The 60948-nt window shown below is 38.7% G+C and overlaps 3 protein-coding genes across 3 annotated transcripts; 2 read left to right on the forward strand and 1 right to left on the reverse strand.

The window, feature by feature from the left end:
• The first annotated feature begins 5540 nt into the window (after positions 1 to 5540).
• On the forward strand, positions 5541 to 43874 carry LOC140241983 (CMP-N-acetylneuraminate-beta-galactosamide-alpha-2,3-sialyltransferase 1-like). The gene is made up of 7 exons (XM_072321727.1): positions 5541 to 6008; positions 7216 to 7387; positions 9901 to 10060; positions 39661 to 39769; positions 40205 to 40296; positions 41445 to 41551; positions 43657 to 43874. Exons 1-7 carry the CDS (start codon positions 5541 to 5543, stop codon positions 43872 to 43874), a joined length of 1326 nt encoding a protein of 441 aa, XP_072177828.1.
• LOC140242168 (uncharacterized) lies at positions 19590 to 23176 on the forward strand. The gene is made up of 3 exons (XM_072321935.1): positions 19590 to 19952; positions 21044 to 21289; positions 21962 to 23176. The coding sequence occupies exons 1-3, from the start codon at positions 19753 to 19755 to the stop codon at positions 22110 to 22112; spliced, it is 597 nt and encodes a 198-aa protein (XP_072178036.1). The 5' UTR covers positions 19590 to 19752; the 3' UTR covers positions 22113 to 23176.
• LOC140241886 (uncharacterized) lies at positions 23636 to 35087 on the reverse strand. Its single transcript, XM_072321638.1, is given in 11 exon segments — positions 23636 to 25543; positions 25821 to 25969; positions 26448 to 26619; positions 27998 to 28252; positions 28667 to 28853; positions 29316 to 29889; positions 30473 to 30764; positions 31287 to 31377; positions 31981 to 32262; positions 34748 to 34867; positions 34869 to 35087. Coding segments are annotated over 11 exon segments (2505 nt in total). The 3' UTR covers positions 23636 to 25379.
• Positions 43875 to 60948: the final 17074 nt, after the last annotated feature.

Here is a 60948-nt window from a genome sequence, read left to right on the forward strand (position 1 = left end):
GTTTTATTTGGAGGAATTAAGTGGAAAAGTGATAAAACCGGCTTTCCGGGAGGGTACAGTTTTAAACACTTTCACATGATACAGCTCTGATTTACACTTTTGCACATATTTCTTGAAGGGATCGGCCTTTGTTTAATGAGCTTTATCATTAAGTGAGATTTCGTTTCATTTAATAGATAAACAAGCAAAATATAGCCAACATTAAGTTAACGTTCAAAATGAATCTTCAGATTGCTCAGCAAGACGGCGGCATCAAACCCCGTCACCAAAGACACAGATGCACCTGTGGAATTCCTTTGTACATCAATAGAAAAGTGACAACTGTTTGAATAATTACAGCCAGTTGGAACTCCATCTCTTAAACCTCCTTGGTATGTGTCTGTATTTGTGGTTATGTGTGTGTGTGTGTGTGTGGGGGGGGGGGGGGGCACTTGTGTGTATGTTTACTCCTGAATGTAAAATGTGAACGGTTAGAGAAAAAATACATGAATGACTGGGAAATCACACTGGATAGAGATATGAGACGAATATGAATGAAAATTTAACGAAAATGATTGACAAAAGACGAAATCGATCCTACTGTTTTGAGTGCTGCGAGTGAGACTGACGAATTTGAACTGCAAATTACGAAAATGTATGCCAAATGACTAAATTGAATGGACTTTATTTGAAAATGAACGACGAAAGACGAATTTGAAAGTACGTTTGGCCTATTCCCGACATCCCGCGACGAAATTGAAATAAAAATTTGTGAAATTGAATGAAAAAAGTTTGAAAATGAATGGGAAAACCTATAGTACGATCAATTTACAATGTGAAAGTTATGTATAACATAGTAGGAGGAGGGGAATTTCTATGATGCATGGGACTGTCATCACCCTCTCCCCCCCCCCCCCCCCCCGAGTGAATACAGCAATATTAGTAGAACATTTCAATGAAAATTTGAGGAAAATCAGATAATCTATTCAAAAGTTATGCATTTTTAAAGTTTCTGTGCAGTCACTGGTGGATGAAGAGACTACAGTTTATGATATCACATGTGTAGAACGATATGAAAATATACAGAGAATTCCACGAAATTTTCTTTAAAAAGTACACATTCCCTCGACATGTTACTGCCGTATGTTAAGGGGTAATATTGTCCCCTGCCTTCTGAAATAGACATGCCAAGGTCTCTTTTAGCATGCGAAAACAAAAGTGAAAATGCGTTTAATTTTCTTTACATTTTCTTTACATTGTTCTACGCACGTGACATCACAAGCTGTAATAGTCTTCTCATCCAGCGATGGCGGCACTGAAACTTTAAAAATTCCTAAGTTTTGAACGGATTGTCCAGTTTTCCTAAAACTTTCACTGATGTGTTTTACTAATATTGCCATATTCTCTAAATCCACATTTATATTAAGATGAACTTGTCCTGTCAACCAGAGACCAGTAAAGTGTAATCCTCCCATCCATGCAAAGTTCTAAATTCACAGCGGACTTAGGGGTTTTCTTCCTATTATCCATCATGTCTGGTCCGGTCTCCTTCTCCTCCTTGGGACTGCTACCAGCCTCGGACGAATCAGGCATCGAGGCATCCTCCAAAAATGTGTTTTGTGCAACAAAAAAAAATACACTACGTTTCATTTTTCTCAAAATTATTTGAGCATGAACAGAACTTATGCGCTGAGCAGGATATACAAAAACTGTTTACTGTTATTTCATAATAACAGGTTTGAAGATTTTTTTTTTTCTGGAGAAAAGAAAAGATTGTGTGTGTGTGTGTGTGTGTGTGTGTGTTTGTGTATACGAACCGAATTGAAAGCTTCTAAACACCTAGATCACGCAAACTTGCCAATTTACTTGCCTTACTCTCCTAACTTTTACAGTTCATAGGGGGTTTTTGTGTGTGTGTGTGTGCGTGTCTGATTTTTTCGGATTTTTTTTTTATTAATTCAACGTTATTCCACTTCTCCGATATTTTCTTTTGTTTTCATACATACCAACATTATATATATATATATATATATATATATATATATATATGTATATATATAATATATATGAGGAAGGAATATTCGTTTAACTCCGTAAGTACAAAAGGCGACTTGTTTGCATACAAACCCAAAGAACTTCCGGATTTTACCAACGACTGTGCATGACATAACACTGAGTGAGTGTAACTCGCAATCATATAGGAGCACATGGCTATAAAAGAGAAAAAATCGCAATGGCCTATATAGGAGCTTGTTAAGTTGATTTGGAGCCCATCAGTATAGGGTAACTGACTTTTGTGCGAAAAAGTTGATTTCATGTTAGTTCATTATCGTAACCTTGTTTTTAGCTTAACTGTCTTCCCCCAACCTAGCTACCGCCAATACATAGATAAAGGAATAAACCTCGCCTTAAAATCAAACAAAACCTCGCGATGTTTGCTTTTTCCATATGATTGTATATGAATTGAATAGATTGATAAGATATGCACTGAGCACTGGGAGACCGCAGGCTTCGTAACAATGAAATATAAAGCTATTTTCGGTGAATAATGACAATGAATGGAACAAACAGAAATGCCTTCAACCGTAAAGTTTCCAGTTACGGTCCAAAGGCAACCGTTTTGATATCCAATCCATGCATGGAGGCTCACAGTGCTGGTTGTCTCGACCTGAAGTGTACAGTTAAATAGAGGCACAAAATACTGTACATGTAAGGTAAGTTTAGACAACGTCTTATTTTGAGTAGTGGATTGTTAAACTGAGGATTGACATTAATACTGTCGGGGCAGGCCTCAAGATTTTGATATCATAAATCCTTCTAGCATTCTTTTTCTTACGTGAGGATATGTGTGTGCATGTGTCTATCATTCCTTTTTTTTTTTTTCACGAGAGTGAGTGTGAGTGTGTTTATGTGTGTATGTGTATACACGTATAGTAGGGGTGTGTGTACAGAATGTGAACACGAGAAAGATAACAATTGCATCATTGCAAAGCTGTATTTCAACGGAAATGGAAAGGCAGGTCTTCAGCATGTCATCTACCATTCGTTCATGGTGAATCCTGATACCTGTCACCACATGTCAACTGCTGAACCGTTTGAATATGTGCTCTATCAGTCAGCAAGTCTGATAGTTCCTTTTTCAACCCATCAGCGGATGGTTTATATCAATGAAACAGCAGTACCAAACACTGCAGCACAGCGTATACCTACAACAGCTATGCCAATTTTTAGATCATTAAAAGATCATTTATCTTTCAGATGATCAAATCAATCAGGTAAATGAGATAACTTGTGTCTTTATAACTAATGAATTTGTCTGTGATTATAGCATCTTGATTGCCTTTGCCAGAAACAGATGATTATTTTGATATAGTTCTGAAAGATACACACAAAATCTCAAGCTTTCTCTTTAAACTTAGAAAATTGGACACATGAATACGTTACTTGCATCCAGAAATTGAAGAAATTCAGGTTTTATGATAATGGGCAAAAATTTGTTTACAAAAAGAAAATGAACGTGCCCAAGCTTTTGAATTCTACATTATGATGAGATGGTAAACTAATACCCAATAGTGGAGGATGTTGCTATAGTGGCAGAGCTTAGAAGCCTAAATGTAGAAGTAAAAAGCCTACATTATATACTCTGCAGATTTGTATTGGTCGAACTCTCAAACGGTATCATAAGACATGATAAAGCATCGCACTTTTTGTCAAATATCTGCATTTTATGGCAGACATTCATCACAAATTTTGAATTTCAGACTTGTTCATTTCAAAAGCTATAGGGCCTACGTGGAATATGTTAGAAATGTGTAATAGTTTTGCATTATAGTCTCCCGAATGACCAACATTAGTGGTACAGAGAAATTCTGAGCTGAATGGATGAACTCTTTCAGAAGAGTGAGATTGTGAAATGACCGCACTGAGGTGACGTCGCGTTATGTTCTAAAATTTACCCCTTTCTAGTCCACTTGCCCTGTAATTACTGACGTTATGTGCTACGCTCTTGATTGTACCTTTAAAGGTGCAAAGTGATGTCACACTTATTGCTTCTTTTTAGGTGCAATTTTGCAACCTAAGGAAAGAGAGCAGAGTTGCACCTTTTCTTGCGGGTTCAGTCTTGTACCTTTGAGTTCAACTTTGCACCCCTCGTACAATGCTTGTTCTAGAAAGTTTTCTTTTTTAAAAAGTGGAAGTGGCAGTCGAGTTTACTTATACTTGCAGCATGTGAACGCAAGACATTCCCTTTAATGAGAGCACATAGCAGTTAACCTTTGGAAATACAAAAAAAAAAATACAATTCGTTGAGCTGTTACCCGTACAAGAGTATGCTGTCACAGTAAAAGATACTTCAGACTATACTATACTATAATAATATTCTTATTTTCATTATTAAATGAAATGTAAATGACTTCATTGTATTAGCAGAGCAATGTCGACGTTCAGCAGACGGTCGCTGTCGGTATACGCTTTGTACTTTGAGAATTACGCTTTCGACCGACCGTAATCCTATGTGATTTAAATTATTATTTTTGTAAACATGTTGATATACGTTGCAAAATATCTTGTGCAACATTGATGAAATTACACACATGTAATACATTATGAAGACTGGTATACCCTACTCATGGCGTAACGTTACCAACTTCGAGATACCATAAGTACCTGACTACAGATTGCCTATTTGGCAGTCACAAATGCTAAACCTGCTGCTCGTGAGCCGAATATTTTCCTACAAGACGGGACCAGGAATATTTAGGTGTGGACGTGTCTCCAAAATGACATCACTACTAATACAAGCTATTAAGAACCAATGATTGTCTGCTTAGAAACAAGAAGACGTGAGAGTAATAGAAGTGGATGTCTTGAAACCCCCACCACTCCCAGCAGGTGGTTATCTGAACCGCATGCGGGTACCCGATTTTTCGAGAAAGGGGTATATTGTAGAGGCTCAAGTCGGGGAAAAATATAATTTAAAATCGTTGAAATGGGGGTATTTTAGTGTTTTTAACGAGATATTCTCAATTGGGAGCAATTTTCAAATCTTTCCCAAAATAATCACTGAAATAGGGTTCCGAAAAGGATTAGTTTCAAACCCCCAAAGTGCTGAAATAGGGGAAATTAATGGGAGTTTTCGGTGTGTGCCCATTCTCCCGAATGCGCCTGCACAGAATCTGATGTGCATGTTTTGCTTCAAAGCATGCCGGCTCGGCTTTCTCTTCACAGGATTTTTGGAACATCACTGCAGGTGTGTCATCCTGTATTGATAGCTTCCCTTCTAAAAACGTCGATAGGGGGTAATCTTGCTGGCCTCCCTTCCAAAAGCCCTTGTTAGGGGTCAAAATCCTTACCCCTTCCATTCCTCCTCTATCTATTAGAACCTGGAACAAGCATAACGTGTATGGTTGGCCACCTGAGTGGGGAGGGGTTTTAAACTGCTAGAAAAAGATCCAAAATCATTGCTATACTTTTCATATCGTATATCGATTTACTCCATCTTTCGAGCTTATGAGCAACGCCTTCAAGGAGGATCACCACACGAGGACTGCTCTGGGTGCGACATGAAGGGGCGATGGAAATGGGTATGTCGAAAGCCTATATCCCAGCACATTGGGCTGATGCTTACATCTGGGATGGTGACTTATATTCTGCTAACAGCGTCTGGCTGGGGTGACTCTGGTGCCTTCAACAGCAACCTCGAACTCCGCAACTACAAGGACAGAGACGCTGAAGATGATTTGTCCAGGTTATCCGACCGTCTTGGCCCTGAAAAACGGGCCCCTTCTTTTGTTAAAGAGGAAAATATAACCAAAACCCTCAGCGAGAAAACATACGCTAACAAAACAGCGCAGATAAAGAAAGACAAGCCTGACCTCACGAAGAATCTCCAAACTGGGGAGAGGCAGATAAATGCCAACGACAAGCGCCACGCACCGCCACCATCGCCACAAAACGCTCCCAGAAAGACCAGGAAAAGATTAAAGCTCGATGATCTACCTTTTTTAAAAGGGCCTACGAGCTTGCCAAATGTAAGTATACATGTGAATAAGCTAGATGAAACGCTAGATTCAGCTACTACCACTATGCCAGGTATAAAACTATTGGTACAAGACGTTCAAAATGAATGTAATGTATGACGCTGAATTCTGTTCATCTTATATAACTATTATTTTTATGACAACGGCAGTTTCTATAGGTATAGCTGTGCATCAGGAAGCTAAGATTATGATTATGCTCATTCTGTTTCAAGGTGTAATGAAGCTAGCAGTACACGTATTAGAATTAAAGTATAACGTGATAATGCTTCGCCAACTTCATAAAAATGAAACGCCCTAAAGTAAAGTATACGGCAGGAAACAACTCTTAAAGTTCTATCTCCCACGCACTCGTGCGTATATATATATATATATATATATATATATATATATATACATATATATATATGTATATATATGTATGTATATATATATATATATATATATATATATATATATATATATATACATACATATATACATATATATCTATATATATACATATATATTATATACATATAGTTTTAGATTGGATATAGCTGGATTTATAGCACCTTTTGGAATAAAACTAACTTCTCATCACTTCTCATTGCCTGTCCCCCCCCCCTCCCATTTTCTCACAAGAATTTCTGTACTTTGAAGAGTTTACCATATGGAACTACTGAAAATTATTCCTTACTAGCGAGGGCTATTTACACTCACAGTGAATTCATGAACTATGTGAATCACGTGTATACATGTTTGTAGGTGCAGCTCCACATGTATACTTTTGGATTATTGTTTGCATTTGTATCAGTGGTTCATGACACTTCACCTTGTACCAATGGATTATCCAATTTGCATTTGTTTTGTATTATTTGGATATGGAAACAAATAAATGAAATGAAATGAAATGAAATGAAATGAAAAATAAATACATTTCTGTCAAAAAGTATCTTTTTTTAATGAAAATGGATTTAGTGCCTTTTCGGAAAGGAACTCTTCATGTATAATGTGGGAGAAATCACGTTTGTGGTGGACGGTGCTCTCTATTTTTCCCTTTTATAATGGCCTGCCAAGAGCACATTATAGTCTAGATGGCATGATGTGCCACGATAATATATATAAACAAGTGTATAAATATGTGTGTGATTTATAGGAATTAAGAAAAATTGTATCATACTTCTTCATATTAATTACAAGTACACGCGGTATGTTTCAGCTTTGCCCAAAGTCCATTCAACGACTAACATGGCAATCAAAATGGTTTGGGAAGAGATATAAAAAGGAGATCAAGCTTTTTGTGGACCTGAATGACATCGATGTACCCAAAATCTTCACGGAGCTGCAGAATTACCGCCTGCCCTTTGGTTTCCGCGGTATCAATAAAACAAGTAAGTAAATGCCATTATACATGTATTGGGGAGGAGGCCTTCTTTCAAGTATTTAATGGTACTATAGCTTTCCGTGTTACTAACATGAATGACAAAAAAAAAAAAACCAAAAAAAAAAATCGCATGGAGACATGCAAGTCGTGCTCCACTAGGGAAGGTACAGCGTATTCTATTGTATGTGCAATGATTGACAAATTAAATGTCACTGGCAGAACCTTGTTTAAGAAGGTGTGTGTGCGTGTGGGTATTTTTTTTTGCGTGTGTGGTTGTATCCAAATAATCTGAAAAAATAGTAATATTATAAGTATATGACACATATTTAGATATTCTTTTCGGCACATAGGTGATGATAAACATATAAATCGATACAAGTCAACAATCATTGCATTGCATAGTTCATTAATGAGGCTCATGATGCTATTAGTCAGCCGTAATGGATACCTTTTGTACTCGTCTAAATCTCACCAACATAAATACATAGATACAGCTGCAGTAGGTTCAAATACTTTTCCCCAAAATTCGCAATTACTTTCGGTGATGGCACTTTGATTGTACTCCTATGTCTCTCAAAAATTCACATATTCATCAATACTTATAAATTAAACAATGACATGCCAAGAGAACTTTCTTACCAGTCCCCTTGAATTAAGTTTTCTTGAATATCTATATGGTCCGTAGATGTCCCGTTAGCATCTAAATTCTTTCTGAAGGATCTGGTCGTTGAAGGTCCAGATACCAGCAGAAACATTCTTAATGGAATGCAGTGACATTGTATTAATGCTCTTAATTGTAGCAACCAAGATAATTTAGTTACTTTCAGCGACGGCACTTTATGTGTACTCCTAATGTCTCCACGTCTCCACAGTATGTACCCGGTCGATATGGATGCTGTCAGCCGTGAATGTTCATGTTGTATCCCCTGAGAAAGTTCCTCTTGTCCCTGGTATGTTTGTGGCGGGGTTTGTGACAACACTCACAACAAAACTTCTATTCAGGAAGAAGAGACAGTCGCCTTGGCGCTGCTGGGTCCGTACACATTGCAAAGATAAACCCTAGAGGTTACACGCGGTTATCACGGCTTGTCACATTTGCCCATCCAGCCCCCCCCCCCCCCCCCCCGCGCTGTCTCACGTCCATTCCGTTTTGTCCACCGTGGCCTGAATGAGATTGCCATGCCCACCCGAATTTTAGGGAACTTTTAATATGTTATTTCGATAGCTCTTTCAGGTTAAATGCAAGTGGAATGGTTTCTGTTGCAATTTGTTTTGGCTCATTCCATATTTTGACTGGACTAACTGAGAACCTGGAGTTAACGTATCATATTAAATAATAGCAGGTAGTGATGTAGTGAGCTCAGAGCAGAAACCGATGTCCAGACGCACTCGAACACGGCTTTCTACATTAGAGATAGCATTAATGACAAACGAATTCTAAATGTACCAGGGCATAAAATCATCCTGTGAAAAGCACAACAAGGTCGTACGAGAGTTGAAAATAGGTCATAAGCATGCCTGCTCACAAGCCTTCATAACTAAAACTTGCTTTGAAGTAACTCCACCCTCATTGAATTTGGAAAAAGAGAGTAACATCGACATTACATGATTTCATGCTCACAATATGGCTATAGGGAATCAAATGAATCAGTGTTTTCAACCTGTGGGGTAAAGTAAAGGTTGATGTTATGTGATCTTAATGAAAAAAAAAATAGTGACATTCGTTGAGATATGGAAACACCAATTTTGTGATAAGCGGCGATTGCTTTCTGACTTTGGGTATCGATGTGGCGATTTCGTAGCCTTAAGGAATTTGTTATGAACGTTTTTCATGACACCCTTACAGCTCGGGATCTAAACCGTCACTCTATCAGTCTTAGAGTGTTTCATATTTATTTTTAGAATTAAAAAAAAATATGAATTCAATGCGTCTTAAGTTATACGATATTATTTCGTAGCAGAGAATATGTACAAGGATTTGAATAAGAAAAACGTTTTATCACATGGCGAAAAGATGATTCATTAGTGCGAAGAGTATACATGTTGAGCATAGTATAGAAGGCAGATACAGCAATAAAGGTTTAAAGATGTGCTTTGACAGTAGGGTCACAAAATAGACTGTACACTCGTGATTCCGAAGGTTCGTTAATATGAAAAAAAAAAAAAGAAACAAACAAACTTCATCATTCCGTTTATAGGTTCGTATATCCGAAAACGAAGTTAGGTTCGTATACCTCGAATTCCCAAGGTTTGTTAGTACGCACCTTATTTTCATTTTCGGGATTAACGAATCTTTATTCTATTTTCGGATGAACGAACTTTCGGAATATCGGACAGTCATCTTCGGATTAATGAACCTTCGATATAACGAACCTTATTTCATTTTCGAATAACGGAAATTTGGAATAACGAACGTCTATTTATATGCACTAAAAAATACATGTATTGTGCATGTTTTTCTCTACGTAACAGATGCAGAAGCTTAATGAAAAATGAATTTGTCTGTCTCTCTGAATGCAGAGCTCGAAAAAGTTTTGAAACACCCAGATGTTCTTCACACACCGCTTTTTTCCGAGAGGAAACGACCGACGTGCTTACGGTGTGCGGTAGTGGGCAGCGGTGGGGTGCTTAACGGCTCAGAGGCAGGAAAAGAGATCGACAGCCACGACCTCGTCTTCAGGTCAGCGGATGGGGGGCATTGTACCAATCCTTTGTTTAATCCTACTATGAGGCTATGAAATGAACAGTGTTGTAGCTGTACGTTTTTGCTGTATCTTTTTAGTAATATATTGGGCCGGATGCATAAACGCTAGCAATTGCTTATGCTAGCCTTTTACTCGAATCAATATGCATAAAAACAAGCAATTGCTTGTAAGCAGAAGCTTTTGCTAGCAAGCGCAAGCAATTGCTTGCTGCCCGCAAGCAATTGCTTAGAGACCAAGCATTTGCTTAAAAACGTATGCAGAAAACATACCTTTTGCTAGTTCTTGCTAGCAATTGCTTACGATTTTCCAAGCTCTGTAAAATGAGCTTGAGCTTTTGCTTAACCGGGATGTTCCCTTTTAAGTATCATTTTCATATTCATGAAAGAAAGACCACACTTGTGCAGGACAGGTATAAAACAACAAGACATTACTCCTAAGTACTGTAAGAAATTTTTTTCGTTTCAACAACGGGAATGTCCAGTGGTAAGCATGCAAAATGTGATAAAAAAAAACCAGGTGGGATGTCTGACTTCGGTGGAGAGCAAGGAGACCTCTCTCCACGTGCGATCTGGCAGATCCGGGCTACTGTAAGCAGTGATGGGAATCAGCCAGTAATACGTGTGTGTGTATAGATGTGTGTTAGTATGTGTGTGTCTGTGTGTGCATTTCATAGCACTTCTGCTATGTCAGGAAATGTTTCCACACACACATGCCCTTTCAAATACTAGCGTACATGCTGCCACACTCGCCTTTGTTCTTATGTTCGCACAGGCGTGACGTCCCTTTGTTGAAAACGCAAGCAATTTTATTGCTTGTGCGGGACTAGTCTAGCGGGTGATGTATTTTTAACCTGAATATCAGTCCTTGATTGCCAGTCAATAGAGGGCGCGACGGTGTGGTAGTCGATCGATTAAAAATACGTCTAGTAAGAAACCTCCGAATAGAGGCGTGGAACCGGGCGTGGCAAGACAGTTGCCAGTCTTCAATATCGAAGTTTCATTGGCTGAGCACCAATGTCAATCAAAACACATTGCAGAGCCCAAAGGAATTCTAGTCTACTCTCCTATGTATAATGCGGACTGTCTTTCAGTGCAAATAGAATTCCCTGTCTCTTTGACATTATTATAGTATTTTGTAGTTCTTTCCCATTCATCTTACACCTTACTTCAAACAAGAGAATGATAGCAGTCAGTGCAACTACATGCATTTGAAAATTCATGAGGGTTCTGCACGTAGAAGCTTCGTCAAAATTACTGCCGAATGCAAACCTCTCACTGTTGTTGTAAAGTCTAAGACATATTCACTGTGATTGTCGGTTTTGAAAGTGTAATTTATGAATTTTTCCCATTGGTAATTTTTTCACTTTGAAATACTCTATATTTCTGTATTAAATCTTTTAAGATATTTGCTAAACAACAATAAAATCTGCCGTCAAGATAACAATCTCTATTGCCAAGCACCATCTACATTAAACAGGCATTTCGTGGGTGATCACACTGTCATAGGAAAACCCGTCCGTGGTGCATTTCCTGTGAAAGGGAAAAGAGAGGATCTGCGAGACAAAAGGATTCCTGCAAAGCCAAAGTGCCAGGGGAATATGGTGCATTCTTTGCAATCATGAAATTACGAGACGCCAGTCTCACAGAAGGCTCAATTATAGGTATACTGATTAACATTTTCAACACAAATGTAGATAAGAACATTTCATTCATTCATTTCATTTCACACATGCATGTTCACATACATGTTTTTTATTTTCATTTCCAATCAATATCACAGGTATACACTTCAAATGATTACATATTTTGGAACATAATAATACATATTGGTTATCAAAAGAACTTCATGGAAATGAAAATTGAGGGGCTACTAAAAAGCGAACTTGTCTAGTGCAGTCCCTTAACTTACGTTACATTACTGCAATACATTAATTATACATGGCTTTATAACACAATACAACGATACATGTACCGTACAAGCTAATCATTGGAAGTATACAGTTTTCATTCAATCGAATCGGATGGTAACATGAAGCATACGCTTTCACACATACACATACACATACACATACACATACACACGCACACTCACACACACACACATACACACACACATACACATACACACACACACACACACACACATACACACATACACATCTCTTCTGGCCATTCAAAATGCATGCCGATGTAGAAAATGTGAAGCTGAATTAAATAAAATTAACGAGCTAACCTACGTGGATGGTGCACACACACACACACACACATACACACAAGAACACAAAATGAACAAAAACACGACATGTTATGAAACTAGAGCACAACCCACAAAATCTATGACCACGTCAAAAGCGCCAGAAAAGACCCATGTGGCTCAATACACGACAAACATCTCGTTTAGAGGAAAGCCATTAAGTAATTACGTATTCAATTTTTTAAATCTGTCAGAGATAAACACTGTCTGCCTGTTATGACAAGAGATCATTAGAATATTGTGTTCCTTCATGTCCTTTCCGAAGTTGTTCGAAGGATTGTTAATCCGAAGACAAATAGGGTTCGTAACTTTCCGAAGATGACGTAAACTAAACTGTCTCTAGTGACAAAATATGGTGATGTAACAAAAAAGTAGGATATTAATTACGCAGTGAAAATTGAACAAAAACACGCACAAGTACCCCCCCCCCACACACACATACACGCACACACACATACAGTAGATACACACACGCAAACGTAATTAAAAACACACAAACACTACCGATACACACACACACTGGCGAACCGGAATACAATCGTAGTTTGTAAATTGTATTATATAAAAAATAGGTATTTTTTTTAACCCTCTCCTCTGTATACTCCCATACTCGTCTGTAACATCATCAGGATGAGCCATAAGACGTAGAAACAATTATTGCACTAAGAGGCCATCTAAAGGTAAAAACACACACACACACATAAAAATGCCGCGATGCCGCTATGGCACGGTTCTCCTTACAGGTTTATAGTACAATGTCTTGATGTTTGATGACAGTTTCACATAATACATATCGGAAAAATATTAAAATGACAGGTTTGTCACATATGTGTTGAATGTTCACTTTCGTTGAACCAGTTTTAATTGGATGAATGGCTATATTGTCTAAGAGTGCGGGTATTTGGGGATTCGAGGATTTTTACTTAACTTTTGACCCTTTCATAAGTTTAAGGAAGAAGTGAAATTCAGCTCTTTCACTTGACCTTTGACCTTATGGCAAGGTACTCCCAAGAAAATTTCATTGGGTAATACTTGCATACACTAAGTTTCAAGAGAAATCCTGCAAACATCGCATAGATAAGAGGAAAATAGTGAAATTTGGAGGAGGTGACCTTGACCTTTGACCCTTGACCCTTGACCTTTAACCCATGACCTCTATACATTCCCTAAATAATCACTGCCGGTCAGTGCATGCATATGTACTAAGTTCCATGAAGATATCTTGAACCATTTGTGAGATATGGAGAAGACGTGAAATTTTAACATTTTCTCTTGAACTTTGACCTTTGACCTCGCGACACCAAATTCTCTCTGGAGAATTTTCATTCTTTTGGTATTTCATATATACACAAAGATTCAAGAAAATGCCTTCAGGCATTGCGTGGATATGGGGGAAATAGTGAAATTTTGTGCATTTGACCTTGACCTTTTGACCTTTGACCTTGAGCATGTGTGCCCAAAAGTTGATAGGCATAACTTCACCAACTCATATATATATACATGCCAAGTTTCATTAAGATACCTCAAACGGTTTTTTTTTTAAGTTACGCTGTTCACAAAATTGATGACGGCCGGACGGACGGACAACCCGAAAACAGAAGGCCTCCGGCGACACTTCGTGGCGGAGGCATAAAAAAAAAGGTCACTATCACCGAGACACAACCCTTTTGAACCCAATTCCATCACATAGGGTGACGAAGTCAGTTTCGTCCAGAATATTGACACTTTTGTCAGAATTGCACCAATCTCAATATGCGATACACTGTAGAAATAAACTCTACCATTTTGTTGTCTACCTGACATGAGATCTACATATGATTGTATGTTGCGGTTCTGAACATGCGTTTTAAATACAAGAAAAAGTTGTAAATACAATATTACGGTGGCAAAACCAATTCTACCATAAACATGCTTTGTAAATGAATTGCACTGTACGTCGCTATATTACGTTTCTCAATGTGCGATATCTAGAGTTTCTTCAAAGAAATAATCAATAATAGTTGGATTAGAATTTTTAATATAAATTTTCCGACGAAATAAGTTTCCCAGAATATGGCGAAGTAAAGTAGTAAAGAGTCATAGCCCCAAGGAGATAATCTCCATTCGATAAATCATTAATTTTCATTAACGTGCCGAAATAATCCAAATACACCACATCTGTCACAAGCGTGTATTTTAATGTCAACGGTCAACCACCAACTCTACATTGTCGCCTGCTCTCCAGTGCTCTCGGAAGTCTGAAGTTGCAATTTCGTTACCCATCTGAAATGCCTATTCAGCACGTTAATCAAAGAATTTGTCAAATGGAGGTTATCTCTTGGTATTGCGAATAAAGAGTCGTATAACCATGAAGCTACAACATTTCAATGCTTCGGCTGTGCTTCAAAACAGAAACATAAAGCTCATGCCAACTGGAGGTTATTTGTCACCATCTCACATTGCGATTGGTGCAATTCTGACAAAAGTGTATTGAAGCAATATTCTGGATGAAACTGATTTCGTCACCCTTATGTGAAGGAATTGAGTTCAAACAGGGTTATGTGTTATACACACATAACAAGATCGCAAAAGTAGACCCTTTCAATATTCCGAAAATGAAATAAGGCTCATAGTTCCTAAAGTTTGTTGATCTAAAATAATATATGGGTTGTTATTCCGAAGGTGTGATGGCCTGAAAATGAAATTGCGTTCGTTTTTCCGAAGGTTCGTTAATCCAAAAATGAAACAAGGTCCGGTTTTCCAGTGATTCATTAATCTGAAAATGTAATAAGGTTTGTTAATCCCAGTATGAATTAAGCCTCGTCAATCCCATAATGAAGGTTCGTTAATCCGAACAAACGTTTATTTTAGGTGGCCTCTTATGATAATTGTTTCTATTTATACGTCATGCATGGCTCATCATAATGATGCCACAGATGACTATGGGAGCATACGGCCGAGAGGGAGAAATTATTGTTCATGTTTCCATTAACAATGCAATTTGCAAATTGTACGATTGTATTCCAGTTCGCCAGTGAGTGTATCGGGGTGTTTGTGTATTTTCCAACTCAATTCAAATTTTATTTCATTTTTCGAAAAGAACATAAACATTTCCCTTGCTTTGGTAACAGAGAATAAGGTTGCATAATCAAAACAAAGTAAATTGATAAAAATATAATTGTGGCACCTTGGAGTAACAAAAACAAAATATTACAGTCTTTGGTCTCTAAAAAGAGTTTATTTCATTTTCGGAATTTTAACTTTATTTCGTTTTCGGAATAACGATCCTTCGAATACCTTTGACAAAGAAAACGAAAGAACACGGTATTAATAAAATCCTGTCAAGAAAGATGAGAGGAGTTTTTTTTATTGACAGATCTAAACAAATAAGTATCTACGTAATCAACAATAGCTTTCCTCTAAACGAGATATTTCTGGTGAAAACGGTGCCAGACGCTTCATTAATTTTGAGCCACACGGATCTTGACTGGCGCTTTGGACTCAGTCATAGATTTTGTGTGTTGCGCCCCAGCGGCCCCACTTTCCTACCATGTCGTTTTTTGTTGTTGTTTTTTTTTTGTGCATCATCAGCATACTTGTTGGTGTTATTCAATTTAGCTTTACATTTTTCTGCATAGGCATGCATTCTGAATGGACAGAAGAGATGTCCTCATGTACATAATTGTTTGTGTTAGGAAAATATTAATCAGCATCGATTTCCCTTCACTAGTAGGCCTATACCTGTAACGCCATCATTAAGCCTTCTGAAAGACTGGCGTCCCGTAATTTCGTGATTGCAAAGAATGCACCATATTTCCCCTGGGCCTTTGGCTGTGCTGGAATCCTTTTGTGTCGCAGGTCCTCTCTTTTCCCTTTCACAGGAAATGTACCACGGACGAGTTTTCCTATGACAGTGTGATCACCCACGAAATGCCTGTTTAATGTAAATGGTGCTTGGCAATAGAGATTGTTATCTTGACGGCAGATTTTATTGATGTTTAGCAAATATCTTAAAAGATTTAATATAAAAATATAGAGTATTTCAAAGTTAAAAAAATACCAATGGGAAAAATTCATAAATTACACTTTCCAAACCGACAATCACAGTGAATATGTCCTAGACTTTACAACAGTGAGAGGTTTGCATTCGGCAGTAATTTTAAAGTAGTTTTCACGTGCAGAACCCTCATGAATTTTCAAATGCATATAGTTGCATTGACTGCTATCATTCTCTTGTTTGAAGTAAGGTAAGATGTTATACACCTCAAAATGAATGGGAAAGAATGACAAAATACTATAATAATGTCAAAGAGACAGGGAATTCTATTTGCACTGAAAGAGAGTCCGCATTATACCTAGGAGGGTAGACTAGAATTCCCTTGGGCTCTGCAATGTGTTTTGATTGACATTGGTGCTCAGCCAATGAAACTTCGATATTGAAGACTGGCAACTGTCTTGCCACGCCCGGTTCCACGCCTCTATTCGGAGGTTTCTTACTAGACGTTATTTTTAGTCGATCAACTACCACACCGTCGCGCCCTCTATTGACTGGCAATGAAGGACTGATTTAGGCTAAAAATACGCCGCCCGCTAGACTGGTGCGGGACAAGCAAAAGGTATAAGCACAAGCAGAAGGTTATGCATATGGATTTAAGCAATTGCTTGAGCGAGACCTTTTGCTAGACGAGCTTGTGCTTTTGCTATTGCTTGTTTTATGCATTCGGCCCATTGCTTGTGCGGGACAAGCAAGAGGTATAAGCACAAGCAAAAGATTATGCATGTGGATTTAAGCAATTGCTTGAGCTAGACCCTTTACTAGACGAGCTTGCGCTTTTGCTTGAAGCAATTGCTTACAAGCAATTGCTTGTTTTATGCATTCGGCCCATTGGCACATAACATGTAAATGGGTACATATTTACAAAGAGAGAGAGAGAGAAGGAGAGGTGGAAAGAAAAAGCAAGGCATCGGAATATGGACGAACAATGGGCCGAATGCATAAAAAACAAGCAATTGCTTATAAGCAATTGCTTCAAGCAAAAGCACAAGCTCGTCTAGCAAAAGGTCTAGCTCAAGCAATTGCCTAAATCCATATGCATAACATTTTGCTTGTGCTTATACCATTTGCTTGTCCCGCACAAGCAATTGCTTGCGTTTTCAACAAAAGGGACGTCACGCCTGTGCGAACACAAGAACAAAGGCGAGTGTGACAGCATGTATTTGAAAGGGCATGTGTGTGCGGAAACATTTCCTGACATAGCAGAAGAGCTATGAAATAACACTCATAAATGCACACACAGACGCACACACACATCTATACGCACACACGTACTGGCTGATTCCCATCACTGCTTATAGTAGCCCGGATCTGCCAGAGATCGCACGTGGAGAGAGGTCTCCTTGCTCTCCACCGAAGTCAGACATCCTACCTGTTTTTCATCACATTTTGCGTGTTAACCACTGGACATTCCCGTTGTTGAAACGAAAAAGTTTCTTACACTACTAAGGAGTAATTCCTTGTAGATTTATACCACTCCTGCACAAGTGTGGTCTTTCTTTTATGGATATGAAAATGGTACTTAAAAGGGAACGTCCCAGTTAAGCAAAAGCTCAAGCTCATAATTATTACAGAGCTTGGAAAATCGTAAGCAATTGCTAGCAAGAACAAGCAAAAGGTATGTTTTATTCATACGTTTTTAAGTAAATGCTTGGTCTCTAAGCAATAATTGCTTGGGGGCAGCAAGCAATTGCTTTTGCTTGCTAGCAAAAGCTTCTGCTTGCATTATGCATACGGATTCGAGTAAAAGGCTAGCACAAGCAATTGCTAGCGTTTATGCATCCGGCCCACTGCATGTGTCTTACTTGCTGGACGCGTTCTACTTAAATTCTACTTGCGGGTATACTGTGTGACCTTTGTAACAGTCGCGTGGGGGCTGACAACTCAGTGAAGGAATTCCTATGAAGGAATGGCTGAAGTCCCACAGAATGTCATTATCTTGGCGGCATATGGGGACTGCGAAGTACCTGCGTGGGAGTTGCCCGCGAGGTGTTGCCGCTAAGGGCCTCCTACTGGCGTTCTGCGTGGACCTCTCCGGACATCAGCGCGACTCACCCGGAAAAAGTTTTGGTCATGCTCAAAACTTGGCTGCGGTTAAATCGGACTTGCGTGCGCACCTCCGGGCAACTACAGGCGAGATACGCGCTTAGGTACTGTCAGGTGCGGACCAACTGCGGAGAGCTCCGGGTAGCAAATTTGTTTCCCCGCCAGTCAAGCCGCAAAACTTCCCCAGATACGGTATGACAAGGCCTTGAGCATGCTCAAAAATTGCTCCGAGTGAGTCGTTGGGGTTCGCTTGCAGAGGTACACGCAGAACACCAGTAGGAGACCCTTACCGGCAGCACCTCGCAGGCAACTCCAACGCAGATACTTCTCAGTACCCGTAAGTCGCTCGTAACAGAAAACGGATCGGTTTCAAAGCTCTCACGCAGTTCACACGGAATTCACGCAAGTAGAAGTAGCAAGCGTCTAGTAGGTAAGAAACAAGTGCTAAACTCGCAAACATTCTTGTCCGCCCGCAGAAAATTCTCCTGCGTGCTGAAAATCACTCTTCGCAACAAGCCCGGGTAGCTTCCCCTGAAAGGTATGACACGGCCTTAAAGGTATACTATTTTAACATGTAAACAAAGGCTAATTACACGTATTGTGTACGTCTGAGTTCGAATCCGTCATTGGATTTTCAAAAATATGACCCATTTTCACTAAAAATTGCCAAAACCTAAGTCTATCGGGAACGCCCCTAAAAAAATCCGGCTCAGCGGCGGATGATTGACAGCCTGTGTACAACGTCACAACCAGAATATGCGAGCCAGCTCGGCTTCGAAGGGGTCGCATATCTGCATTGCACTGCGTGTTAAAAAATACGTGTGAGCGATAATTTTGCCCTCTTTTGAAAGCACGATTATGAAGTATTGAAAGTGTAAACTAAGGGGAAAAGCCCACGTTTAAGGAATTTGAACATTACTCTACATACACATACGATATAATTTGATTTGGGCCCATATTTTACCAAGTTTATCTTATTTATAGTCAACATTGTTTTATTCATCCCAAACCTGTTCGTGCGAAAATGTGTTGCGTACTAGACGTATAGGACAGGCGTTTTATTTCTCCGGTCTAATACTTGGGCACTTGTTAACACGGGCATTGTCTTGCGTACACATAAGTTTGGTCAATACGACTGACTAGCGCGACTGGCGTTGTTGAGCAGACGGCCAATTCAGCTGCAATAACTCGCTAGCGTTTGCGCTCGGACTGCATTGGTAGCTTTGAAACTTTGAGAAAACGCCGCTTCTTGACAATGGATCTGGGGTTTGAGTCGGATTTGGAAGACACATTGTCATGAACCCGAATCGGCGCTAGTGCGCCTCCGAATCAGAGATGGAGGAATTAGATGACGACAGTGGAGACGAGCCAGCGGCAAGGGGTATCTCGCCCTATTTGTTTGAGCCGCTTGCAGAGGTGGTGGACGCGCCTCCGGGCGAGCTCGGGGAAGATGCTGAAGCTCGTGCCGCTGATCTTGACGGCGAAGCACTTGCGCCTGCTGCTGCAGGAGCAATGAGACTGGGAAATAATAACTGGTAAATTAAAGTGAACTTGTACTTCTCATTACCAGTCATAGTTTCAAATATATTATGCTCATTTGTTAATCTATAGTCTAACCTTTGTTACATATATTTTGAAAGTTTGAAATTATGTTTCGAAAAAGGACAACATAAGTCTTATTTTGTACAGGGTACATTGTCATTAGTATACGTTATACACAGGGCCTACCAGAAGTGAGATATGTGGTATTCAGAACAGAAGTGAAGGAAGATTCGGAAGTGGGCTGCTGGTAACACAAAGAAGAACAGTAGCCTAGGCCTATTACTAGTACTTTTGATAGACCTACGGAAAGATAGGTATAGCTGTCATTTCTTCATAAGTATTTTTTATGATTATCTTCTCGTAAAAGTATGAAGTAGAGTCTCCAAATCACTAGGCCATGTATAAATATTGCCACTAAAGCGGAAAATACACAGCATTGGAGTGACAAAGCTTTACATTTTATGATAGTGCCAATAACTGCTATTTACTGCGTAGAGATTATGGCAATTATTTACTTTAGTGGGATATGTTTGGTTGCTAATTCAGGCAAACTTTTAATGGAATAAACCCTCAACTGAAATAAGCCAGGCAACCAAAAATACCTACATTCCACTAAAGTGGATGATTACCACAAACTCTATACAGTATAGCAGAGCACTGCCATCAGGTGGCAAGCCATCGTTCACAAACGATGTGTTTTTGTAGAGAGATGTACGCCTCTGGTTTATAGTGATAGAGCTTTGTTTAAATTTTGAGTGTGTAACTCAACATCTTGCGGAGGTCATCTCAACCTCGGGTAGCCCGAGAGGCTGAGAAGTATAATGAAATATCTTGTTCTTCTATATTCTATTAAAAAAAACATACGTGATAGAGTGTGTTTTTTTTTTTCTTTTTTTATACTGATGTCATAAAATGCTCAAAATTGGCAGCCCAGCAATGTTACATGTAGTACATGCTCGCATGGCTATTTTACGTATTAATTTGTGCAGACGATTCACTGTTGCAGAACTATAACAATACATAATATAAACAATACCCCTTTTAACATCACTTTATATTCATGCTTTGTGTTTTGATAATACAGGTGTTCATGCAGTGGTGGGTGTATCCCATTTGATGCAGTCAGTGAGGGAGTCCATATGCTGCAAAGAATTCCTGTACTGGTGAGGAAGATGAGTGACTACACTGACGGTGAGGAGGACCTGAATTGCATCACGGAGCACCCAGGATTCCAGCCAGTATGTTTAGACAAGTGGGTACTGGAGACAGCGTATTTTCAATATGTACAGCAGTATGAGGATCACCACCGAAGGGATGTAACTGAGAATGAGTGAGTACCCATACTAGTGCAAATGTGCTACTATATACATTCTATTGAACTTTAGTTGAAGTTTATCAGATTTGTGAGAATGGTTCACACTATAACAAATTTATGTATCATCAGAAAAAAAAAAAACATTTGCATGTCCGCAGATTGGAAGTAGTTGAAAACAATAATGAACACTTTTAGTTACATTTTTCATAGCAAATAACTGCTGACAAGTAACAGTATAATTCATGAACCATGTACAGTGGAATTTCATTTAGTTGAAAAAAAAAATAACAAAGAGCTATAAAATGATATCTAATCATTTTGCAGGTCCACGCTCTTTATATAGAATTTTAGTTTTTGTACCATAATATAACAAAGTAATTTTCATGGTTCCATGGTCCCCCTTGGGACCTGTTCATTTTTTTTTTTTAATAAGGCGGGGGGGGGGGGGGGGGGTGGAGAGGATTTTCTCTGTCTGTAGCTATGTTATAGCCTCAAGCCTTTAGGTAATTACAATGCTATATCAAATCCTGTGATGTAGAAATGTTTAGAGAAAAATGTATTCATGAACAAATCAAAAGGGGGAAAAAACAATTCTATGCCTATGCATTCAAGTATTGAGATGATATATTGACATACTTGCCAACCTTCTTGTCTTTCTTGTATTGATATTTCCTATTTTCTGTCCAGGCGATCAAGGCACATTGCATACAGGCAGCTGGTTCGGTGGTGTTGGGGTTTTCTGGGCAGGAGGATTCGTGTTCGCCTTCCTTCATGTGCTGTCACAACCATCCGCAACTCTTATCCATCCGAGGTGTACAGGGGGTTCAAGGACATATAAAATTTGTTTCTTGGATCTTCAAGTGTGACATTTGAGGGACTGGGATTGGGATTATTTTCTTGTATGTTGCATTGTATTACCCATGGCTGTACACCTCTGAGTAGTATCAAGAAAGTCAAGTTCAGAAACCTTTTAGAACTACAAGACTCTGGATGCTTGTCATGTATTTTGTTTCACTTGGTATCTTACTATCTATTTTAAAGGTAGGGGATACCTTTTACAGACCTCCTAAAATGCAGCAAAACATTAAATATAAACCTCAGGGGACTTGTTTAGGCCACTGCTGAGAAATTTGGAAGTCAACAGTTATCTACAATTTGAATAATGCACAAAACTCAACTACTCAGTAGTTTTGTGTGTCAGCCACTGTTAAGCCTTTTTTGCTGCAGTCTTCTGTATCTTTTATCTATAAACACAAATCTAAAAGTATAAGAGCTGATGTAATAACATATAGAGTGTGTGGCAAGAATGTATATAGAAATGTTTGTAAGTTTTGATGAACTTTCTTCACAAAATATACATGATGGACACACATGCAGTGCATGGGTCTGCAAAGGTAGCCTAGTAATGTACTGGAATTTACGATGAGCCCCGAAAAAAATTCTATTCAAAATCTAACGGTCAATAAAAATGTACTAAATGTTACCTTCCACTTTCAATACTTTATGGGAGTTTCTAAAATGATACTCTCTTCAACATACCACTGTATAAATTGCAAACAGAGAAGGGAAATGCCTCATGAGAGTGATAGGTCTTGAAGCTGTAAATTATATTTTGCCACTAATATAGCTTGTTTCTATTCATATCCATTTCCTATTTTCCTATGACATTTTGAAGTGGGGAAATGACAAGTTTTGTGTTCTCATGAAATGCTTGTACCTTTTTTTTTCAGTGTTGGTATGTTCCCTGCTCTTTCAAAATGAGGCGAAAATTCCTGACCATGAAAATGTAGATTCGTGGAGCATTATTTATGCTCAAATCAGTGGAGAATCATCTAGAGTTATGTAATGGCTTTCTCACACGTTACACATCTAGATATGATCAAACAATAAATGTAAGTGATGCAATGCAGTGACAAGTATTCTTGAGTGACATTTTTTTGTTATTGTTTTACATAGCAACCCTTCTCCCCTTGAAATGTTTCTTGCCCTGATTCATTTGACACCCACATGTTTCTGTGGTGCCGAGTACAGATGCAAATACAGTGTCGTACAGTGAGATTTCAAAGTGATTCTACACGAGGATGTAATATCATTTACAGAATCATTTTACAATCTTTCTCAGCCCTCTGTATCTTTACTCTAAGCAACAAAATCATGCGGTTGTCAGATGAAACGGGCACCAATTTCATAAATCAGACCCCTTATATGGAAATACCCAAATAGCAATTTTCTTAGTAATTCAGAACACACACACACAACACACCCCCACACACAGACACCCTCACACATATACACATACAACTTGTGTAAAATTTGGTTAAAATTATCAAGAGAACACCTTCCATGTAATGCTGTGTAGTACTTCTACATTTATTCATCTCACAATAGATGAAGTAAGCGCGAATTCTTTTACGAGATGATTCAAAGGTATCAACATTCAATCAACATACATGCAGAAATGTTTTATGATACTGGATACTAATACCGTTTTAGTGAGGAGCATTTAACCATGAATGTTCAAATACAAGTCTTTAGATGGCTAAAATATCAACTGAAATTAGAGCAAACTTTTTATAGTTATTTTTCTACCCTGATATAATGAGATTTTAAACCAAAGAAACAATCATTTTCATAGTCCCTCAACACTTGTTATAACAGGGTTCCACTGTACAAGCTGAATCGTACTTCAAAGTCTAAAACATGGATGAAACTAAAAAGCTATCTCTTTCAGTTGCTAATTCAATGAGTCTTGTGTATTTCATGTTTCTGATCTGTGACGTTTGACCTTATAAACACACAAACTCATTACATGACACCATACCAAGTAGATATCTTCCAGGTTAAAAGTTTATATTTCAAACAGTTCACAACATATCACAACAGTGTATTTTCAGGCACATGTATATATTGATCTGGTAGCCTTTCACCTTTGTCCTCATGAACTCATAATCACATTACATCATTTACACCTTACAAAGTATACACTTGCCAGGTTTGAAATTCAAAACTGTATCTTGAATACTTGGTTATCTTGAGAAATACATATTTTCAGGCATACCACCTCCGTGACTTTTGACCTACCTATTAAAGTTATCTCACCTTTACACACAAATACCTATCAATATGATCTATCAATGCAAGAATGAATAAATTTTACCAAACGATAAAGGAGTTATCTGCACAACAATTTGCTAATGGACAGACGATACAGGCCATACCATAATACTACCTTACAGGCAAATAAAAAAAGTGGTGATGCATGTAGGCCTACTTACTAAGAATTAACGACCAGACTGTCAAAATACTTCTGTGACACGTATTTTTCTTTTCTTTCAAGAATGCTTGCTGCAATAAAACATATCATGGGTCTTTCTGGAGACCCTTTATGGGGTATCTTTATTGAAGGTATTTAACCCCCCCCCCCCATAAAAAATACAGTACAAATAAATAAAATGATAAATTGATAAGTAAATAAATAAAATGAAATAATAAGTAAAAACATATTTTGACATACATGTACCATGGTAAGTCCTCCATCATAAATGCACACAATGCTTATTTGTTTTACAACATATACTGCAAAGTTCAAGTATCCATTCAACTCTTTTCTTGGTTCTAAAACTTGATGTTTTGATGCCTCTTTTTTTTTAGTGACATATTTTCACTTCCAATAATGTCACATTTCATGAGGATGTCTCACCCAGTTACTGGTACATAGAAAAACTTAGACAAAATTTTTAAACAGGCTAAAAATCATTGACCTCGGTGACCTTTAACTCCATCCAAATCCGACTGTCAATAGGAACTATATGTGTACCAAAAAGGTTTAGACAAAACTGAGTATGGTGGAGCCAAGTTATGACAGACGGATAGATGATAGAAACCATTTCAATCCCTCAGTCTCTCATCCTTCAGTGGGCTCGACAAAAGTGAAAAAAAAAAATTGTAAGGAGCACCCCTTCCCCTCCCAATCAATATATCCTATCTAAGCCACATTGTCCTTTTATTTATTCTAAAGGATGTAATGATGTTAAATTACAACTGAACAGCATTTTTTTTCTTTGTAGCCTTGTGTCCTAAGAACTCTAATCCACTCAACCTCTCTTCATTCATGGGCTGAACTGAATCGGGTCTGATGCTGTTGAATGACATCTTCTTTTGATGGGTAAGTGTGTTCACTGGACAGTGGAGGTGGTGATGGCTGTCTTGCATGTGGAGATGCCTCACTGTCATACTCTGAAACTTCAGTCATGAGTTCCTCAACATATGCTATAGAACAGAAAAAAAAGTGAGGAGTGGAGATATAAAACACATTAACACACATATGTTTTTCTTCACATTAAAATGTAGTACATCTTTTATCTTGAATGATAAATTTCTCCCTATTTCTGCATTTCTTTTCTTCTCTTTTCTTTTTGTAGTGGGGAAGCACTGTTATGATTACCATTACCAAGTGATAAACTGTATAATTTTTCTATGTACAAAATAGTCTTTCGACAACAAAACTAGACAGCATCCTATTTTGCTTATCAAAGCTTTAACTTACAGTAGGTGGGAGGTTCTTTGATGGCCTTTGCAGTCGCTGATCCAGGCTTGTATTTGGGCTTGCTGATGATGAAACGACGCTCTCCTTCACTGGTGGTGGCTTGTTGCCGGTCACTGTTAGCGTTGTGATGCAATGCTGCAAGGTGAAGCCTGTAACAGAAATATGATATAAGAACTTGGGGATGAAATTCAGCCATTGCACACAAGGTTATGTAAAAAAAAAAAATGATGTTCAGTACTAACCTAACATTGGAACAACCATTCAAATAAAAGGACAAAGTGGCATAGCTAGGTATATCAATGGAGGGGGAGGGGCACTTGGATTACACCTTGTGAATATAGGTATTATACTTACAACTCATTCTCATGGCCATTGTCATTGTAGGAAGGAACGTTATGTCACTAGAAGTTGTAAAGTGCATTAAAACATTGTTTTTGAACTAAGGAAAGACTTGTTTAGACACCTGAAGGCTCGAATATTTGTTGTAAAACAAAGATTGGGAAGTCAAGTCAGTACATTTCTTTCCTTCCATTTTTTTTTGTGATGGTGGTGGGGGGGGGGATGCTGGAAGGGCAGAGGAAGGGTAAGAGCACAGATTAACTAAAATACACACAAAAATATAATTGCCTGCAAAGAATGCCATGGTAACCGTACGACTTCATCTTGGGTGCGAACTGATTGATCACACTGTGAAACGATTCCAGAGAGGAAGTTTGTTGCCCACATGACATCTTCTTGATATCTTTGAGAAGAGTTCTGCTGCAAATGATGTCATCAAACTTTTCAGCGACTTTCGTACCTGGATATCAAGAACAACAAGGAAAAGTAGAAATTATGCGGTGCATAATATATGTCCCACCTGAAGTAGCATTTTGAAGCAAAATGTACAATATAGGTCAAAAATCAAGGTCAAAGGTCAAAGAAGTTAAAGGTCAAAATTCTGTTTTGAAGCCCTCGGTGCCATCACGTAAAGCAACCAGAATCGAAATCGGGTTAGAAATGGCGAAGGAGTAGCATTTTGTAGCAAAATGTACAATATAGGTCAATGGTCAAGGTCAAAGGTCACAACTGAAATTCTTTGTAGAAGTTTCAAAGCTCCCATGTAGTGCTATCATATAAAGCAAACAGAATCAAAACTGGCTCATAACTGACAGAGAAGTAGCAAATTGAAGATTTTGATCACACACAGACGCACACACGGACGCACACACGGACACACACACGTACGGAGCCCATTTCATAGTCCCCTGCTCGAACTCGTTCGGCGGGGACAAAAAATGAATTGGGGAGGCAATTCAAAGAGAAAATGTCTGTTGGTACTACAGCCAGCAAATGAATTCTTGGGGCTCTAAAGGTATGAAATCAATTTTGGGAATTCATCAACTGTAGGTTCCTTTGAATTGCATTCACACTTCAGTGCAACAGCATCATACTAAATGTCTGATACCCCCTTTACTGTACACAACTTTCGCCCGTTTTTTAAGTGGGATTTACTTAGTAACCTAGCTTTGTAACCGCAAATGCAAAATTAATTAGTGCTACACTTTCCTTACTGGTTTCAATTCAGTTCTGTGCGGCATTAGAGGTATATGGTAAATACTGTAACTATTGTCCTAAAACTCTTGAAATGTTTATGACCACTTTTTGTTCATTAGTTTTGGAAAAAGTTACCCATACAAACACACCCACCACATACATAAATCTACAAAGCAGAACATGCAATATCCCTTCTTTTCTTTATTTGTTTTATTTCTATTCTTTTGGCCCTGCATGTGTCACTCAATTTAGACCAAGCGAACAATGAAGTAACATCTTATGCTGATGTTAGCTCGGGCCTGAAGCGGACCTGAATTCATTCAATGAAGCAGATAACTCCCAGTACACGTGGGATATTAGTACATGTATTAGCACTATGTATGCATAAGTACAGTTGCACGCAAAATTATTCAACACCCTTGCATTTTGGACATTCTGGCAAAATTAGTAACATTACAACTGCAGACATCTACTCAACCATTCAAGTTGTGAACAGATAATATTACAATTTAATACCAGAGCAAAATTCAAGATCTAATTCATAGTCCATTCAAAATTGCAACCTTCACACTAAAAGCAGGATTCAACGTGAGGGGGATGAATAGTTTTGCATGCAAATGTAGATATTTCACAATATTTACCTGGCCGTAGCCACTTCTTAGCTCTCTCTCCTTCAAGACTGCCATGCAAACATTCTGGGAAGAGGTCTGAATGGCCTTCGTGGATCCCCTGCATGTGATTAGCAAGAGAGTTCCACTTTGCCACACGGAGTTCCTCTTCGCTGTCCTGAGTAGAGGAGGCAACCCAGTAGATGTGGTTTGTGATACTCTTCTCCCACGCACACACTTCTCCACAGTACTTCTGTTTTCCCAGGGCACGCACTTTTTTTTGGACAGCTACGCATCAATACCAATAAAACAAAATAGAAAGAAAACTGTTTCAGGTTGTTTGCTCAATTTTCTTGTCCTAAACCATACAACATGTATGTTTACAACATTATGATAATTTAAGTATACTAATAATAAAGTATACTTTAAAGATAAAAAGCACAATTTGAAAATAATTTTTGTCTACCAAATTTATGCATCAACAAAACTGTGGCAAGTAAAATGGACACAGTGTATCTTGTTCTTTAGAAATAAATCTCTCTTGAATTCTCTTCTAATGCTGCTTTGTGTTTGTGAAGATGTCATTCTGTCGTCCTCCCAAATCAGAATAAACTCACAACAAATCTAAAACTTCTACCAACATTCTGACTCAAATTTGTAAAAATTCTTTCAGTGCTAAGTTTATGAATTTAAACCATATACCCTTGGCTATGTGCCACACATCAAACATGTGAAGAACAGTTGGACACATCTCTCGCACATGTTTTGCGATCTGCCGATGTCGGTCTGTTATCAGTTTGGCAATTTCCATGTCATGATTGCCAAGGTATGCTTGAAATCTCTTGAACCCTTCAAGTTCCATATGGAAGCTGGACTTGACTTCATTGCTCTGATACAAAAGAAAACAAAAAGAATCATGTAGCTATGCATAGTGGAAATAATCTTAGTACAACTAAAAGAAATGGTAACAGTGATGCATGTCTACCATTGTTGGGAGTGTGCAATATCTATCAATATTGTGGGGGGAAAAATCAGATGCATTATTGAATGTTAGTAAAGTAATATTACAGAAGTATGATAATCATGTTCCTTTAAAAAATCTTTTAACCTTTTATATTTTTTTGATTTTTTATTATTATTATCATTATTATTATTGTTTGTTTGTTTTTTTGTTTGTTTGTTTGTTTGTTTGTTTGTTTTTTTTTTTTTTTGTTTTTTTTTGGGGGGGGGGGGAGGATTATTTAATGTCCTGCATGGATGTCATGGATATCCTGCATGGATGTTCCATCAATGATAAGCTGTAAAAACAAATGTGTTCTCACTAGGGTTCAAAAGTAAACAAATTCAATACCTGTACTAGCTCAATGTCAATGATCTTGTTGGTGGTCACTTCCAGCCCAGTATAGACTCCAAATTTAGCCGAGTGCCCCGGGCTGTCAGCTCGTCCGTCTCCAGCAATGACTAATGGAGTTCCTCTTGCCGACAACTCATCAGCAACTTTCTGTTGCTCAATAGCCCACTTGCGCTCAATCACTGGCTGCAGTATCTCCCTCTGTATCTTGTAGAACGTTTGTTCATTTATGGCAGCCACCTTCAAGTTCTTCAGGATACGTTGCATCTTTGCCCAGCTCCCTCCAGCGAACAGAGTTGCAGCTGAAAGCAGCACATTACCTGCTGCTTGGTTTCCTAGGTAGGATTGACTCTCCCATTTCTCAGTTTTGTTACATGTCCAACACTCTGATGAGATTATCAGCATGGTCCCCATCAACCTCTTGGTGATGCTGACATTTCCGGACCTGCAATGTCGGCACAACCGGAAAAGATCCAAGAGCTGCTTTTCAAATACCAGGTACTTAGTGTCATCTTGAGGTAGAACATCTACTCCAGGCTTCATAGACACAGACACTGCAGGCCTTCTTCCACGGCTGCACAAGTAAAGATATGGAATGCACAAAATACATTACTTATGATGACAAATCACATCAATTCAAAAGAAATAAAGTGAATTCCTATCAATACAATCATGACGTTTGGAGAGCTGTTGCTCCTGTTGTACTTTTGATACATACTGATGCATAAAGGTACAACAATTATAGTGATGATTTAAAAGTAATGTGTATTATTGGTACAGATTGAAAAATCTTCCTTGATAATTCCCATCTGAAAGTATATTATGTATGAAAATTTAGGTGTAAACACACTCTCACATGCACCTGTATGTGTCTGTACTTTATCAGCATATTGATTTCTTGTGACTTTTTAGTCAAATTATATCATTCCTTCATTTATTCAATCATACCATTGCTTCACAGGGTAAACCTAAAATGAACGATTCACAGGCAGTCACATGTAATGCTGCAAATAATATCATTTTCAACAATTTTTGCAGGTAAAAAAATCTGAGATACATATTGCCCTATGTTCTCAGCAAAAGATGTGTATGTGAATTCAGCCCTTAAAATATTGCACTATTTATGGCACATGAGATGAATAAGATGAAACACTTACACTTTGGAGGTTTTTTTCAGTGGTTTCTCTGGGGAACTGAGGGCATCGGATGAAGACTCATCTGAACCATGTGCAGTGAAGCCTGGTGAATCACTGTTTGACTTCTGCTCCTCTTCCTTCTCCATTTCTTCTAGTGCAACCTCTTTCTCCTCCTCCTCCTCCATTTCAACATCCTCATCTGACAACTTGCAGAGTGTCCCTTTGCTTTCAAATGTTTTCTCCTCAATGTCCTCAGTCTCGGGTGCAACATATTGTGTGCCTTTGTCGCTCATTTGAACAGAGATCTGGATACCTAAATGTACATTATGAAGAACAGTGGGATAGACGAGAATGAGAGACCTACTACTCCCCCCCCCCCTTTTTTTTTCTTGTTTTCTATTTTCTTCGTTCATTTCCAGATCTGACAAAACCATCAAAATACTAAAAAAGTGACAAGTCATTCCACTTGTGGAAGTAACCTACAGCAAAGGTATTCAACTGTTATTCATGTCCATGTTCAATGACAAACGTACATGTATGCATGTTTTCTATACACATCTCATACTCAAAACAAAATGTAATCATCTCTTTGTAAATAATAATAATAATGATAAAGATAATTATAGTAATTACTGGTAATAATAAAGATACCAAGTACTACTACTAATAATAATGGGGTTTTTTAAATTCTATTTTCTGAGTATGTGCATGTGGCAAGCTCTGATTTGAACTTCCAAAGAAATAAAGACAATAACACTTTCCATAATTTTGCATGTACATCAAAGAAAAGCTACTTTTTGAAAAATTTGAATTATTTCTTCTAAAATAATCTTACGTTTTATTCTTGTTGAAACTGATGTCTGTGTAGAAGAAGACTGATACTTAGGCTGTTGGGTAGTCTGAACATCCTTAGATGTAGAAAGCTCCTAAACAGAAAGAAAGAAAGGAAATCAGAAAAAGATGTTATAAATAGGGGGTGCCAGTAAATCCTGCATGTGTGTTACGTTTATGCACCTGTCAATTGTAAGACCCACTAGGTGACCCCCAGTGATAGGCGTCATGAGTGAGTACTTGCACTAAAATTTGAGACTCAGGGTACAGTCGAGGACACCTCGGAGAGTCGCGCCAGAAATGTTTTGGTGTGTCAATGTCAGTCACTTTACTTGGTGGGTCCTAAGGTAGGTAAGTACTGTATGTTAGGCACTTATTCTGAACGTGATCGGCTGACAGTACGCAAGTTGGACAGTCAAATTCTGCACAGGTAAGTCAAAAATTGCTATGGAGGGTGCGTATATTTCATTGAATGGTGAGTCCAGAGTGAAGAGAGAGGGTGTGTAAAATAATAAACATAAATATAGTCAAATACATAACAAATAATATCATTCTTTACCTTTTTTCTGATTACTGTATGTCATTCTAGCTTTCAAAACCAAACCAAACAACCTATTTTGATCTTTTCAGAAATCAACAATAACAATTATAGTGAGGTCATTATGTAGCACATGACACAAAATCAAATCTTACTTTACCTGTGGGTATGATGAGGAAAATTCTTCCATACTGGGCTCAGCCTCATATGAACCGCAGCTGCTGCATCCTGGTGTATCTCGTGGGTCAGTTTCAGGCCCCTGCAAAGCTTGACCAGCCAAGGCAGGCATCTCTTGGGAGGGTTGTGATGCAAGCACACTAAGAAGTAAGGGGCTCAACCTGGACTCCTCCCCTTCTGAGGGCTGGGACTCTTGAACACTTTCAGCCATAGGGCTCCCTTGGGACTTCTGCACTGGTTCATCAGACAGAAGTTCATCCAACACCTTGGGGAAGAAAGAACAACTTTTTTTTTTTTCATTGTGCTCTATCTGAAATGCCATTGTAGAAATTCTTCAGTGGCTGTATCCAACTCCTTGTAACTCATATACACCATACAACCACAAGCTTCAAATGATATATCAAAAGCTTATCATCTTAAGAATTAGAATCTAAAATCATAAGAATTCTTTGACAATGTCTAATGAAATAAGTATAGACCCTATCAAAAAACTTAATTAAAACCCCCTTAGGAAAAAACAAAATTTGTTTTTCAATCAATGTCTGGAACAAAGACTTATGTGCCCCATTCACTTAAATGTAAAGTACAAATGGTACCTGGTACATCAGATTATGTGTGCATCTATGTATACACTTCCTTCCATTTTTTGGCCACAAATTATCAAATTACAGAATAATGATTTATGAAATGTTGTTAGTATACACCCATCAAACTTGAAGAATTTATAGTATTGTACATACTCAAAATCATTCCAATTTCTTCCTGTTCATTAAGTAGGGAATTTCTGATCACTTTGTTTGTTTTTTTCAGCTGATCTCTGCCAATGTCAGTCATATCGATTATTGGTCAGATTGAGGACGGTATACCAATAAAACAGCCATCATTCTGAACAAAAATTTTTAAAAATTATTTATTCAGCCTATTCAGGCCTTGCGCAAAATCATAATTTATCTTTTTTCCATTGTTATCAGTCATACGTTAAAGGGAAGGTAAACTCAAAGAGCAACGTGGATTGAGTGAAAGCAGCAACATTAGTAGAACACATCAGTGAAAGTTTGAGAAAAATCGGACAATCGATGCAAAAGTTATGAATTTTTAAAGTTTTGGTGTTGGAACCGCTGGATGAGGAGACTACTAGAGGATATGACGTATAAGTGGACAACAATACAAAGAAAATATAAAGGATATTCAACAAAAATTCACTTTTCTAGAATTAAGAAAGAGCAGTGGACCAACCGCTTTCAGAAAGCAGGGGGAATAATTGCTACCCTTAACATATGTCAATACGAAGTTGATGGAATTTGTAATTTTCATGAAAAATGGATTTTTGTAGTATTTTCTTTATATTTTCTTGATATTGTAGTCCACTCATACGTCATAACCTCTAGTAGTCTCCTCATCCAGCGGTTCCAACACCAAAACTTTAAAAATTCATAACTTTTGCATCGATTGTCCGATTTTCTTCAAACTTTCACTGATGTGTTCTACTAATGTCGCTGCTTTCACTCAATCCACATTGTTCTTGGGGTTTATCTTCCCTTTAATACATGTATGAAAGTCTTCATATCACCGATCGGTAGCTATCCGCTGATAAGCCTTTTTTTCCATTGCAAAACATCCCTAGTAATAGTATTAGTAATATTCATGGTCTCGGCATCAGCAGAGAGGATTGTCATCTGTTAGTCAGGAGGACTCAACAAATGGTGTCCATCCCCCCCCCCCCCCATTAACAATGGCTACAACAGTTACATGTAATCCTCGGTGCTTACTGGCACCCACAGTAATATTAAAATTACTACTATTACAGTACAGGCTATGCAGCTGCAGCTTGATTTGGCATTCCACTTCCAGCAAGAGAGGCATATATCACATAAGCTGCAGGGAAGTTTTAACTAAGTCTGCTAATAAGTTCCAGTTCATGTTCATGTTCATTCAGCTTTAAAATTTACTGCTTGCACTGTCATTAACATCATAATACCGCTGCTAAGTAAGAGTAACACATGTTAGACCTCACATCACCTTTTGTAGTGTAGGGGCCTAACGTGGTTAGGCCTTGTAAGTTGTATTAAAGTTGTAAATCTAACCCTTGGCCTTTATATAGGCCTACTTTAATAGATTTAGAAGTCTTAGAAAAGCCTAGGCCTAGGTCCTAGGACGCTCAGTCAGTGAGCAGGCCGAGTCGCAGTAAGTAAAGCATTTCTTTATTTAAGACTGAGTCCGAGTTTGCAAATTTATGACAAAGCCAAACCCAAACTCCACAGCAAGCATTACATTGTAATTGTGGATAGCAGGCCCTGAGCTGAGCCCGAGGCTCAGTTAGGCTGAGGCTGAACGCGAGCGAAAGCAGGAGCTCTGCGCGCGGGGCCGGCCGGCCGTCCCTCGCCTGCATGCATCCATATCCCGAGTCCAGTCTCCACATACTCCAGTAGTCATACGGTGATAGCCGCACCGGGGTCGTGTGGTTCGGCGGCTATCCAAACCGCTGAAGTTTGTGGCAAAGCTCACATAACTAACTAAATAAAGAGTCATTTGCACAAATAAATAGTTGAGCTCATAGAGAATATACATATTACAATCGGGGCGGAGGAATCAGTTGGTGAAATATTATCCAATAATTGGGTTCCCAAGAGCTAGCGTACACGACTCACGAGTCTGCAGCCAGGGCGCTGCCCGCGGGGTTAACGGTAAGGAGAGATCATAATAGGCCTATAAACACACTGCATCTGCAAGGTCTGGCCTGGCTAACTTACCCTCATTCGTTCTCGCTTTACAGCTGCTCTCCTGGGTGTTTTTTCTTCAGATGAGCTAGGTCCAGCTCCAAGTTGGATGTTTGGTACCGCTGATGACTTCAGCATTCGCTTTTTTTTTAATTCCAAACTTGGAATGCATCCCACTCTCGACGAAATCGTCTTCTTTGAAATGGGCACTGCAAAGCACACTGCTCTCCGATGGCCCACTCCACTTTGCTCTAGTCAATTTTACTTTTGCAGTCCACATTCGGCGAACGTTTTCGTCCTTTGGAAATTGATGCAAACTAACACCGTCTTTTGTGGTGTTGCTGCATCCTGCAACAACACATCGCTGTGGCATTTTTGCTAAATATCCGACAACAACTCGAGAAACAGAAAGTGTCAACACTCGAAACATACAGTAGGAAAGTACGCGATGACCGACTAGACTGGCAGGCCAGAGGGGTCGAGTGTCGTGTCTTCTGGTTGTGAGGTCACAGGTCACATGATCGAGTGAACCCGATATCGCCGATTTTTAGGGGCGGGGCGTAGCATGGAGTAAAGTGTCAGAATATGAAAAATGGAAAATTCATCTAAAAAATATGGATACTATAATTAACCGACTTTACCCATTTTTGGTATCTATATGACCCATATTTTTATAGGAAAGGCCATTGTTAGATTAAAATAGTATACCTTTAACCAATTGCTTGCGGGCAGCAAGCAGTATTGCTTGTGCTTGCTAGCAAGCGGCTTCTGCTCGCAAGCAATGTATTGCTTGTTTTTATGCATACGGATTCGAGTAAAAGGCTAGCACAAGCAATGCTAGCGTTTATGCATCCGGCCCATTTATGACAAACAATGGACCTTCTTCCCCATCGAAGAAGTAGTATTGATTCCACATTCTACACCCACGATCTGTTTCTATACTATTTTGTGGAATCATGTTGCGGGTCGCCGACTGATTCTGAATTTTTACTCTTGTCGAGTAGTCTGAGCCCAAAGGCGATCGAGGTATACTGCTGGGTACTGTCCAAATAAGGAGCACATAGGAAACCTACGGTTAGCGGCGTGAAACGGACGGTGCTGTGTTGGTTTAGTTGCCTAACTTATATCCTTTTTTGTGTGTATCTTTGATGTATTTCGGGGGTTGTAATTAAAGCAACTCTTTTTGTTTAGCATTTTACTATATAGCAGTGATGGTATTATGACAGAGATTTTTAACAATCGAATATCGCATTCATCATAAGTTCCTTAATAAACTGATACACTTTATAATTGAACTGGTTTGCTCCCCATTATTGTGTCTTCTGTTTTCACCTGATCTTCAAATGTTGAACCTAGGCCACTTTAGTATCGAATTCAGTCTTACCGCTTTATCCTTTTTGGTTTCCATTTTCCCCCTTTTTTTCCCCGTTACAAACACCCGCGGTGTACACATTACACGGGTCACACTAAATTTGTTTGTTTGTTTGTTTGTTTGTTTGTTTTTAAGCTTACGTGCATTTTGCTTGGAAGCAATTCGATAATATTACGCAAATATTTTCATGGAATGAAGTCGTAACACATTATGTATTTGATTACCGTACCTACATTCAGCTAGCAAACTTGCAGTGCATGGCTACATCAGTCTTAGCAATAGAACATTTACTTTCTTGCTTAACCTGCTAGATATAGCAGGTTGTGTCAGTATTGTATAGGCCTCCTAATTGTGTCAGTATTATATAGGCCTCCTAATTCAAATATCTATGATTTCTTTGATTACGTACAATCCTTATTATCAAACCCAACTTTTAATAATAAAGATTGTTTTATTATGGGAGATTTTAATGTTGATTTGTCAAAGTTTCAGACTTTAAACAATGCCCAAAATTTTCTGGATATAGTGACTTTCTCGTCTTTTTTACCGCTTATAACAAAACCAACTCGTGTTACCAATCATTCTGCAACACTTATCGACAATATATTTTGTAACATCAGCCCTTTACCTGTCTCTGGAATTATTTTATCAGATTTAACTGACCATTATCCCATCCTCACTTATATACCCCTTAACCGTAGAATTTCTTTAAAGCCTCCTATGGTAAGTTTCCGGAAAATAACACCTGACAATATAGTTAGGTTACAAGACGAGCTAAACAGAGTGGACTGGACTGATGTATATGATAAAGAGGATCCAACTGAATCTTATGATTTGTTTATGCAAAGGTTAATTTCCATTTTGGATAAACATGTTCCCATTGTTAGAAAAAAATGTAACAATTACAAAAGATATCCTAGGCTGCCTTGGATATCTAAATCTTTGTTGCGATCGATTAACCGTAAGAATAATTTGTATTATGTTGATAAACTTAAACGCACTCAGCAATCTCATTATAAATATACTTCATATAAGAATGTTCTCACGCAAGTAATACGATGCGAGAAACGTAGATATTTTATTAATCAGTTATCTTTGTTGAAACATGATATTCAAAATACGTGGAAAATTATTAATACAGCTATTAATAAAAATACGGAGAAACCGCGTATTACCACAATCAAACATAACAATTTGATTATCGATGATGCTACATCCATTTCAAATATTTTTAATCAGTATTTTTCACAAATTGGCAATAATCTTGCTCACAATGTTCCGGATAGTCAAAAGAATTTTTTTGATTTTTTACAAACTCGTAATCCTAACTCACTGTTTTTTGTTCCTTTAGAGAGAAATGAATTGTTAGATACTGTTCAGAATTTGAAAAACAAGAAAAGTGCCGGGCATGACAGTATTGATAATGTTCTTTTGAAAAATATTATCAATTTCATTGTTGATCCATTAGTACACGTCTTTAATTTGTCCTTGTGTAACGGAGTTGTCCCTGAGGATATGAAAATTTCTAAAGTAATTCCTATTTATAAAAAAGGGGATAGGGAAGATGTTTGCAATTATCGACCTATATCTTTGTTGACTTCTATTTCGAAATTACTTGAAAAAGTTGTTCATTTTAGATTATTGAAGTTTTTGGATATTCATAAAATAATTTCTGATTATCAGTTTGGTTTCCGGCAAAACCACAACACCTCCCACGCAATACTTACCTTTTTAGATAAAGTTTCAAAAGCTATTGATCAATTTCATCATACAATCGGCGTTTTCCTTGACTACTCCAAGGCCTTTGATACCATTGACCACAATATACTTTTTTATAAATTATCATATTATGGTATCCGAGGAAAGGCCTTGGAGTGGTTTAGAAGTTACCTTTCTAACCGTAAGCAATTTGTTTATGTTAATGGGCATACATCTGTCATGCAAAATGTTAATTGTGGAGTGCCTCAAGGAAGTTTGCTTGGACCTCTTTTATTCATCCTTTACATTAACGACATGCCGAATTCATCAAGTATTCTTTCCTTTCTATTATTTGCTGATGATTCTAATGTTTTTTTTTTTGTCACATTCTGATCCTAATATGTTAATTGATGTTTTAAATGTTGAATTGGATAAATTACTTCAATGGATAAGAGCAAATAAATTGTCCATAAATATTAAAAAAACTAAATGTATGATTTGTAGTAACTCTTTAGAAAATGTACCTAGAAATGTATATCTGAATGATACAGTTATTGAAGAAGTTTCTTCAATCAAATTCCTAGGTTTGATTATTGACCGTAAACTTACTTGGAATTTACATATTGATTCCATAAGCCGAATCATCTCAAGAAATATAGGTGTTATAAACAAAGTTAAATTTTGTTTACCCAAAAATGTTCTTTTAATGTTATATTCATCTCTGATTTTACCTTATTTGAATTATGGTATACTCGCCTGGGGAAACACACATTCTTCTCATTTGGAAAGACTACTTTTGTTACAGAAAAAAGCTCTTCGCATTATTTGCAATGAATCGTGGAGAAGTCATACTGATGTGTTATTCCATGAAAACAAAATCTTAAAAGTTAAGGACTTGTATTTGTTACACCTAGGACAATTCATGTACAAACTTACCAATAATTCTCTCCCATTTGTGTTTGAGTCCATGTTCACTAAAAATAGATCTGTTCATTTTTATCCTACCCGGCAATCCAACTCATTTCATTTGCCATTAACTAGGACTATGTTTGCTAAATCCATGTTTTCTTTTACTGGCCCCAAATTTTGGAACACTCTCGATAATAGTATGAAGCAAGTTCTAAGTTTAAACACATTCACATTTAAACTGAAGAAGTTGTTCATAAATTCTTATATAGTTGAATGAGTTATATTTTAATTAGCCTTAATTCTGAGCTCTTTTTTATATTCGTTATATTCACTCTTTTCTTTTATCTATTCCTTTCCTACATTATGTACATATACCTCGGTGATCCACCGCATCATGTGCCTCGCGTGTGCTGGTATAGACCCTTCATCTCTTCTCCTTTCTCGCCTTTCCCTGTCCTCTTGTCTCTTTCTGTTTCTTCTTTCAAACTAATTTCCTCTTTTCCTCTTTTTCCTTTACTGCGTTTTGTTTTGTTTTTTCTCTCTATCTCTCTCTTTACAAGAGAGGTTGCTTGTGTTTGCTTGTCCGTCTGTTTGTTTGTTTGTTTGTTTGTTTATGTATAGGTCTGTTGTGTTGTACACCGATATATTTGTATGTCTAGCTAATTGCTTTTTGATGTTATTTAGTCTTTTTGTCCACGAGGAGACTGTAAAATACAAGCTTAGCTTTTTAGCATGTCTCTTCCATTTCCTGCAACTTTAGTTTCAATTCAATTTTCATTGTTTACTTTGCTTTTGTGATGCGTAGTATTGTCAACTTCACGTATTTTTCTTTGTTACTACATTGCATTGATGTTGTGTTATTTTGTGTATGAAAATGTTGTTGGAAATGAAATAAATGAAATGAAATGAAATGAAATCTAAATCACAGGTCACATTCCTTCTTTATTAACTCTTAATGCATGTTTAGAGCAAATCGGGCACTGTCGGTTGGACGTTTTGCAATGGATGTTGGGGTGAAGACTGACATTTATCTCTTTTACCCTGAATCTATGCACATCGGAAATGTTCTGGATGAGGTAAGCTATATGTCGTTTTCTACACGATTTTTTTTTTTTTGTATTAGTACAATATATTTATATAATAATCATAATGTGTATATGCAAATATGGGTAATAATGTGAATGTGTTAGTTTTAATTTGGTAAATGTGATCGTTCGTTTTTATATTGAGGAGTTTGTGCATGTCCGTGCATACCAGTATCAGCAATACTGGTATGTATCGTTTAGCGATACATTTTAATTTTATTTACTATTAAAAAAAAACGAGCTTGTATCAAATGCTATAAGATAAATGCAGAAAAGCTGATTCACGTCTGAAGAGATAGTAAAGATGTAGGTAATTTCTGGCTCTATTTCACATAAACTCGCCATTATCGTCATGCATCGTAATGACAAATCCATCAGAAATCTTGAAAATTGTGCCAGTGCATTTTCGCTCTCTCTCTTCTCTAGAATGCTACATTCGTATACGCCATGTTCAAGCCTTCTGATGTGGAGCGACTGTACAATATCACGTTTCCGTCAAAAGCAACGAGGAAAGTTTCGTGAGTTTTGCAAAAACCTGATGAAAAAAATAAATCAATTTCTGATGTTGAAAAAAAGATCTAATTAACTCCACAAAATACAATGGAACCTCGTTTAGAGACTGCATATAGCAAACCGTCTTAAGATAAGGTGGTTTTGCCGTTCTCAACTATTGATATGTCTTTGTTTTGTACCCTGGTATGGTATAAAACCTGATATGACATCGTGTCATTGTCATGGCTTTTAAGTCCCCGTTATAACGAGATTCTCCTGTATTCAAAATGATACGTTTAGGAAATATTTTGTCACAAATGGTGAACATCAAGTAATTCTGGCTAAAATTACACTGCTTTCATGGTAATGCATCCCAAATTAACGTTCAATTATATATATATATATATATATATATACACATATATATGTATATAATGGTATTATTATCCGCGTGTTGGAATAAGAGCATGAAGACGATGAAGACAAACAAGTTGACATAATGCATTAGAATCCAACTTCATTTATTTGTAAACCAAATTTTCGACCCTTGCACGGATCTTCCTCAGGGCAGGGAGGTGAGTCACCTCCCTGCTCAGGGTAACAGTCACCCTGAGGAAGATCCGTGCAAGGGTCGAAAATTTGGTTTACAAATAAATGAAGTTGGATTCTAATGCATTATGTCAACTTGTTTGTCTTCATCGTCTTTATATTACATAATACTATAGAGGGAAATACAATAATACATTTCATTTCATATCTTTGGGTGAATGGCAAATGTCAATGCCCACATATAAAAAAAAAAGTATCAGATTAGAAATCTCGACATTTTACCAAATTGATTCGACATGGCATTTTTAATCAAAATGGGAAGCACATTAATTAATTCCCACATCGTACCTTTGCTTAGAATTCGAAAACGAAACTATCCTCTACTATAACGATGTTGCACCGATAGAACACCTTTCCGAATGTAAAATGATCGAAGAACATCAATCATAAAGTGCATAGTGTCAAGTCTTTACGAAGGAACTATCTCATTGCAGTCTTGTTTACTCGCTGTAGTGAGAAAGTGAAAAGTTTATACGCTCATAGTTCCATCATGGGTATCATCTGCTGAATCACGTGATTAATCCTCGTCTGTAACTCTCCACATCGTACATATTTTCTTTGACAGGTCGAAGCAGCCCCCACCTTTGAACAAACTGAAAGTGCTTCACCCAGACTTCCAACGTTACGTACACACACGCTATCTGGAAAGTACAGGGCTAAGACCAACCACAGGTTTGCTAATCCATAGAAAATAACTAAAAAGCACAGAAAACTCAAGTCAAATATACCATGTGTAATATGAAAATGTCACTTCTTTCTACGTATTTGTGAATATGCCTGTGTCATTTAATACAGGCTACTGATAATAGACAGGGCCTGGTTTGTGGAGCAAGAAGTTGACAGCAGTGTCGTTGCCCGTGCTATCAAGCATTGGTTATTTGAAAATTACCAAATTACCACTTTGTACAAGTGCTCATTGGGCTAGAGACTACTTGGCGACCTGGTGACGACTCGAGTCTCCCTGGTTGCGGAGTGGTCGCGGAGACGTCTCAGCGACGTCTCCGCGACGTCTCCTGGAATGTAGCCGAGTCTCCGGGGAGTCGCGAAAGGATCAAACATGTTCGATTTTTTTCGGAAACTCATTTCAAGTCTCTACCTGATCGCGGAGACGTCTCCGCGACTTCTCCGCGACGTCTCCTTCTAGTCGCGGCCAATTTGTGAAGACTTACTTTATTCGCGAGGTCTCGCACTTGCGGCGAAATGTCCTTCAGTGAGATACACCTGAAGGTCGCAGAATACCAGTCATTTCACCAAGTACAATATTGTCCAGTTCAACACATCTGGGATGAGCATAACGTGAAATATGTAATTATGTATCATACAGTACATATGTTAAGTTGAACCCATTCCTTGAATGTGATACTGACCACAGCAGGTACTTAAACAATGCTTGCACAGCGTGCTTTTCCTGGCAATAGACCGATGCTCTCCCTCCCTCCCCCTCTCTCTCCCTCTCTCTCTCTCTCTCTCTCTCTCTCGGTGTCCTAGGGACAATAAAGCATCTCAAATTGAGTATCGGCAAAGTATCATCCTCTCTTTTCTCTGTCCCGCCACCCCCCCTTTTTTTTTTTTGACTCACCAGAGCCATAGGATCAAGTCAGCTATTGCGATCCATTATTGTCCGGTGTACGTCGTGCGTTGTACGTCGTCCGTCGTGCATCGTCCGTAACTTTTTTTACAATTTCGGCTTCTCCATTGAAAACCCTATGACGGATTTTTATCAAACTTTGCAGGTATCATCCTTGGGGTAACAGGATTTCAATTTGTTCAAATAGACACCATGCTCCGACCCCAAGGGGGCCCAAACTCCTAAATGATGGAATCTTCAAAGATATTCTTCTCTAGAACCAGAATTGATAGTTGTTGCTATGAGAAAGTAGGTATACACTGGTGATTATAGTTTCAAGTTTGTTCATGGTTGATCCGGGGTTGGGCCGGGGGGGGGGGGGGGCAAATTAGGGCCCAATTCTCATATTGTCAGATTCTTCTTCAAAAACCCACGACGGATTTTCATCAAACTGGGCAGGTAGCATCTATGAGTTGATGGGATTGTAATTTGTTCAAATAGACACCATATTTGTACTTTCCCCCAACTTAAGGCATCTTTTAAAGATTCTCTTCTCTATAGAACCAGAATGCAATAGAGAATGAACTTATCTTCTGTAAAACCAGAAATACTCTGAATAAAAACGATGCACATTAATCAAATTACTTTCAAGTTTGTTCATGGCAGATCTAGAAGAGGCTCCTTTGGGACTAGAATCAAATTGTGGGCCAGTTTTCCCATTCTGATCTTCAAAAGTAATGTCCAATTTTCTACAACTTGTCAGGTAGTATTACCAATGTGATAGACTACACAAATGGACACCCTGGGGTCCCAAAAAACTCCCCAGGTTTGCTAATAGTCCGCATGTATGTGTGGAAGGTCAACCAGTAATAGTCTGGTGAGCGTGAGACCCCTTCTCTTATTTCTTGGTCCGAGGGCAAACAGAAGAAAAAAGGCACACCCTGCATGTTTCCCCGAGCCACTGCATAGCCGGTCTTTTCCGCACAATCTAATGATACTCCCATACTCAAACTCATACACAAAAATTAGATTTCAGGCATTGAAACACAATCAACAATAGACGTCCTTATTACCAAGAACCTATCTGTGCCCCTATAGAACATGAGTTTGTCACCCGCCCCGTCATTACAAGTGGCAACGTATATCTACACGATGCCAGTTCAGGTGATGGAGATGAGAGGACTAAACGCATTCATTCCTTTTCTTTTAGGTGCAACGCTGGTGATGCTAGCGACACACATATGTGATGACGTAACAATATACGGATTTGGGTACGACGTGCGATTCACACTTCACTACTATGACAAATCTTTCATTCGGCATAATAAGAACATGACAAAGTGTCACGACACGGAAAATGAGAGAGACCTCTGGGACAAGCTTCACGACGTAGGCGTTATCAGATTATTCAAAAGGGATATTGAGTGATGTTATGACGGAGGGTACAACCTCCCCTTCCTGATGATGACTATACTGATCAAATTTTCCGCTCTTATGACAAGTCTTTCTTTATGCACATGGGATCTGTGCAGCAGTCGCAAGAGGTTACTCGTACGTTCCTTTACGAATGATCCAAGCGCGTCCGGTTTGCTTGTTGTTTATGATGGTAGTTGATGCATCATCAGACATTTACACATCATGACAGGCAGAGTATCAATTGAAGGGGATGTCAGCAATGTTCACGTTATATAGTTCTGCTGTCCTAGAGACAATGTCACCATGCAGCTTGCGCGGAGGCGTTTAAACCAGAGAACTTGAACAGGCGGGGCTTTAGTCTCGCAAGAATCAAAGCCTCCACCAGAGTCTGAGGATGTGTTTGAAAAATCGATGTCTCGACTCTGGTTGCAACTGATCATCAAGAATTACAAGAAATAGTAGGCCATCTTCATTAGTCTAAAGATCAACATCTCCAAAGCAGAAGTCCTATATCAGCCTTCCTCTAAAACATATCCTATCTCAGAAACTCAGCCGAGTATTTTGGTCAATGGAGCAGCAATGATGACCATCGAGTGCTATTCACCAGACTTTGGATGGAGTGGAGAGGGGAATCCAAGCTCCCACAAAAGCCTTTGAAATACTTCAAAAGCAACTTCGATTTCACCATGACGACTTACCACATCAAGATCTATACACAGCTAGCTTCTGTATTTCATAATTGCATGTTCTTGTAACGAATCTTGTTTCGTATGCACATAGAGAAGCTGAGCATGATTTAGATTCACCTTTTTGTGGCAACTGTTGAGAATCAGATGGCTGATAAGTTGCCTGATGTTGACGTATCAAAAATAGTGTCAGCGTAGAAGCCCTTGTAACAGTCTCCCAACTCCCTGATAAAATTATGATGGTGTTATTCTGAAACTCTCCCGCTATGAAATTGAAGGAAATGTGTATTCATGTAGTACCTGTTGAAAATTGTCATCAATTTTTATGTTGTACTGAGGTTCGAAAACTTGTTTTACTGACTACGAACTGGCGCTGGTGATAAGTACTTCAGCTGGCTTACTCATGCGAACATCAGCGATAGCCTCATCTCTTTGAAACGGATTTTGAGGCCTGAAATTTAATATTCGGCCTTGTTACGTAGTAAAGATAAGATATTTCTTGCAACTGGTTAATAAATTATTGCCCTACATCGACGTAAATTGGTTAATCAGTTGCAATAAAAACAACTCGACGCAAGAATTTCATGAATGTGTATAAGATTATTTCTATGATCTGTTACAGCCAATGCAAACATTGGTTATTCATTTACACATTATGGTAATTTACACCCCCACGAAAACCCAATTTTTCCTTTTTTGACAACTAAGTTTTTTTATTGGAAGTTGCTATAGGCAATTACCCGCATGTGAGCAAAGAATAAAAGAAAAATATATTAAAAAAAAAAAATCGGAAAGTTTCTGGTTGTTCGGGCAGTTACATCTTCCGTATTCTATTCCGGCATTTTGCAGTTGTTAAAGCCCCACTGGGGTATATATAGCCCTAGGCGTTATGACTGCATATGTTTACACAGACAATTTTGCGAAAACAAAAATGTAGAACATATCTAAGACTTCTACTGTTTAACATTTATCAGATATCAATACAGCATTTTACTCACTTATATCTGGGGTCGCAATTCTGGAAATTTTTCGTCTTTTCGACTTTATTTTGTCATATGCGCACTAACCTTAGAGCAATACTAAGTGACAAAACAAGATAATATAGAAGGTGTACAGTAATGATATGTGAAATGTATCGGGAAAAGTATCACTCAGAAGGAATTGTAGAACATCAAAAAAAAAAGCGTCTTTCAACCCAATCATTTCACTCTTATTCTTCTCAAGAAAAAGAAAATGCTCGCATATGATTGTGCGTGTTAAAAGAACAGTTTTTCTTATACTGTACATTTGATTACATGTGAAGTTTTTTTTCTCGGAATTGCTGGTACATGTATAATTATCAAACCATTTTTTCCCAAAATTTTTGTAATGGTCACAGGCAAAGTCATAAATTATCCTTCCTTTTTGTTTATTCTTTTTATCACCCCTTCTCTCTTTGTACACTCATCGTAAACTGTCACAAGTTGACAGGTATAGATTTACATAACTCCACGTGGGTACAGGCCTGAATGAATTTGTCGCAGTTCAGGTGAAGGCGTACTGCGTGACTCGTTGAAGTATCATTTTCTTCACTTTTAGTCCTGCCAAGGGGAATGTTAACCTTCATATCCGAGCACATACTGATACTTTGTTCTTTGAACATAAAATCCTGAAAATAAAAGATTTGTATTTATTTCAATTTTGTCAATTAATTACAACTGCAACCATCTACCCAAAACATTTCACTCTTTATTTTATCGTAATAACCACGTATATATAACTATCCCACGAGACAATCCAATGAATTCCATCTTCCATTAATGAGAACTGTACATACTCAGAATACATTTGTTTATACTGGACCCAGATTTTGGAATAGCTTAGATAATGATTTAAAAAAAAATCTGTTCAGTTAATCACATTCAAATATAAACTGAAATAAAAAATATTTGCTTTCCGCATATACCTGTTAATTGTGTTGTTTATGAAAAATCCTCCACATGTTTACTTGTCCTTGAGATTGTGTAGCGTGTCCACTGACCTCTTCCATTCCTTTCCTCTTCGTTATCTTTCTCCATTCTTCCCTGCTCTTCTTTACTCGTTCTTCCTTGTCCAGTAACTGCGTATGTGCATTTTTCTTCATTTCTTTTATTTATGTGTTTTTTGTTGTTGTTTTGCGTGACCGCGTGTATATCTTCTCTTTTGGTCACATTTTCCTGGTATCTATGCATGGCCAAATAGTGTCTGTGTCATAATTATACGTTATATGTATTCTAAATTTATTGAAAGTGTTATTGACAGTATGTTTGTATTATCAGCATCATAATAAATGCACAATAGTATATTGATATGAATATATCTTATCGGTATATTGGTGTTGCTATTGTTTTCATTCCGGTGTTCCACGTCCTATAAGCTTGACTTTTTAGTGGAACACTCTTTTCCATCGCTAGGATTACCCAGTACTTCTTCTTCTTTTTTGTTTTGTTTGTTGCCATGACAAAATGTGCATTGCTTCTTCTTCTTCTTTTTTGTTTTGTTATAATGTCATTTGTGCATATGTCTTATATTGTGTTCAATGAACTGTCCTTATAAGTATAGTCAAACTAACACATGTTCCGCTTTGAATCATTTTCATGGAAATACATAAACTCTTGGATTGAATTTAATTTAATTGTATAAGTTGGATCGAGGTATATGAGTTACATGTAAATTTGGCAAAGGAAATATTTCATGCCACACTCTGAAACTGAAATTAGCTGTCTTCGCGTATTTGCGTGAGTGCGTGTGTCTTTGTATATAAGTAATAATGTTCATTTGGGAAAAACATTTTTTTTTTCAACCGAAATTAGATGCCTATAAATTCAGTGTCAGATGTTTATGCAGCGTTCGCAGCGAAGCTCGCGAATCAGATTGAGTTGTTCAGCGAGTGAGTTATTTTGGATAGGTTTTCACGACTATTGCACACCATGCGTTAATTCAAGGTTGATCACAATCATTATAAAGCAAACTAGAAATGTCGCTATAGCGACAGGTATGCCTCCGCCATCTCACATTATTCTCCCAATAGGTCTATAATATGCGTATCTTGACAACGTGAGACGACAGTTTCACATGATTGGCAAGAAAATGAAATGACATGTTTGAGAGTTTGACGGGCACAACTCCAAGTGTGTAGAGAGATCATACATTTCTTGAACCATGTTTCATTTGGATGGCTATATTGTTTCAGAGAGCAAGTACATGACTGTATAATAAGGAATTTGAGCATTTTCATAGAATCTATATGGCACCTTTGCCTTTGACTTAATGGTCCACAACTTTGTTAAAATAATCACAACAGGTAACTGGTTATCCAAGTTTCACAATACCTTGAGCTATTTTCAAAATAGTAGAAAAGATACTGACATTGTAACATTTTTAATTGATCTTTGACCCAAATGGACCAAATCATTGTGCAGTAATGCATGTATAATGTATGCACTGAGTAATTTCCAAGGTATGGAGAAAATAGCGTAATTTCTACACAGTACCTGACCTTTGACCATTAACTGACCCATGACCACAATTTCCAAGCGAATCCTTGTAAGGCAGTACATAGATTCATAAAGATACATTTGAGCCATTACGTGTACCAGGAAATGGGGAAGAAGTGAATTTGTAGTATTTTCACTTGTATGACGTTGTACTGATCCGTTGGGGAGATAATATCATTCTTGACATAGTCATTGAAATACCAACACATAACTTACATGGCTACATCGATGCCAACAAGCCATGTAAAAAAGTCACGGTGAGGTTTCAAGGAAGTGTGTGTGTGTGTTATTGCATATTATGGAAGAATGTGTGTCGAGGTGGTTTATGCATTATGAGGATTTGTTTGAGTGTTTGTAGGTGTGTGTTTATAAATACGTATGTATTCCCGGTGGGGTTACGCCATTTCCTGACCCACTTCATCTGACACACTCTTTCTGACACAATTTTTTTGCCATTCATTTTGTACACGGGGCAGTTTTCATGAGACGGCCTCTGTTATTGGCTACTGTGCTAATGAATATTCAACAGCCTTACGATTTTTTTTCATAATGAGTCACTCGGTCTGATGCTATTGACTTACGCGTGGTATCGTGATAGATCTCCTGAATGGGGTCCATGACGATATCTGATTACCTGTATGTGTCAAATTGCGTTTTGTAGGTCCATGGTGCCAGTGAGTGTGGCATAACTTCTGCAGGTTTCCTGTCCATTTCTCTCTCTTTTTCTCTCTTTTGCTTTCGTATCATCTCATCTCTGTTATTCTTAGAGTACAATCGTACTACCACAAGTGTTTTTCCCCCATTTTTTGAAGTGATTATCTCGTTTGCAACAATTTAGAGGCGAGTTTTTGTTCGAGTGTTTGTTGAGTTTTTTTTTTATTGAACACGATGTAGATTATCTACGTGTGTGAGAGAACATTCATACTTTGTATGTAACTACACGCAGCCGCTGTAGGACACGCAGCCGCTGTCGCGAACTGTCCCTACAGCGGCTGCGTGTAGCTAACTTTGTATGGTACCCACTCGTTTGTTTCCGTGTGCATTTTTACCGTACAGTGTCTTCATCGTTCGTCTTCCAAGCAGCGGGTTTTCACCCTGGTTTCCCTCAACGTAGTTTTTTACCTCAATTTTTTTTGCGGTGCAAGATATTCAGTGTATTTTTTCTACGGTAAAATGCCATCGTTGAGATCTCCGTGTATTCATTACTAGTTTTCCACCTCCGTTTCATTTTGTGTACAACCAACATTGATCTAAGTCTAACAAGTCTAACGTAGTTAGCTACAAAGTCTGCAATGTCTGTACGTTTGCTGATGATGTGTTTTTGTGAGCTGGGAGTGACTATGGTGGGAATGATATTCAGGGTTTTGCTGTGGTTGAGATGATAGTGATGATGATCACAATGATTCTGGTGATGATATACGAACCCTTTTGATGATGCAATTTATTTCGTGTGACCATGACGTTGATGATGGCGAGAACGACACGAGTAGCCTAGCCCTAGGCCAAGGACGAGAGTGACACTGTCCACGGGGGCTGTTGCTCGCTCATGCACAGGAGTGGTCTAGAGACCTGCATTTCATCATTTTTTTAAAACCTTTTGGTTGTTCACTTGGGTTAGTGCTCCAAAAATTCGTTTCTCTAAAGAAACTCAACCAAAAGGTTGCATCAGGGCTATTCTTTAGTAAATATTAGATCTAAATGGTGATGCTAATTTAGTTTTCATTTAGATTTAGAACTCGATGATATCCCATTTTCTTTGCTCATTTTTCAAATGATAAATTATTTAGAACTGTACTTAAATTCTGATGTACTGCATTCACCATTGTAAATACATGTATCAATAAAAAAGAGCCCGCTGAGCAGGTGTTTCATTCTATCCTTTTCATTTCCTCCCTATTGTTTTGGTTTCCTTCCTGTCACTTCCTTCTTTGACCCTGGATGGAAGAAAAAAAAAATGCCATCTTGCCATGTAAAGACAGAATACATACCATCATGAAATATTATGACATTAGAATAGTTTTAAAAGATTATGTAAGTCATCAAAATTCTTGTGTGTGAAAATAGATAATAAATAAAAGGTGATTTCTTACAAAGCAGTTCTTTCAAATGTCCAACAGCCTCAGAACAGCTTCGATAATGAAGCTAGTGAAATCTGAAAACTATCGTGGCAAAAAGTGATATTGATAGGGATTTTTGTTTAAATTTGTCTAGTTTTATTGGATTAGGTCATGAAACTATATGCCACCGATAAAATCACAATCGATCTCAATTTGAACAGAGGCAGTAGGGTAGGAATGACTCAGCAAACAGCTGATTATTTATGCGTCGTATCCATGGGCAACTGCGGGGTGACTGCAAGAAGACGCACGAAGTTTAGACTTGAGTCAAGAACTATTATTTATTATTAATTTTTTATTCAAAATATTTTTTCTTTGGATTGCAAAAAAAAAAGTCAAAATATTTCATATTACGCTTCTAAAATGTATCATGAATATATGAAGTATTTTTATTGTGATTTCATGAAGAATTAGAATTATTATGAATATATAAATACTAGACGGGCTGAACAATGAAGGCTAATTTTGCTCCAAGAATTTGCAGCCCACCGTACCTGCTGGTGGTGCATTCCTAGCGTTCTTGCCGCACTCTCCCAGCCACGTACACGCATGCATGCAACAGAGTACACGTTTAGCTACTTCACCGATCTCACTCCTGATCTCTTGCAAAGAAAACCTTCACAAGTGTAGAAAATTCTCTCGAAACTAAGCCAGACATGAATTTGGAACATACTAGTACATTACAGTGTCAAGACCTTTTCAGTGGACTTTGATTTCGCTATTTGTCTGTTTAGCTCTTGAATGTGCGACTTCTTACGTCCGATTTGTTTTTTACCTCACCACGTTGCACGTGTGCTGTTTTTTCAACCCCATGCTTCCTCCATATGCACACATGTTGTAAACACACACAAGCCACCGGTGTAGCGGCAGTTTTTTGCTCTAAAACAGTATCCGCCGGCGGTTATCCTTTCAATCGGCAGTTATCGTTCCGACATGGGCTAAAATCTGCCGCGATAAGTTACGGCAGATACTGTACAGCGGCGGATTTTGTACATACCAAAGAGATTTTCCGTAGTGAGGAGAAAAATCTCTTTGGTACGTAGACTACGAGTACTACGTTGTATAGCGTTGCTTAACCTGCCGCGTGCACGTGATCTTCCAAGCCATACCATAGTCTTGAATATTCATTAGCACAGTAGCCAATAACAGAGGCCGTCTCATGAAAACTGCCCCGTGTACAAAGTGAATGGCAAAAAAAGTGTGTCAGAAAGAGTGTGTCAGATAAAGTGGGTCAGGAAATGGCGTAACCCATTTGGGGTGTGCATATGGCAGTTCGTTTGTGCTAAAATCAACTAACGATTGAGAAATTATTTACGGCGTGTCGAAATTATTCGCTCATGCATAAAGCATGCCAAACTTATTCTGGGACAAAGAATAGTGATTATATGGAAGTTGAAGTTGAGACTGATGGAAAAATATGACTGCAGTGAAAAAATGAACAAAGACAGATAACATTTAGGGAGGGTACCTCCCTCGTATGCCTTTTCTCTCGGTCTCTCTCTCCTAGCCCGCCTCATCGCTGAAATTGACACACCCATAGGCCCTACTCTTTTGAAATCAACGCCGCTGTGAACTCTATAAACACGTGCTCATACACGTTGAAGGCATTTTCATTGCCACAGTAGTGCCTGCTGCTGCCCAAAAAGTTCGTTCGCACAAACATCAAAACACAAACACAAACAGACACACGTACGCACACAAACAAACCACTACCACTATACAACCACCACGCATGTACAGTTTCCACATATTGTGTTACTATACTCCAAACACACACACACACACACACACACACACAGCTATGCGCAAATGCATACACAAGTCACACAGTGCTGAAAATTTTGTAATAAAAAAACCTTGTTGGATCCATGGCGTATTTAATTTGAGACTCATTCTTCTTATAATTATATCTATCTATCTATATATATATATATATATACATATATATATATATATATATAAGTAAACGAATCAGTAGAAAAAGAACGCCGTAAAAAATATTAATAAATCCTAGATCTTGAAGATCTTAAAAACGGAGCATAACTCTCAAATACTGAAAGGCAAGGTCACACTCTTCATCAGTGCCCATGGTGTGACAAAAGATCTTAATCAAACCCGTTTCTGAAACAGACATGAAAACACGTCTGATCATGGGCAGACGGATTTTGAAACTCACCTTTCAAAGAAGTCACTGCGCTAAACAGATGGAGGTAGCGCACAGTGTCCATAGTGACGCATCCAATGACGCGTAGTCATGACTGCAAGATGACATGGCAAATCTATATATATATACATGTATATATATATATATATATATATATAGCGGACGATCCTCAGCTACACCTTCCCATGTGTTGGTGTTGATGTCCATCGTCTTCATGTCACGTTTGCACACATCTTTGAAGCGGAGATGCGGCCTTCTCATGGGACGAGACCCCTCGCTTAGCTCTCCATACAGCATGTCCTTCGGGATGCGACCTGGTTCCATTCGACGCACATGACCCAACCACTTCAGGCGTCTCTGGCTGAGGAGTGAAAACATGCTGGGAATGCCGGCACGCTGGAGGACCTCTGCATTTGTCACCCTATCCTGCCATTTTATGTGCAGGAGTCGTCTGAGGCAACGGAGGTGAAAGGTGTTGAGCCTCTTCTCCTGGCTAGCATATGTTGCCCAGGACTCAGAGCCGTATAGCAGGGTGCTGAGGACGCAGGCTTGGTAAACGCAGAGCTTGGTGTTCTTGGTCAGCTGACTGTTGTTCCATACGCGCCTGTTCAGTTTGGCCATGACTGCAGTAGCTTTCCCTATCCTATTGCTTATCTCATTGTCAAGGGAGAGGGAACTGGAGATTGCTGAACCAAGGTAGGTGAAAGAGTCCACTTCTTCCAGATGTGTGACATTAATGGAGATGTCTGGAGGAGAGTCAGTGCCTTGGGTCAAGATCTTAGTCTTTTTCAGGCTGATGGTTAGTCCAAATTCGTTACAGGCATGGGACAGACAATCAACAAGCCTCTGCAATCCCGCTTCTGTGTGCGATACCAGAGCAGCGTCGTCAGCGAACAGCATTTCTTGGATAAGAACCTCTCTAACTTTGGTTCTGGCATGCAGTCGGGCGATGTTGAATAGCTTCCCATCCGCTCTGGTACGGATGTAGATTCCCTCTGTGCAGTCAACAAAGGCGTACTGAAGGAGCATGGAGAAGAAGATTCCGAAAAGTGTCGGTGCGAGGACACAGCCTTGCTTCACACCGCTGTTCACAGGGAAGGCATCAGAAGTTCTCCCGTTGTAGCAGACTCTACTTTGCATGTTCTCGTGAAAGGAAATGATAATTTGGAGCAGTCTCGGGGGGCATCCAATCCTCTGCAGGAGACTAAAGAGTCCACTTCGGCTGACCAGGTCAAAGGCTTTCGTCAGGTCTATGAAGGCAATGTACAGCGGCTTTTGCTGCTCACGGCACTTCTCCTGCAGCTGGCGTAGTGAGAAGATCATGTCTACTGTAGATCGGCCTGCCCTGAAGCCGCACTGTGACTCTGGATACACCCGGGAGGCAAGACTCTGCAGGCGTGCCAGAACTACACGTGCGAAGACTTTTCCCACAACACTTAGGAGAGAGATGCCTCTATAGTTGTTGCAGTCACTGCGGTCTCCCCTGTTCTTGTAGACAGTGATGATACTGGCATCACGCATATCTTGGGGTACGTGGCCTTTTTCCCAGCAAAGACACAAGAGCTCATGGAGATGTTGCAGTAGTACTGGCTTGCCGCTCTTTAGAACTTCTGGTGGGATACCATCATTTCCAGGAGCCTTCCCGCAGGATAGACGGTCAATGGCTTTGCTGAGTTCTTCTTTTGTAGGCAGGGCATCCAGCTCCTCCATGATTGAAAGGCTAGGTAAGGTGTCCAAGGCAGCATCTGTTACCTTATTTTGGGCTGCATAAAGTTCCAGGTAATGTTCTACCCAGCGTTCAAGCTGCTTACATTGATCTGTGATGGCTTCTCCAGTCTTTGTCTTCAGTGGTGCAGTCTTGATGGCGGTGGGACCGATTGCAGCTTTAATGCTGTCGTACATGTCCCTGGTATTTCCGCTGACTGCAGCTGTCTGAATCCTGCGGCACAGGTTCAACCAGTAGTCATTAGCACAACGGCGCGCAGTCTGTTGAACCTTGTTGCGAGCAGTTCTTAGGACATCGTGTGTGCTAGAGATGGGGTTCTGCTTGTAGGCCAGCAGGGCTTTCCTCTTGGCTTCAACATCTGATTGCATCACATCCCAGTGAGTTTCGTACCAATCTTCGCTCCGACGTTCCTTCTTCCCGAACACAGAGAAGGCTGAGGAGTAGATAGTATCCCTAAGGTGGCACCATTTACTATCAATATCATTGTCATTTGGAATTGAAGTGATCATTTTCTCACTGAACGTGTCATGAAATCGTCGACATCTCTCGAGGTCGTTGATGCAGCAGGTGTTGATGCGTGGGAGACCTTTGGTTTTGGTTCGATGTATTTTCTTTGTCATCAATCTCACTTTGCTACTGACGAGGGAGTGATCTGAGTCGCAGTCTGCGCTGTGATAGCTCCGTGTGTGGAGAACACTGCTAAGGTCTGTACGCTTGGTGATGACAAGATCAAGTTGGTGCCAGTGTTGAGACCGTGGATGTCTCCAGGAGACTTTGTGGCGTTCTTTACCTTTGAAGTAGGTGTTTGTCACACACAGACCACGATGGCAGCACAGCTCCAGCAGCCGCTGTCCATTTTCATTCATCTTTCCCGTGCCTTGGTGGCCGAGGCAGGAAGACCAGGTGTTGTAGTCAGCTCCCACTCTAGCATTAAAATCTCCTAGAAGATAAAGTCCTTCAGTGCTGGGGATCCTGGATATCATCTCATCCAATTCTTCATAGAACTGGTCTTTAGTCTCTGAGGTGGAGCAGAGTGTCGGTGCATAAATGCTGAAGATGTTGATGAAGCCCACTGTTGTAGACAAACGCAGAGTGAGTATTCTCTCTGTCCCGCCAGTTGGTGGTTCAATGGTGGAAACCAGAGAGTTCTTCACTGCGAAGCCCACCCCGTGCTGTCTTGGGTCGTCCTGTGACAGACCCTTCCAAAAGAAGGTGTAATTGGCTTCCTTGATAGAACCACTGTCTGCCAGACGGGTCTCCTGCAGACAGGCAATGTCAACATTTAGTCTTGATAGTTCCTTGTCGATAACCGCAGTCTTTCGGGCATCATTAATCTGTTCGATGTCGTTATTAAAACCAGGGCACATGGTTCGAACGTTCCAGGTTGCTAGCCGAAGAGTTGGAGTCTTCATTTTCACTTCTTAACTTCTCCTTCTTACATGGTGTCGACGTCTTAAGACGTCGCTGGAGTGTCTTCTCCAGAGTGCTACGAGCCTGGGCTGATGTGAAGTGGAGAACTTGTGCTGCCCATACGTCAAGTTCCCCCTCTCGGCGTTGCTGATGTAGTCCAAAGGAAAGGATGAACCAATACAATTTGGCACCAGCACAGCTGCAGGAGTTGCCGGAAGGTAACGCAATACGTTGCTCGACCGCCTTAGGGACTCCACTCCGGATTTCTGTAGGGTTTACTCCTTAGCCTTTTCTTCTCCCGAAGATAACCACAAGGCAGTGGGACCACGTGGCAGGTTGTACTAGGTTACGTGGTACTAGTAGCAGGGTTGATTATTCCTGACCTGACCTATACTAAACACTACTCTCTGCTAGCCGTTTCGCACTTAAGTGTCAACATTATCCCGCGATAGAAGCGATGGAATTCACACGTTGTTTTACTTTTCTTTGACTCCAATAACGTCACAATTAAAGATTGCGTTGATTCCTTCAAATCCAATGGTGTCACAATGGAGGTGCGTCACTGCACACTGGTAAAGCGCGTTATACTGAGATCGCGCAACAAGTTTCCAATGATCCAGAGAGTGCACACGCTTGACCAAGAGCGAAAAATTAGTCACGCGAAAATATCCACTTTTACAGTAGTAGAGGGCTTAAACAGTGAAAACAGTGATGAAAACAGTGATGAAAACTCCTTCCAAAAGTCCAAGAATGAATTGATGGGGGGATTTAACAAAGACAAAAAAAAAAAAAAAAAAAAAAAAAAAAAAAAAAAAAAAAAAAAAAAAAAAAAAAAAACCCGATAATAAGACCTTGCACCGTCAGGGAGGGCGTTCAGAGAGCTGAAGCTGTAAGGCATGTACAGCAGACCGACAGGAGAGCTAAGAGAAAGGCACGGGCAGTCTTAGTATTGGCCCCAACAGACTTCATCTGCTGCAAGTGCTCTAAGGATTGCCATTCAAGAGTGGGGCTTTACAGCCACTCAAGGCAGTGCAAACTTCTTGCCTAGCTAGTGCTACGCCATCGTTTCTCGAGACGAATGGATGCCAACCAACCATATATATATATATATATATATATATGTATACATATATATATATATATATATATATATATATAAATGAATATATATATATATATATGTATATATATATATGTATAAAAAAAAGAGTCTCAAGTACGCCATGGATCCAACGATTACACAAAAATTTTATTACAAAATTTTCGGTCTGCCTCAGACCTTCGTCAGTGCAAAGACAAAGGTCTGACGAAGGTCTGAGGCAGACCGAAAATTTTGTAATAAAATTTTTGTGTAATCGTTGGATCCATGGCGTACTTGAGACTCTTTCTTCTAATAATTACAACATTCGAAGTCCAACACGTGGAAAATTCCAAGATGAACATATATATGTATACATATATATATATATATATATATATATATATATACACATATGAATGTACATATTTATATATACATATAATACATATATATATATATATATATATAATGGTATTATTATCCGCGTGTTGGAATAAGAGCATGAAGACGACGAAGACAAACAAGTTGACATAATGCATTAGAATCCAACTTCATTTATTTGTAAACCAAATTTTCGACCCTTGCACGGATCTTCCTCAGGGTAACAGTGATATTTGTATTTGAAGCTCAGCACAGAAAAATAATAATAATAACAAAGAAACGCGCCTGGTTGTCAGCTTAGAGTTTGAGCTAGGTTAGCAACCAACACGCACGGTTGTTAGCTTAAAATTTGCGCTATCTTCAGGAGTGCAAAATCCTTAAACTCAATTATGACGTAACAATGCATCATAAAATGCATAAGAAGTAAGACATAGACATTTTCAAATCAAACTGATCGTTTACCAGCCGCGCAAAATACATACCAACTCGCACGGTTGTTAGCTCATAATTTGCGCTATCTTCATAAGTGCAAAATCCTTAAACTCAATTATGACGTAACAATGTATCATAAAATGCATAAGAAGTAAGACATAGACATTTTCAAATCAAACTGATCGTTTACCAGCCGCGCAAAATACATACCAACACGCACGGTTGTTAGCTCAAAATTTGCGCTATCTTCATGAGTGCAAAATCCTTAAACTCAATTATGACGTAACAATGTATCATAAAATGCATAAGAAGTAAGACATAGACATTTTAAAATCAAACTGATCGTTTACCATGATGCAGCCGCGCAAAATACATACCAACACGCACGGTTGTTAGTTCAAAATTTGCGCTTTCTTCATGAGTGCAAAATCTTAAAATTCAATTATGACGTAACAATGTATCATAAAATGCATAAGAAGTATAGTAAGACATAGACATTGTCAAATCAAACTGATCGTTTACCAGCCGCGCAAAACATATAGCAACCCGAAGAGAGCATAACGATTAAAATATGCAGATAAACATTCTAAAGGCATGTTTGAGTAATAGCCGGTAAACTTTATCGAATTGGGCCTAAATTGAGGCGCAGAGACAAAGAGATATACTACTTATAGAAACTATATTTGCCTAGCCATGACAGGTCTCTATTCAGCCCAGTCTGAAAACTCTTGCTACGAATTATAGCGCGCAGTTCAGCCAATTTTCTCTCATCCGCGGATTTATACCCGCCTCCGAAGAGGCAGATCTTAAGATCACTTAAGGAATGGTCGGTTTGGCTGAAATGCTCGGCTACTGGGAAACCGGTTCGGCGTTGCCTGATTGTACATCTGTGGTTATTGAATCGCATTCTGAAACTTGTACTTGTTTCACCAATATAGGCTACTCCAGGGCATTTGTTACAAAGAAAACAATACAAAACGTTACTTGAATCACAGTTGTGAGCAGGTGGATAGATGGTATAATCAGATGAGAGCTGTACGGAGTTATCCGTTATTATGTGAGCGCATATCTGACAGCGCGTTTTGCCACATTGTTTGTTACCTCTAGGTTGAGGTGGGCCGGGTAGCTGATTCCTCACCAGTAATCTTTTCAGACTGGGCGGCTGCCTCTGTGCATGTAGGGGGGCCCTAGGCATGATTTCAGCAAGTTTTTCATCGACCGTGATTGTGGGCCACTCTTTCTTGATTGTAAGGGCAAGTTGGCGACCTTTCGGGTGATACGTGGAAACAAAGGGGACTGCTTCTTCCCCTTTGTTTTTTCTTTTTTGTACGAGAAGAGCCTCTCTACTTTTTCGGCTCACCCTTTCCATGGATTTCTTGATCAAGTTGATCGGATAACCGCGCTCAATGAAATGCCTGCCTAGTTGCAGTGCATCCGATTCGTAGGTATGAGGGTCGGATGTTATTCTTTTGTACCTCAATAGTTGGCTGTACACTATTGACTCCTTGATGTGCGTAGGATGGAATGAGTTATAATTAAGATAGGTGAAGGAGTCAGTCGGCTTAGTGTACACCGATGTTTGGAGTTTCTGCCCATTTGGGGAAAGAGTGACCGTGACGTCAAGGAAGTGGACTTTCTCTTGTGAACTTTCCATGGTGAATTTGATGTTACCATCGTGTGAATCAAACCTTTCATGAAAGAATTTGAGGTCATTGGTATCATGTGGCCATATCATGAAAATATCATCTATGTACCGGAGGTACAAACTGGGTTGAAGATGGGATTTTGAGAGAAAGTCCTCCTCCAACTCGGCCATGAAGATGTTTGCGTAAGCGGGAGCCATTTTTGTACCCATTGCAGTACCTTTGCTTTGAAGAAAATTTTCACCATCAAACTTGAAATAGTTGTGTTTGAGGATGAATTCTGCCAATGTCGCTAAGTCGTCAATTTCAGCATGAGAATATTCCGAATGACGAATGACGCAAATTTTAAGCTAACAACCGTGCGTGTTGGTTGCTAACCTAGCTCAAACTCTAAGCTGACAACCAGGCGCGTTTCTTTGTTATTATTATTATTTTTCTGTGCTGAGCTTCAAATACAAATATCACTGTTACCCTGAGGAAGATCCGTGCAAGGGTCGAAAATTTGGTTTACAAATAAATGAAGTTGGATTCTAATGCATTATGTCAACTTGTTTGTCTTCGTCGTCTTTATATATATATATATATATATATATATATATATATATATATATATATATATATATGTGTGTGTGTGTGTCTGTGTGTGTGTATCTTATAAACTGTACATGTGTGGTGGTTGTATAGTGGTACACTGTAGTGGTTTGTTTGTGTGCGTACGTGTGTCTGTTTGTGTTTGTGTTTTGATGTTTGTGCGAACGAACTTTTTGGGCAGCAGCAGGCACTACTGTGACAATGCATTTTTTTTTTTTTTTTTGTCTTGTTTCTAAAACATGCGCTTTCCTCGCCAGGATAAAGCGTTTTAATGCCATTTTAGGTTTTAATCTCAGACTTGTATATATATATTTATATATATATATATATATATATATATATATATATATATATATATCTTTTATATATATATATATATATATATATATGAATGTACAGGTGTATTTAAATATAAATATGTGTGTGTGTGTGCACATAATCACATGAATAATCTCATTCATACATTCAAACTGTACAAAGAAAACAAACTCTGTCTTGACATAAAAATTATTGACAGCAGCAGTACAAGTGTATAGGAACTTTAATAATCAACTGAGATTAAGTCCTCACAGCTAATGGTATTTGTTACAAGGTGAAGGTTGTGGCAAAATTTCATCAGATATGTCACAGATATCAGACACATTTTTCTAGCATATAACTTCTTTATCAGCCCTCTGGGTGCTATGGGCGCCAATTGACACAGAAAACACATCGCGCTGTACACACTGCCCAAATAAAGTCTCTGACACATAAAGGGTTAAATGGAAATTTGTCATTATAATAACCATTTGTCATTGCAACTAAGTGCTTTACGAAACACTTCCCTTCCACCACAAAAATGGCTTTTTATCCTTGTTGTATGATTGCTCAGATAAAATATATACACTATCAGTATTCAATCATGTGACTGATGAATGTATTTACAACACAACATATCGAGTTTCACTCCCTAGTATGCTTTGAACAACTGAGCTGCACCTGTTTTAATTTTATCCAGCTGATATGATAAATTCACACGATACACCACTAGAATCCATTATTGATACATTACACTTTCTACATTAAGAAAAACATTGATGCTATTTTACCGAGAAAAACATTTCGTGGTCATAATCTTGGAACTCTCATCAACTTGATATGACTGTTATAGCATTTCTTGCACAACATTTCATGTCCTGCTACTTATTAAAAAAAAAAAGTCAAGTAAATTGGCTACTGCACACTCAATCATAATTACTACAGTACCAAGTTTATCAAAGTACAATGTAGTATTGGTGTGATTAACAAGAGACCCGAGGGTCTTGCGCTCACCCGAGTATCGCAATTTCAGACTTGCAGAC

Source organism: Diadema setosum, chromosome 18 (assembly GCF_964275005.1).
Source record: "Diadema setosum chromosome 18, eeDiaSeto1, whole genome shotgun sequence".
Lineage (NCBI taxonomy): Eukaryota > Metazoa > Echinodermata > Echinoidea > Diadematoida > Diadematidae > Diadema > Diadema setosum.

Bases quoted from the DNA above. Each gene is read 5' to 3' on its own strand.
- LOC140241983 (XM_072321727.1), top strand. From the start codon at position 5,541: ATGAAGGGGCGATGGAAATGGGTATGTCGAAAGCCTATATCCCAGCAC. The intron at 10,061-39,660 runs GTCAGCGGATGG...ATGCATGTTTAG, and splicing joins AGCCACGACCTCGTCTTCAG to AGCAAATCGGGCACTGTCGG. The intron at 39,770-40,204 runs GTAAGCTATATG...TCTCTTCTCTAG, and splicing joins TCGGAAATGTTCTGGATGAG to AATGCTACATTCGTATACGC.
- LOC140242168 (XM_072321935.1), top strand. From the start codon at position 19,753: ATGGAGGAATTAGATGACGACAGTGGAGACGAGCCAGCGGCAAGGGGT. The intron at 19,953-21,043 runs GTAAATTAAAGT...TTGATAATACAG, and splicing joins AGACTGGGAAATAATAACTG to GTGTTCATGCAGTGGTGGGT. The intron at 21,290-21,961 runs GTGAGTACCCAT...TTTTCTGTCCAG, and splicing joins AGGGATGTAACTGAGAATGA to GCGATCAAGGCACATTGCAT.